This window comes from Macrotis lagotis, chromosome X (genome assembly GCF_037893015.1).
Source record: "Macrotis lagotis isolate mMagLag1 chromosome X, bilby.v1.9.chrom.fasta, whole genome shotgun sequence".
In the NCBI taxonomy this organism is placed as follows: Eukaryota; Metazoa; Chordata; class Mammalia; order Peramelemorphia; family Peramelidae; genus Macrotis; species Macrotis lagotis.
In genome coordinates this window covers 238,624,719-238,696,807 of record NC_133666.1, presented here as the reverse complement: position 1 = coordinate 238,696,807, position 72,089 = coordinate 238,624,719, and the positions used below count along the sequence as shown (strand labels likewise).

At 36.3% G+C, this 72,089-nt stretch overlaps 2 protein-coding genes across 9 annotated transcripts in view; both read left to right on the top strand.

Annotated features, from left to right (window-relative positions):
* RASGRF2 (Ras protein specific guanine nucleotide releasing factor 2) overlaps positions 1 to 2,180 on the top strand; it is a 320,212-nt gene extending 318,032 nt beyond the window's left edge. For all 8 annotated transcript variants that reach the window (XM_074202754.1, XM_074202753.1, XM_074202752.1 and 5 more), the window contains one exon: positions 1 to 2,180. This exon is cut by the window's left edge and continues 2,646 nt beyond it. The gene's annotated coding sequence lies outside the window, so the exon portion shown is untranslated.
* A 21,348-nt stretch (positions 2,181 to 23,528) lies between these two features.
* On the top strand, positions 23,529 to 69,927 carry CKMT2 (creatine kinase, mitochondrial 2). Its single transcript, XM_074208103.1, has 10 exons — positions 23,529 to 23,637; positions 51,754 to 51,919; positions 55,390 to 55,588; positions 56,483 to 56,578; positions 57,813 to 58,034; positions 61,451 to 61,536; positions 62,638 to 62,761; positions 64,493 to 64,627; positions 66,238 to 66,363; positions 69,657 to 69,927. The coding sequence occupies exons 2-10, from the start codon at positions 51,774 to 51,776 to the stop codon at positions 69,774 to 69,776; spliced, it is 1,254 nt and encodes a 417-aa protein (XP_074064204.1). The 5' UTR covers positions 23,529 to 23,637; positions 51,754 to 51,773; the 3' UTR covers positions 69,777 to 69,927.
* The last annotated feature ends 2,162 nt before the right edge of the window (positions 69,928 to 72,089 follow it).

Below are 72,089 nucleotides of genomic sequence, written 5' to 3'. Positions count from 1 at the left end.
AATGCATCTGCACAAGCCAAACTGGTGCCATTACTAACCACATTCCTCCTCCATGTTTGACTCAAGTCTGCTAGCCCAGGTATTCTTAACAACCTTTTCTTGGTTCATGAATCACTATGACAGTCTGGTGAAACCAATAGATCCCTTCAGAATCATGTTTTTAAGTGCATATATGTGTATATTTATATATAATACAAAAACATATTGAAATAGATATAAAAATTTGTTTTTAAAGTTCACACAGAGAAAATTAGGAATTCCTGCTCTAGTAGAAGCAGTAAAAGCTGTGTGAGGGAATAAATGGGGTATGTCATACTTATGTAGTCATCCATCTTTAGCTATGTACCCCACAACTGAACAAGAATACTATACAGATAAGTTCCTGAAGATTTTCTTATCCATTTTCAAGCCAACTGAAACAGGGGACATGTATAAAAGGAGCTTCATTACATGACCACACTAGCACCATCTTGTTGTGTCCTTGTCTCATTCCCTTGGCATATCCAAAATGTTGTAGGTCATAGATATATTTACCCTTATTCCTTTTAAACTCTTCTTGTTCCTCTGGATGGTCAATACCATCAGAATGTGGGACCACTTTTGGCTTCTGAGTATATGAACTGTAACTTCATTTCCAAATAGAACTCATAAGAAAAATGTAAAAATATTTTTAACTTAATCAGAAATGCCTATATAAGAAAAATATATACCAAATAGACAGAAATCAAACCCTAGTCTGTTTCCATCTAATTACCCACAATTTCCATGAAATTATCTTGGAATTTTTAGTAAATACCTTTGGATATAAATTGTTGTTAAAAGGAAAACTAAATCCTTCTATTTTGAATAATTTGCAATAGGCAAAATATTCTCTAGTTTTGATTTTGTATGAAGAATGAGCTTATCTCCTTTTCACATAAAGCTGTCACAAGATTACAGAAGATAAAATCTTGACTGGATAAGATTTTAGAAATTTTCAAAATTCTAAAGAGTAATTTCTTCTACTTTATGATAGATTTCATTTCTAAATTGATCAAAGTAATGTTTTCTCTTTACAAATTAAAGATTTTATTTGATTTTTGTCTAGCATAAAGTGACCTACAATCCTCAAGTAAATCTATTCAATGATTGTAAAGTTCATCAAATGTGAATATATATACAATGCATACAATGTGCATACATGTTTGTCCACATATAGGTGTATATGCATATATATATGAATATATATGTATGTATATATACATATCCTATTGTCAGTAATCCAGTAATTTTTGCAACACTATCAAAATGGATTACAAGGATGAAGGTCTGTTATAACAAAGCAGAAAAAGCCTAACTAATGTCTGTAATGGGTAAAAGCAATTAGCAAAGTCATGAATTATTCTTCTGTTTAGCTTTAAACAGGAAAATCACTCACTAGTTATATAATAATTGTTTAGATGGTAAATGTTACCATATAAAATTATTCAGTGTTGACAGAGGTTTTTAAAAGAATAGAAATCTGTTATAGCTAAAGAGAAAAATCCTGATTGATATCTGTAATAGGGAGGAACAATTAATCATGAATTATCCTTCCTTCTAGACAAATTACTAAAGTGACAGTTGATGCTATAAATGTGAATATTAGCATAGGAACATAGTGGTTGAACCTCTTGTCCTGATATGAAAAAACACAATTTCAAATAATCTTCATTCAAAAATCAATCACAGTTTCACTTATTAAAGGTCATCAAAGGCCTATAACCAAAGCAGAGTGAAACTGAATAAGAAACCAATTAATTTGTTTTTTTAATTTAACCAGATGGATCATTTATGAATGTTCTTTGTCCTTTTTGTCACCATTGTGGTATGAAATAGCTATCCTCTCTCAAATTAGGAATTTGTCATATTTAATCCTCTCAAGGAAAAATTAGTTATATTGAACTTTTATGTATACATTTGCATTTGATCGTTATCTCACCCTCCCTTTTTACAATAGATTTGAATGTGTAGTCCTTTAGATGAAAAAGAAATTCTGTGTTTCTTGCAAAGCACACTTAATATCCAGTCATGTTGTCTCCTCTGATATCTGATATGTATTTGATATTTTGACAGAAAGTTTTTGCTTCATGTCCTAAGGCTTATTGACTTATGGGGTACAGACAGTGCCTGTATGCAAATTAAATACCTTTTTTCAAATTATAAGCCTTCTTTGTGTGTTCATTTCATTTTTCTCCCTCTTGCCCTGTTAAATTCCTATTCATCCTTTAAAATTCCATGCTGCCTCCTTCAAGTAACCTGATTCTCCTCACCACTGGCAATGATCTTTCCCTCTGATTTCAGAGAATACTTGGTTTTGTACTTTTTGAGTGTGTTCATCATACAATATTGTAAACTGTAGTTATCTGTTTGTATTGCATCCCCTGTCAGTCTGTATACCCCTTGAGGGATAAGGACTGAATCTTCTCTAAACTTTGTATATCTCTTGATGACATCTAGAATGATACTCTTCCTGCTGTAGGCCCTTAAAATTTCAGCAAAACCTCCTCCTATAATTACACATGATTTCATTGTTAACATAACTCCAAGCCCTCAATTCAGAAAAGAAATCAGTAGTGTATTATTATCAACTGTTGCATGAAAAATTCCTTGTTTATTAAGTCAAGGTTGTGTGCTCTGTGATACATGCCCATGGACTGTGGCTGTGACCATTTAGCCCTTCCCTCCTAGGACTAAATTTGTAGTTATAATAGTGGAACTTTAGTTAAGTTTCCAGCTCTCCCAAGACTGTTCTAGATACTTGATTGATTCTCTAATTTCAATCTTTGACTTCTATAGTAACCAACAAAGCAGGCTCTCAGTGAATGCTAGATGACTTATCGAGGCATAAATATAGTTTGTACAGGAGGCAGTGGTACAGTGGATAGAGCTAGTACTAAAATCAGGAAGACCAGAGTTCAAATCTAACTTCTAACACTTGATAGCCACCTCACCCTGGATAAATAGCCTTTGACTCCCTCAGTAAATAAAGAACTTCAATTCCTAAGGTTCCTTCCTGTGGTTTTATTAGGTGGCACAGTGAATAGAGTGCCAGCCCTGGATTGAGGAAACCTCGTTTTTCTGAGTTCACAATCAGCCTCAGAGACTTAATAGCTATGTGATCCAAGTCACTTCACCCTGTTTGCCTCAGTTTCCTCATCTATCAAATGAACTGGAGAAGGAAATGGCAAGCCAGTCTGGTATTTCAGCCAAGAAAACCTCAAATGGGTTCATAGACTGAACAAACAAATGCTTTATCCCTTCACACAACTTCAATTATCAGCTCCATGAACGTGATGGTTGTAGCCCAGATGTCTCCCCTAAATTCAGTCCCTCATTTCCATCTGCCTGTAAAACATTAATAGAAGCTTAAACTTATGTTCTAAAATTAAGTTCATCATCTCCCCTACCACCATAAAAAAGGAAACCAAAAAATCTAAATCATACACCGTCCCTGTTTTTATGAATATATATACATATATATATATATATAAATTAAACTGTCACAAAGGCTCAAAAATCATGGCATAATTCCTGATTCATTGATCTCTACAACCCCCCTTAGCTCTGAACTATTATAGCTCATAGAGTAGGAGAGTCATGTGATCAGAACCATGCTTAAGGAAAGTTAAATTGGCAGGAATGGGTAGATTGAATAGAATGAGAAGTGATTTGAGGCAGAGAGGAATTAGGAGACTCTTAAGTGACAGGGACTAAAAACCTGAACTAAGATGGTACTGGTGTGAGTGGAGAGAAGGGTTTGAATGAGAGTGATGATGTAAAAGTAGTAAAAATTGGCAACTAATTCAACATGTAGAGTGAGAGAATATGGAGTATAGAATAATGCTAAGATTTTGAAACTTGAAGATTAGAAGGACATTGGTGCCATCAACAGAAAGAGGGAAGTTTGGAAGAAGGGAGACTTCAAGGGAAAAAGTAAAAAAATTCAATGTTGAGTTTAGGAGGTTCTGGAAATTTCCAACTTGAAATGTCCAATAGACAAATAGTAGTGCTGAACTGAAACTCAAAGAAGAGACTATGATTGAATAAGTATATCTAGGAGTCATGTGAATAGTGATAAAAGCTGAAATTCTAGTGGAATCTGGTAAGGTTACCAGGAGAAAGAGTATAAAGGAAGAAGAATGGATGTCCTAGGATAGAACCTGAGGAAACTCTCATATTAAAGGGGGGTGATATGTATGATGAGCCAACAGAAGAAGCAGTCAGAGATTGGAAGCTACCCAAGAAATAGTAGTACCAAGAAGACTCAGAGAAAAGAGAATGTCTAAGAGGAGAGGGTGGTCAGCAGTGTCAAATGCTGCAGATGAGTTGAGAAATAATAGGACTGAAAAGACTGTCAACTTGGCAATTAAGAATTTATTGGTGTTTTGGTTACTTGAGCAACAGGAGGGAATATTAGACAATTTCTCTGATCCCCATGGCCTTTCAAACTTTGCTAAAATGCACTAAAGACAAAGCAACTTCACCATCTCCATGGTCTAAGATACCTTGAATCCAAAAGAAGGTTAAAACAAAGCAGCAATCATGGACTGAAAATTATTGTCTCTGAAACTCACTCAATCCCTTACCCTACCTCCTAAACTACTGATGATGGGGCTGCACTAGCAGACCTGAGTTATGGCACAGACTAACAACAAAACCCACCACTATTTACTATGGCACAGACTAACAGCAAAACCCACCTCTCCCCCTTTCCAGTGCTTTGGAGACCTTACTAGGCTATGGAACTTTACTTGGTTCTCAGCAGCCATCTTGGCCATAGTCCCTCAGAAGCAGAAGCCTGCCAGGGACATCTACCTGGAAACATTAATTCTGCAAAGCTCTGAATTGTTGGGCTGGACCAGAGAATGAGGAACTGTCCCTTGAGTGGGACAGGTCACTGGGACAGAATACTATGTATAGTAGGGGGAAGCTAAAGAGTGAAATTTTATTTTGTATTGTCTGGAGCCAGAAGTGTTACTTATCCCTATTAATGGAACCCCCTTGAAGTGAAGTGTAAACACCTCCAAGTCAGCTCCCTGAAATGGCAAGAATCCAGCCCCAGGGGAAACCTTGGTAGGGATAGCCAGAAGCATAAAAATAATTGAAATACCTGAAATTTTTTAGCAAACACAAAGAATATTGATACAATAATACAGGAAATAATTAAAGAAAATTGTTCTGAAGAGTTAAAACAAGAGGAAAAATAGAAATAAAAAATTTCACTGATGCCACCTGAAAGGAATCCTAAAAGGAAAACTGACAGAAATATCACAGCCAAATTTCAAAATCCTCAAGTTAAGAAGAAAGTATTAAGAGCAACAAGAATAAAACAATTCAAATATGATGGACACAATTAGAATTACACAATACTTAGCATTAAAAGAATGCAAGTCTTGGAACAACCCCAAAAGAACTGGAATTGCAGCCAAAAATGTCATACCCAACAAGGTTAAGCATATTCCTGAACAAAAAGAAAGGATAATTGCTAGACTTTCAGTATTTTGTTACAAAAAGACCTGAACTTAATAGAAAATTTGATATGCAAGATCCAAGAGAAATATGAAATAAATACAAAATACAAATTCCAAGGGACTCAATAAGGACAAAATGTTTGCTAGTTATACATTGAAATATAACCCATATATATGTCTAAGACTGTTATTAATAATTGGGTAGTTCAAAGGGAAGACTGAAGAAGAGCTGAATATAATGGGATTCTAAGAAGTAAAATGATATAGGAAAAGATAAAAAATGTTATACAAATGAAATATGAGAAGAAAAATTGATACAGAGGAATTAGATGGGGAAGGAGAACTGGTAGTTCTGAAAACTCATTGAGAATAGATTAAAGAGAGAATACTACCTGCAGATAGAGAGAGACAAAGACAGAGACAGAGAGAGAGAGAGACAGAGACGGAGAGATAGAGACAGAGATAGAGACAGACAGAAAGACACAGAGAGTGAGACAGAGACAGAGCCAGAGAGACACAGAGAAAAGCTTTTAAATTCCAAAAGAAATGAGGAGGGGATAGGAGGGACTGAATCAGAGGGTGAGGGAATATATTAAAGGGGTATGTAGAAGAGTGTGTAGATCAGTGAAGAGTGGGGTACAGAAAGATATGTAGATCAATGGGAAGGGGATTCTGGGAAGGGTGATAGAACAAGGAATAGGAGGGTAAGGTAGCCAATAAAAGTAAAGTAGTGGAGTGAGGAGAGGTTGTTGCTTTTAGGAAATGTTATAAAAATGAGAGATACACAAACCAAATACTTAGATATCTATAAATATGTATATGTATCTGTAAACATATATATATGCATATAAATGTGTATATATATGAATATATACATATATGTGTTTGTACATGTCTATATATGTGTGTGGAGTATTTATTATATTGACTTTCTTAAAATGCAAATTTATTGCTGATTGAGTCCTCTCTTGTTTTCCTGAACACATTACATTTTTTTCTTATTTTTGAACTTAAGTTTAAAAATTTAAAAATTGAATAAGATAAAATAAAATGAAATAAAATAATAAAAATTTAATTAAAAAATAAAAGTACAACAATAATAAAAAAGAGAAACACAGACAAACTTGCACAAAATAATGAAGAGAAAAATGAGAAGAACCAAGCAAACCTTGTATACAATGACAATATTATTTTAAGAGCAACTATGGGCAAATAAGTCATTTTTGACTATTACATTAACTACAAATTAATTACAAAGAAACTATGAAGGAAAATGCTATCTTGAAAAAAGAAGTAATAAACATAACTATGTGTAGAAAGAGAGAGAGAGAGAGAGAGAGAGAGAGAGAGAGAGAGAGAGTGTGTGTGTGTGTGTGTGTGTGTGTGTGTGAAGGGGGAAAGAAAAAAGAAATTTCATGATAACTTTATTACAGATTTAAAAGGAATAGAAAATCACATAGAATAGATTTGCTCTTTCATGTGCAATCATCTTTATTAAAATTATACTGTTATAGAAATGTTTATTTTATTCCATAAATTAAAAATAAAATAAATAAAAACTTTTTAAAAAAAGAAAGAATTTATTGATCATCTCCAGAAAAAAAAAACACAAAAGACTAAGGCTGCAAATCCTAAGATATATATGGTTAAATTTAATAATTTAAGAGGGGCGGCTAGGTGGCGTAGTGGATAAAGCACCAGCCCTGGAGTCAGGAGTACCTGGGTTCAAATCCAGTCTCAGACACTTAATAATTACCTAGCCGAGTGGCCTTGGGCAAGCCACTTAACCCTGTTTGCCTTACAAAAACCTAAAAAAATAAAATAATTTAAGAAACAAATTTTATAATCCATCAAGAGAAAAATCTTTCAGCACAAAGGAAATTATATTTAAATAACAAAAAAAACTATTTCACATCCTCCAGTGTAGAAAAACCCAGGACAGAATAGAATAATGTGTTCTGAAGAGCAATGGAACTAAAGTTGCAGCACAGGTAACCTATCCTGCAAATCTGAGCTTAATCATACAGGGCAAAAGATGTATGTTCAACAGTATAGAAGAATTTGAAACATTTTTTTGAAAGAAAACTAGAAATAAAGATTGTTTGCCTGTTGAATGGCCAAAACAACAGAAAAATGAGAGGTGTGACCAAAATGCAACAGACAAGGACACTAACAGAGTGTCCAAGATCAATAAGAGACTTTCTAAATGTATAAAAGGAGGCAAGGATGAAGGTGGAAATCTGAGAAAGATAAGAATGAAGAAGACAGAGGAATTATGGGAAGAACCCAGCAATGGTTCTGCCTAGGTGAATTAATATTTTTTTTGGTAAGGACAATGTTACAACATAAGAAGATACATGAAAAGTGAAAGGAGAGGAGGATAGAGAGGAGGATCTGATCACTAGAATCAAATTAAGGGTTAGCAACATAGGAAGTGAGGAAAGGGGGGGGAGATAGAAAAACATAAGGGAAAGGAAATAGATGTTACTTTGGAGGAGGGTTTCAGTGATGAATGTTCTAAGTGAGATGGTTAGATGAGGTGTAGGGAATTTGGCATTTTTACCTGTTCTACAATATCAGGGAAGGGAGGGGGAACTCCTGGGAGCAACAGGAACCTCAAGGATTGGGAGAGCAGGGATGCAGGGATGCAAGGAAGAGATTTTTTGAGGCAAGTGTGGGTGTGTGTGTCTGGGTGTGGGGGAAGATAAATGGAAATGTATAGATGGGCAATCAGATATGGTGGCCAAGGGGGTTCACTGCAGTGCTACATGTGTCAGTGTTCTCTCTGAGATCTGCAATAATTGGTATGTTCAGGGAGAAAGACACAATGGAAAAGGGGAAGCCATGAAACAGAGGCAAGAGCCTAGAATGAAAGTTTTTATAACTTAAAGAATACAGAGATAAATCAGAAAGTACATAATTATAGAGGTCATAATTCAGGATGTCTAGAGTAGAAGGAAAGGGGGTGAATAATGAAAAGATTGTGAGTAATACTTATTGAAAAAAAATGCAGAAGTAAAAAAAAATAAAATTTTAAATGAGTAATGAATAGAACTAGATGAATTGGAAGACAGTAAGGGGAAAATCTACTTGACTCAGAGGGGAAAAGATGGGGAATGTGGGTACACAGGCTATTCTAACAGTCATGACACAAATCATCTCCAAGTAAACTGCCACCGGGACAATCTCAGGAGCTGGCTTGCTGCCCTTAGAGATAAAGGTGTGCCGGAGTCCTTGGGAGCTGGACATTCCGCCCCACAGACCAAGGGCACAGGACACAGCTGTGTTTAACCACCTCCCCCCTAACTTACCCCTTATCCTGTAATGCAAGACACTGCATGCACACCCTGCTTGTATGCCCCAATTCCCTCATTATTTTTTGTTCTACCCCTGAAGACCTAACAGCATATATGTAATAGCTAAGCAGTAATAAAATTGAGATGGAGGCATAAGCCAGTAATGCCTTGACTCCTTATTCTCAGCTCCCCTCTGGGAGGGAGGTTACCGCTGTGGGCCCCAAGGAAGCAAGCCACAACAGGGGAAGAAATATATAACTAGATTGAAAACAGGAGAGAAAAAGGAACTAGTAAACAAAACCCAAAAGGAAAAGGATAACAAACAAGAAGGGAATAGAGGAGAGGGATGATACCCAGTGGGAATAGGGCTACCTAAAAAAATGAAGGAACATAATACAATTTTTAAAGAAGTATAAAAAAACATAACTTGAAAAAAATGATCCAGAGAAACAAAAAATATAAATCTAACTTCAAATGTGAATGAATTAAAAAAGCCAACAAAATAAAAAAGAACAGATTTAATGAGCAAACAAAACCTTATATTCTGTTGCTTACATGAAAACTATTTTAAAAAACAACAAAATAAAACTGAGAGAATGCTTCAAATGAATCTAAAGTAGTTATGTTATCAGACAAAGCAAAAAAAACATTCAAAAAATAAAAAGATAAACAAGGAAACAACATTATACCAAAAGAAACCAGACAATAAATAATAATCAATAATAAACTTATATACCTCAAATTCCTTACCAACCAAATTCATTTAGAAAACATGATCTGAACTTCAAGAAGTCATAAACAGTAACATAATAGAAACATGAGGTTTCAACATTCCTCCATCAGTTTTGGATAGGTCTAACAGGAAGATAAAGAAAAGGAAAAATATAGTTTCTGAGAACTAGAGCTAAGAGGCTTATAGCATCTTCTAAATGAGACAGAAAATAATATACATATTTCTTTATACCACATGGAAATTTTACAAAAATTAACCATGTACGAGGCCCGCAGATACATTACAAACAAATGCTAATAGGTAGAAATAGGTCACATATCCTTTACAGACCATAAAGTAATAAAATTAGAAACTGATTTAGGGACCACAAACAAGATACAGTCACAAATACAGTTTAATAATGCATCTTACATAATGTGTGGGACAAAGAACAGATAATAGAAACAATTACAATGTCAAAGAAAATGATAATGATGAAGAAATATATGAAAATTTCTGGGATGCCAATAAAGAAGTCCTTGCGGGAATGGGGGGCTAGTGAGGTGGGAATTATATTCATATAAACAAAAATTAATGAAAAAGAAAAAGATGATTAATGAACAGAATATACATTTAAAATATTTTAAAACAAACCTAAAAGTAATCACAAAAGACATGATAAAAATAGAAGAGCAATAGATAAATTTGGAAACAAAAAAAACTCTAAGAAATGATAAGGCTAACAGCTGGTTCTTTGCAAAGTCTTTTAAAATGGAAAAAACCTTAACAAATTTGATTTTAAAAAGAAGAGAGCAGAAATTCCAATCATAAAATAGCAAATGGGCAGGGTGAAATCTCAGCAAAATAAGAAAAAAAATAAGAAGAGCATATCATACATAGTTGTATGCTAACAAAACTAAGGTAATAAAAGAAATAAAGGAATACCATCAAAAATATAAACTATTCAAACTATCAATAGACCAGATAGAGAGCTTAACTCTATCTAAGAAAAAGAAAGAAATCCAGCTGTAAGAGAATTGCCAAAGGAAAAAACTCTTCTTTCTGATAGATTCCCAGAATGGTTTCAAACGTAAAAAAAACCAGTCTACTTCTAGCACCAAGATTTCAGAGTGAGGAAGGAATTCTCTGAAGCCCTCCTAAATTCCCCTCCAAACATCTTTCAAGAAATTATCTAAGAAAAGTGTCCTGAGTTATTAGAGCCAGAGGCAAAATGAAATTGAAAGAATCCATCAATTATTGCCTAAAAGAAATCCCAAAATGAAAACTCCCAGAAACATCATAGACAAATTTTAGAGTTCAAAGATCAAGAAGAAAGTGTTGTATGCAATCAAAAAAGAAATAACTCAGACATCATGGAGTTACAGTAAGGATTACACAGGATTTGGCAACTTCCACATTAAAGGGAAAAAAAAGGTCTTGGAATAAAATATACCAGAAGACAAAAAGTAGAATTACAACCGAGAATCAACTACTCAGGAAAACTGAATATAATCTTTCAGGGGGGAGAAAATGAACATTTGACAAAATAGAGGACTTTCAAGCATTTCTACTTGAAAGATCAGAGCTGAATAAGAAAAAAAATTAACCTCCAAATACAATATACAAGGGAAATATGAAAATGCAAAAAAGAAACAAGAAAGAGTAACATAAGAAATTCAATAAGTTTAAGCTGTTTATATGTGTTCTATGTGACAAGATATTTGTAACTTTTTTCTTTATTTATCTTTTATTTTATTTTTTTGCTGGTTACATGCAAAAACAAGTTTCAATATTCATTTTTAAAACCTTGAGTTCTGAAATAACCCTTTTTCTCTCACCCTAGTTCCCCTCATAGAGAAAGCAAGTTATTTGATATAGGTTTAAATGCATATTCATGAAAAACATTACCACAATCATCATGTTATAAAATTCAACATAAACACCCCCACACACACACAAAAGAAAGAAACCCCAAGAAAAATAAAATAAAAAAATAAGTATTCTCTAATCTACATTATGATATCATCAGTTTTGACTTTGGGATGGATAGGATTCTTTATCATAAGCTAAGAAAAGATAAATCATTCTTGTTGATCATTCTACAACATTGCTGTTACTTTGTATACAGAAGATTCCCATTGCATCTGCTCTGTTTTTTACCGTGAGAATCCTCTTCATCGCTTTTTATAATAGAATATCACAATTTGATCAGCCATTCCACAGCTGATAGGCATCCCCTCAATTTCCAGTTCCTTATAACCAGAAAGTTGCTACTGTAAATATCCTTATACATATAGGTCCTTTCCTTATTGTTTTTCATCTTTTCTGGAATATAGACCTGGTAGTGGCATTGCTACGTCATAAGGCAGACAAGGTTTTATAACTCTGAGCATAGTTCCAAATTGCTCTACAGAATTGTTTAATCTTTTCAAAACTCCTCCAACATTGAATTAATGTCTCAGTTTTTTCCTAAACCCTCTAATATTGTCATTTTCCCCTTTCTGTTCCATTAGCCAATCCAATAGATATAAGAATTATTCTAGGGGCGGCTAGGTGGCACAGTGGATAAAGCACCAGCCTTGGAGTCAGGAGTACCTGGGTTCAAATCCGGTCTCAGACACTTAATAATTACCTAGCTGTGTAGCCTTGGGCAAGCCACTTAACCCCATTTGCCTTGCAAAAACCTAAAAAACAAACAAACAAAAAAGCCCAAAGAATTATTCTAGAATTATTCCAACCCACATTTCTCATATCAATAGTGAATTAGGACATTTTAAAATGATTTAAATAGATACATTGATAACTTCATCTAAAAACTGTTCATAGCTTTTGATCATTTATCAATTGAGAAATGGGTTTTATTTTTTATAAATCTGACTCAATTCTCTATGTTTGAGAAATGAGGTCCTTATCAGAGAAACTTGTTTCAATATTTTTCCCACAGTTGCTATTGCTAACTATATTTCCATCCATATTATTCCCTGCATCTCTCCTTTCACCCATTCCCTCTGCAAAAGTGTTTTGCGACTGACTACCTCCCCAACAATCTTCCCTCTCTTCTATTACCTACCCCTCTACCTTCTTTCTCCCATCCCTTTCCTCTTCTACTTCTCTCTGTGGTAAGATAGATTTCTATATCAAATTGAGTGTATCTGTTATTCCCTCCCTGAATCAATTCCAATAAGAGTAAGAGTAATTCACTTCCTGTCATCTCCCCCTCTTTCACTCAACTGCAAAAGCTTTATCTTATCTCTTTTAAGTGAAATAACAGACCCTATTCTACCTCTCCCCTTTCCCTTTCTCCCAATACATTCTTCTCTCACTTCTCAATTACATCTTTTTAATATATATCCCTTCAAAATTCAACTCCCACCTGTGCCTTGTCTATTTATGATCCTTCTAACTGCTCTAATAATGAGAAAATCATTTGAATTGTCAGTATCACTGTTCCATTCAAGAATATAAGAAGTCCAACATCATTAAGTCTCTTATGATTTCCCTTTCCTGTTTACCTATTTATGCTTCACTTGAGTCTTGCATTTGAAGATGACATTCTCTGTTTAGCTCTGGTTGCTTCAAGAGGAAAGTTTGAAAGTCCCCTATTTCATTGAAAATCCATCTTTTCCCTGAAAGACTATGATCAGTTTTGTTGGTATCTGATTCTTGGTTGTAATCCAAAGTCTTTTGCCTTCCAGACTATCATATTCCAAGCCCTATGATCCCTTAATATTTTAGAAGCTGATAAATCTTGTGTTATCCTGACTGTGACTCCACGATAATTGAATTACTTTCTTTCTGACTTTTTTTGGTTGTTTTTGTTTTTTAGGTTTTTGCAAGGCAAATGGGGTTAAGTGGCTTGCCCAAGGCCACACAGCTAGGTAATTATTAAGTGTCTGAGGGCGGATTTGAACTCAGGTACTCCTAACTCCAGGCCCAGTGCTCTATCCACTGTGCCATCTAGCCGCCCCTCTTTCTGACTGTTTACAATATTTTCTCCTTCACTTGAGAATTCTGAAATTTGGCTATAATATTCCTGGAAATTTTCATTATGGAATTTCTTTCAGGAGGTGATTGTTGGATTCTTTCAATTTCTATTTGACTTCTGCTTCTAGAATATCAAAGCAATTTTCCTTGATAAATTTTTTTTTAGATTTTTGCAAGGCAAATAGGATTAAGTGGCGTGTCCAAGGCCACACAGCTAGGTAATTATTAAATGTCTGAGACCGGATTTGAACCCAGGTACTCCTGACTCCAGGGCTGGTGCTTTATCCACTGCGCCACCTAGCCACTAGCCCACCTGATAATGATACCCAGGCTCTTTTTTTGGTCATGGCATTGAGATTGTTCAATAATTTTAAAATTATCTCTGCTGGATCTGTTTTCCAGGTCTCTTGTTTTTCCAATGAGATATTTCACATTTTCTTCTAGTTTTTCATTCTTTTGGTTTTGTTTTATTGTTTCTTGATTTCTCACAAAGTCATTAACTTCCCTTTGCTCCATTCTATATTTTAAGGAATTATTTTCTTCAGTGATCTTTTGTATTACCTTTTCCATTTGGCCAGTTCTGTTTTTAAGCCATTTTTCTCCTCATTGTCTTTTTGAACCTCTTTTCCCATTTGGATCAGTCTTGTTTTAAGATGTTATTTTCTTCACTGTTTTATGTATCCCCTTCACCAAACTGCTGTCTTGGTTTTCATGATTTTCCTGCACCTCTCTCACTCCTCTTTCCAATTTTTCCTCCCTCCCTTACTTGATTTTCAAAATACTTTTTGAGTTCTTCCATAATCTGAACCCAATTCATATTTTTTCCTTGGAGACTTTGGATGTAGAAGCTTTGATTTTTGACTGTTATCTTTTTGTGAATGTGTATTTTGATCTTTCATATAACCATAGTAATTGTCTATAGTTGGAATTTTTTCTTCTGTTGCTTGCTCATTTTGCCAGCCTGTGACTTCATTTTAACTCTTTTTAAGCTGGGGCTCTGGTTCTAGAATGGAAAATGCACAATCCCAATCTTTTGAAAGTTTTTGCAAAAGTTTTCAGAGGCACTTCTGGACACTTGGAAGTTTTCAATTAGGTTTTATGAGATGTTATGACTACCCTCCTATCCTGTGCTCTGTTCTATTGGTGACCACCAGCATTCTTTTATGCCCTGGAATTGTGAGGAGAGTCCCTGCTCTGCTGTGACAGTAAGCTCTGTTGTGCTTCTGCTCCCCTTTCTAGATCTGGGGTCCCAAACTGTGACCTAGATCTGAGTATGGGCAAAGCAACAAAGTCCTACTTCAAGGAAAGCAAAGAGACCTTTGTAATCTCCTTCTGACCCTCTTACCATCAATGGCTCCTGAGACCTGCTCTTGGTCTGCTGGGTTGGGTTTGCACTGCTGAGGCCTGTTGGACTGTGCTCCAATCTTACTCAAGAATGGCAGAGTTTTTTCTGCTGACCTTTCAAGTTGTCCTTGGCAACCCCTGGGTTGAAATGTCTAGAAAACACCACAGCTACCACTTAACCAGCTTCCTAATATTGGATGACTGGGGTACTCACTGATCATCCAAGTTATCTTGAGTTGGAATATTATTTCACTCAATCTTTTTTTGTGGATTTTACTACTCTAGAATTTGTTTAGAGCAATTATTTAAAGGTATAATGGAGAGGTATGGGGGAGAGCTCATGTGAGTCCTTGCCTTTACTCCATTTTCTTAGCACCAATAATTGTAACTCAACTTTATTACTGTAAGAGCAATATAATTAGATGCAGTAGATAGAAGTGTAGGTGACTTTGTTGGGATAATACTCTAAAAAAAATAAAGGGTTAAGAAAGAACCTTGCAATGGAAGGAAGTGGGGAAAGATTGAATGGAGCAAATTTTCCCACATAAAAAGAGGCATGAAAAAAGCCTCTATTGGTGGCAGCTAGGTGGTATAGTGGATAGAACCATGGCCCTGGAGTCAGAAGGACCTGAGTTCAAATCCAGCCTAAGTTACTTAGCTGTGTGACCTTGGGCAAGTAACTTAACATCATTAAATAAAATTCAAAAAAAAGAAAATAGAAAAAACTTCTATAATGAAGATGAAGATGGGGGGGTGGCTACTGGGCAAAACTTAATCCTTACTCTCATCACAATTGACTCAAAGAGGGACTAACACACATATTCAGATATAGAAATCTATATTACCCTATAAGGAAGTAAAAAAGGGAGGAATAATGGAGGAGAGGAGATAATAAAAGGTAGGGTATATTAGAGAAAGGTAGTTATAAGAAGTAAAACACTTGTGAGGAGGGAAAGTTTGGGGGATAAGAGAAAGGGAGGATAAGCTAAAAAATAACATGGAGGGAAATACATAGTAAGTTATCATAGCTATAAGTGTGAACTCATAAAACAGAAACAGAGAGCAGAATAGATTAAAAATCAGAATCCAGCAATATATTGTATATAAGAAACATATTTGAAAAAGAGATACTCATGGGATAAAGGTAAGGGCTTCAGATGTAGCAAAGAAAGCAGAGGTAGCAATCATGATCTCAGATAAAATGAAAATAGATCTAACTAAAAGAGAAAGAAGTAAACTGTATCTTATTGAAGTCACGTTAATACTAATATGCACCAAATAGCATCTAAATTTGGATGAAATACAGGAAGAAATAAATAATGAAACTAAACAAGAGGAGGACCTCAACTTTCCCCTCTTATAACTAGATAAATGCAAGCAAAAAAGAAACAATAAACAAGTAAAAATTTGGAAAAGTTAGATCTCTGGAGAAGACTGAATGGGAATAGAAAAGAATTTGCCTTTTTCTCAGTAGTACCTGGCACCTATACAAAAAAAATCAACCATAAAACCTCATAACTAAATTAGGACATAAATAAATTGATTAATTAGGCCATAAAAGCCCCATAACCAAATGCACAAAAACAGAAATAATAAATACATTCTTTTCAGATTATAATACAATAAAAATTATATTCAACAATGAAAAATGGAACGATTAAGAATTAATTGGAACTTAAATAAACTAAACCTTAAAACAAGTAGATCAAAGGACAAATCATAGCAACAATTGATAATTTCATTAAATAAAATGACAACAATGAGAGAACATACCAAATGTATGGAATAGGGGTGACTAGGTGGTGCAGTGGATAGAGCACTGACCCTGGATTCAGGAGGATCAAATGTATGGAATATAGCCAAAACAGTACTTAGAGGAAAAATTTTATTTTTAATTGCTAACATCAATAAAATAGAGGAAAAAGCAGATCAAAGATAAGCAAATTGATAGTATAGAATAGTTTATCTGTCAAATTTATGGATAAGGGAAGAATTTAGAACTAAAGAAGATATAATGTTACAAAGTGTAAAATAGATAATTTTGAGGATATAAAATTTAAAGAATTTTGCACAAACAAAACAATGCAACCAAAATTATAAAGAATACTGGGGGGAAATTTTTGCTATAAATATCTCTGATAAAAGTCTCACCTTTCAAATATATAGAGAACTGAGTTAAATTTATAAAAATACAAACCATTCCCTAGTTGATAAATGGTCAAAGTATATGAACAGGCAGTTTTCAGACAAAAAAAAAATCAAAGCTACTTATAGTCAAATGAAAAAAATGCTCTAAATAACTATTGATCAGAGAAATTCAAATTATAACAACTCTGAGATACCACTGCTTACCTATCAGAGTGGCTAATATTTCAAAGGAAACATGTTAGATGTTGGAGTCCAAAGGGTTATAAAACTATGTATACTCTTTGATCCAGCAATACCATTACTGGGTCTATATTCCCAACACATCCAAAGCAGGGGAGGACCTATTTGTGTATGAAATTTGTATAATATTAATATTGTACAAATATTTATAGCAGTTATTTTTTGTGGTGGCTAAGAATTGGACATCAAAAGGATGCCTATAGATTGAGGAATGGCTAAACAAACTGTAAAATATAATTGTAATGGAATGTTATTGTGCTATAAGAAATGACAAGCAGGATGATTTCAGAAAAACCTGGAAAGGTTTACATGAACTGATACATAGTGAATTGACTAGAACCAGTAGAACATTGTAAGCAATAACAGCAATATTGTTTGATGAAGAACATGTGACTGACTTCACTATTCTCAGTAAATCAATCATCCAACACAATCTGAAAGGACTAATGATAAATCATACTATTTGCCTTCAGAGAAAGAACTGATATTTATTGAATACAGAATGAAGCACAATATTTTTCATTTTATTTCATTTTTTAAAATGTATTTGAGTCTCCATATATATAAAATGACTAATATGGAAATGTTTTACATAATTGCACATGTTTATAACTAATAACTGAATACTTATGTCTGGGGGAAGGAATGGAATTTGGAACTCAAAACTTTAAATAAAAATGATTAAAAATCAGAAATAAATTTTCATAATTCACAAATTATTCTCAAAAATTAAGAAAGAAAGCACCTTAAAAGAATCCTTGTATGAGACATTGGCCTAAATACTAAAGAATGAAAAGATAAACCACAGAAACAAAACAAATAAACTATAGGTCAATATCAATAGTGTATATTGATTCAAACATTTTAAACAAAATTCTATTGAACTATTATAGTTATTTATCAAAGAAATAATTATCACCAAGTAGGATTTATATCAGGGATACAAATATTGGAAAGAAATCAATATAATTAATTATATTCCAAACTAAAACATCCCAAAACACACGATCACCTCAATAGATGAAGAAAAAGCCTTTGACAAAGTCTAACACTTTAATTATAAAAATAAAACAAAGAGAATTACAAGAATTTTTTAATATCATAAAAAAGAAATTATATAAAACAAAAAAAGGCATCACATTCAATGGGATACACTAGAACCTTTTTCAATAAATACGAGAGTGAAGCAAGGATGCCCACTATTCTCATTATTATTTGATATAGTTCAGAAATTTTAGCAAGATTATTAAGACAAGAGAAAGGAATTAAAGAATAAAGCTAGGCAAAGAGGAACTATTCCTGTTTACCCATAATGTTTATTTAGAAAAATCTAGGGAATCAACAAAGATACTAATTGAGATAATTTGTTTCAGCGAAGTTACAGGATACAAAATAGATTCTTGAAAATCAATGGTATTTCTATATAATAACAAAATATAAGAAGCAATAATAGAAAGGAAAATCCTATTCCAGATAACTACAAATGCATAAAATGTCTGGGGATCAACCTCCCAAAGCACACAAAAAAATAAAAAAAATATAAAGAAAATATAAATAGAGGAACATTCTGTGCTTATAGCTAGGACATGATAATATTATATATATTATATACATAATATAATATTATAAAAATGATAAATACTACCAAAAATATAAATAGAGGAACATTCTGTTCTTCTAGCTAGGACATGATAATATTATAAAAATGATAAATACTACCAAAATTAATTTATACTTTTAATACCATACTAAACAAATTGCCCAGGCGATAATTTGCTTGATAAAAATAACAAAATTCAATTGGAAGAACTCAGTATCTAGACTATCAAATGAAATGATGAAAAGAAGTCAGAATGAAGAGAGGATAGAACTTCCACATCTTAAATTATATCTTAAAAAAGCAGTCAAAAATACCAATCATCTGAAATCTTTCTGACCTCTGTCTCTGTGACTTCCTGAACTGATCTCCAGCTAATTTGATATCAGCTTATTTCTCTTTTAAGAAATTTTTTCTAATATTTCCTTCTGTCATAGAATTGTTGATTTCTATTTGGTCTGTTTTAATTTTCAAGGAGTCTTCTATTTTCCAGTTCCTTCTTCCAGAGCTTTTATTTCTTCTATTTCTTAATTTGTTTCTCTTGTATTCATGGTGAGCCTTAGTATTTAATTGAGCAGTTACTAGACAAGACTATCTCTTCTGCTTTTGGCCAGGCAAACTATAGTAAAGAATGTGAAGCATAAGAGTTCTAGAAGTTAGTTCATTAGCAAGCCAGATGGATACTCAATTAAAGCAGATGGTTATTCATGAGATAAACTCCCTTGCCAGATCCATTTTTAATTATTCCAGGAGAAGAGGAACTCCCAGGAGAACAAGCATTATAAATTGGTGACTTCCTTGTAGAAATTGAAACTGGACATGTGACAGTCACCTGGGACCTCTGGTTGGACCCATTTTAAATGGCATGGCTATTGTCCAAGATATCAACTGGTCATTGCTATTTATAGTTAACCTTTCCTCTTGAATTTGTGATGATTGTCCTAAGCTGGATTATTTTTAACATGCATCCTACTTGGCCCTCTGATATAATGCATTTACTAGGAAAAATCCACTTTAGATAATTGATCTCCTAAAAAAATGACCTGATATTGTTAGCCTCCAGTCTGCATAGAATACTGAATGGCAAACAAAATGAAAATTTTAGGGCACCCCCATCGTCCTACCCAAACCTAAGGTTTGTTTTTTTATAAAGGCATGATTAGAAGAAATTTTGTCTTCCTCTTTTAGAATGTAAGCTCTTTGCAAACAGAGATTGTTTAATTGTATTAGTATCCCTCAGTACATGAGTATCCCTAAGTACAGTGATTGGCACACAATAAGAGTTTAATAAATGTTGAATTGAGCAATTAATTGATTACCATTTTAGAGATTCAACCCACTAATCTGTCCTATTCTTTTTAAAAAATATTTTATTTATATATTTTTACAACTTCATAAAAGATATTTTTCAATAATCATTTTTTGCATTTTTTCCTCCCTCCCTTCCCTCCCCCCCTCCCCCTGGCTGAAAGCAATCTAATGTAGGTTTTACTTGTATAATTATATTAAACATATATCCATATTAATCATGTTGTCAAAGAAGAATTAAATCAAAACAGGAAAAATATTAGAGAGATAAAATAAAAAATATATGTAAGACATCTTTTAAAAATTGAAGATAGTAAGCTATGTTCAACATTTAAAGTCCATAGTTCCTTTTCTGCATATGGATGGTAATTTCCATCATAAGTCTTTTAGAATTGTCTGATTATTGTACTGCTAAAATGAACAAGTCCATCATAGTTGATCATCACCCAATGTTGCTGTTAGTGTATATAATACTCTTCTAATTCTGCTCACTTATCTCAGCATCATTTCATGAAAGTCTTTCCAGGTTACTCTGAAGTACCATCCCTCGTGATTTCTTATAGAACAATAATATTTCATCATACATACATATCACAATTTGTTCAGCCATTCCCCAATTGATGGGCAACTCCTCAATTTCCAATTCTTTGCCACTATGAAAAGAGCTGCTGTAAATATTTTGGTACATGTGGGTTTTTTACCCTTTTTTGTGATCTCTTTGGAATACAGACCTGGTAGAAGTAATGTTGTATCAAAGGATAAATAGTCTTATTGTCCTTTGGGCATAATTTCAAATTACTCTCCAGAAAGATTGGACAGTTCACTCTACCAACATTGCATTAGTGTCCCAGTTTTCCCACATTCCCTTCAACATTAGTTATTTTCCAATTTGGTCATATTAGCCAATCTGATAGTTGTGAAGTGGTACCTCAGAGTTTTTTAATTTGCCTTTCTCTAAATTCAAAAATTATTTAGAGCATTTTTTTATTATGACTATACGTAGCTTTAATTTCTTCATCTGAGAACTGACTTGGTCTGTTCTTAGCCTTATTATAGACATTTTCTAGGATGACTTTGTGAGAGTTAAAATTACCCTGTGATTCTACTAGTTTGGAAGATGCCTTAACCCAAGGGAAAAAGAAGAAGAAGAAATCTATATTTTTAAGAAGATTGCTGGGGCAGCTAGGTGGTGCAGTGGATAGAGCACTGGCCCTGGAGTCAGGAGTACCTGAGTTCAGATCGGGCCTCAGACACTTAAAAATTACCTAGCTGTGTGGCATTGGGCAAGTCACTTAACCCCATTTGCTTTGCAAAAAAAAAAATCAAACCAAAAAAAAAAAAGATTGGATTGCGTGAATGTTGCTTCAGAAAAATAGTGATACAAGAAAAAACTGTTACCAGGCCTTGTTATGATACAGTCTCTTATAATGGAGTTAAAACATGGCATCTCTACCTGGCAAGTTTACTATTTTTAGTTTCTTTGTTTGCCTTTCTTTGTCCCACCAGAACTTAGCCTACTGCACAGTAGGTACTTAATAAATGTCGATTAACTGGCTGAATTATAAGTCTAAGGAAAGCTGTCTGAGGGAAATGTCCAAGGCCCATAAGTCTTCATAGCTCACTAGCCAGGGACTAGCAAAGAGGATGGTAAATTTGGGCAAGGCTTAGCAACTCAAACTCACAAGTATTGTGTGTCTCTGTGTGTGTGTGTGTGTGTGTGTGTGTGTAGCAATGGGAGTGAAAGTATGTCCATTTTAGTATTGTGTTCAGAGATATGATAATGGTGACTAGAGGCACTCAGAGCTGTTAAGTCTTCTTATCAATACCCTACTTTATTGTGGGCCCAGAATACTCCTCCCCCTTGGGAGTAACTTCACAATTAAATCAAGTATGGAAAGATGGTGGAAGCCCCACCTTAGTGCCAACCCAACTAGTTGGGTTACTATCCTTTTTTTTTTTTCTGAGTATTTTATTTTTTCCAAATTATTGTAAAACAACTTTCATTTTGAGAAATTTCGAGTTCCAATTTCTCTTTCCCTTGCTCTTCTACCCTCCCCCCGAGGCAGAAAGCAATTTGATTTATGTTACACATATACATCATCCAAAACATTTCCATATTAGTTATATTGCAATATTGTCCTTTCCAATTCATTGCCTTGGAAGGAGCAGGTATTAAATATTCTTCCTGCCCTTTTAGAAGTTTCAAAAATAAGTTACTTAGGGGCAGTTAGGTGGCATAATGGATAGAGTACCAGCCCTGGAGTCAGGAGGACCTGAGTTCAAATCTGTTCTCAGACACTTAATAATTACCTAGTTGTGTGACCTTGGGCAAGTCACTTAACCCCATTGCCTTGCCAAAAAAATCCAAAACAAAAAAAAGCAAAAAAAAAAAGAAGTTGTAAAAATGAATCAATAGTCCTTTCCAATAACTTTGAGCCCCAGCCAGAGAGAACAATTTGACAAAATATCACAGTTTTAAATATATCTTTCTTCTTTCAGTATACAACCCTTAACCACCTCTTCCTATTGCTTTCCCAATAATACAGAGATTATTAGTACAAGTAGTTAATAGCTTTCCTCATATTAGTGGCTTAAGGGACAAAGTAATATTTAAATAAAGAAAAATAAATGTTTTCTTAACAGAAGAAAAAAAGTTCAGGCTCTCTTTCCAGAGAGAGAAAGAAGAAAGGGCACCAAAGGGGAGAATGAAAATGAATAATCACTACCTTGGGGTTTTCAATGAGAGAAAGAGAGGTTCTGTGACCCAGAATTCAACTGGATAGGACTTTTGCATGCTCAGTCCATACCAACTCAGCGTTAATCACCACAGGATGACCACTATTTCTCCATGGCTTCTGCTCTTCAGCTCCCCGTGGTTGTTCTCTGGACCCCATACAATTGTTCTGTTATCCCTCCCCCAACATCCTATAGGATGGCCCTTGACCTCAGGAGTCAGGGAAGGAAATCCTGGGTCCTGTTACATAAGGAATTACTAGCCCTAGAGGGCCCTTCTGGATCTGCATTCATCATCCTGATCCTCTCTTATCTATAAAATAAGGGTGTTGGACCAGATGATCTCCAAGATTCCTTGCAACCCTGACTCTATGGTTCCAAGATCATGAGGCTCTCTGGGCCTCAATTAGATTGTTGGGTCCCTTTGATTCTGTGTTCTGTATTCTATGTTTTAAGTTCTATGATTCTATAAGGAAAGAAGCCAAGACTGAGGAGCAAAATGTGAACTGAACAGCTTTCTATTTATTGAAGGGTGAAGGGAGCAGTGGATTCCAGAGAGTGGTGGTGTTGATATCATCAGAACAGCCAGCTGATTCTCTCAAGGGCACAGCTGTGGGAACAAGTGTCCCATAGAGGAGGGTAGGAATTGGCCAATGGTGTCCTCTGCTCCTCTGCCCCCACCTCTCCTGAGCCTATTCACAGCCTGTACCCCCTGTCTGATCATGTTACACTTCTTGGCTGACTGGGTGCAGCAGGACGTGTGTTACTGACTCCGGCTCCAAGGTCAGTTGAAATCATGAAACTTTTGCTTTATTTCCTTTATTTTTCCTCCAGACTGGGAAATGTCTGAGAACTCAGAGTGAAGATTAGTCTTGCCTCAAAAGATAGCCATCAAGTGGTCATATACCTGGGGAAGTGTCCTGGGGATAGGTGGAGAGGAGCTGACTGCAGAACCCCAAAGGTGCTGCCGGTCAAGCCCAATATTCTAGGCTTCTGAGATGCTCCTGGGTTCTTCACGCAGACTTGGGTTAAATATGCAAAGGGAACTAGTTTGAGAAAAAAAATACATTTAGGAAAAGAAGCTATACCTGAAGGGGAGGAGAGGCAGGTCAATCAGAAAACAGAACCTTTCTCTGTTTCTGCTTTATCGGGGCAATATGTGAGGATTCCAGACTAATTCTGAGAATTAACTGCCTCCTAAAGTACCACAAAGAGACCAGAAGTTTTGCTCTTTTGTTCTGTCCTTGACAAGGGTGGTAGTTCTGTAAATGAAAGAAAAGCTTGCCTCTATAGCATCAGACAATTTATCATGACTGACTCTATTTCTGAGAAAGCTTTTCTTCAATGCTAGCAAAAAGAAGGATGTAGATGTTATTAAAACCTCCATTAGAAAGCGAGATGTCTTATATCTATATCAAATTGCATGTCTTCTCAATGAGGCAGGGAAGGTAGAAAGGAAGAGAACTTGGAACTCATAATTAAAAAAGAAAAAAGAATGCTTAAATTGTTTTCTTGAGTGAAAATTAATTTTTAAAAATAAAGAAAAGGTGATATCTTTGGCTCAAATTCCAGTTATATGACCTTGAGCAAGTCTCTGTTCTTTCTAGTACTCATTTTCCCCATATGTAAAATGAAGGTTTAAAGTTTCTTATGTCTCTATGTTTTTGGTCACACATTTTTTTATTCATTTTGAGGCCTTCAAAAGGAAATGTCCTTTAAAGAATTTGTCACAGTAAGATGGGTAAATTTGTCAAATTAAGATGGGTCAAACTAAAACTGGCTAAAACGACATCATTGGTATAGCTTGATTTGTTTATAGACTGAGTGATTAGAATTACTAATTTATTCATGATGAAGCAAAACCTTTTTTTACTGGGTGGAAAAGTACAAACTCTTTTTGATCCTTAATGCATTTTGTTCCCAGCAATTTGTCTATTAATTTTCTTTCTGGGACATAACAAAATGTGATTTGTGTTCCTTGAGACTTTATCCTTAGATGAGTCTCAAATAAAGTTATATTTGGATTTGGGTGGATGTCTGAGGAAAGAGACAGACTCACAGAAAGAGAAGAGAGATAGAGAGAGACAGAAAGGAGAGAGACAGACAAAGACAGAATGAGACAGAGACAGAGAGAGGAGATGGAGACAGAGATAGACACAGAAGAGAGAGGAGAGAGGGGGAGAGAGAGAGAGAGAGAGAGAGAGAGAGAGAGAGAGAGAGAGAGAGGCTTTGTTTTTCTTTTGGCACCTTTTAAGTACATGTTCTACATGACTTTAGTTCCTTGCTTCAATGTCAGTAAGAATCACATGGAGTGTCGTTAATCCTGGCCCAAATGAAAAGGCTACAATGTCTAAACCATCTCTATTTCTAGAAATGTCACTTCTGCTGTCTTTGGCTTTGCGGGCATCCTTTCAGTTCTGACCAAGTGCACGTGGGAGGGAATGCCAGCCAGCCTGGCCTCATCCTCCTTGCCTTCAGCTGGGCCAGTGAACTGCTAAAGCAGATCTTTGTCCAGGAGCATTTCTTCATTGTTCACTCTTCAAGCTCTTAATTTCCTCCTTTACCTCAGTTCCTCCTCTAGACAGTCTTAGCTATTCACAAGATGGCTGCTGGCTGCCTGGACTCTTGTTTCCACAGCCTTGGGTGCCATGCTGCTGGGAATGGTTAAGTTGCCCATTCTCCACACTTGGTTGACTGATTCCCTTTGAACACAATGAACCCTTGGTACTCTTGCCATGGACCCAGTTCCTTGTTTTAAGCCATATTAATGCTGCTATCAAATACAAAATGGTTTCAAAGGAGAAAGCCTCAAGTGTGGCATTCAATCTTGTGTGATTATGGACTAGGGGCTATGATTTGGGAGGGGAAGGAAGACCAAAAAGCAAAGCTGCATGGTGAAGAGGATAGACCAAGCCTGAGTTCAAATCCAACCTGTGTGACCCTGGATAATTCACTTAACTTCTATCTGACTCAATTTTCTCAACTGTAGAATAGGAATCATGATAACACCTACCTCAAAAAAAAAATCATGAGAATAAAATGAAATCATAGTAAAGAGTTTAGCTCAGTATCTGATATTTATCAAGTGCTTTTTTCCATTCCCTCCCTATACACATGTTGAAAATTATCCCACCACATTCTCTGCCATAAAATGCTTTTCCCAAAGGATACAGTGCATCCTATCATGCTCTGTCATGAAGTCAAAAATTCAATAACAATATGATTATATTTGTATGAGTTGATTCTTCTTCCTTAATTCCTATTTTACAAAAAGGTCTCATTAAAATGAAAAATTTGTATTTGGAATAATGATAATTGTTGCACTTTAGAGTTTGCATAATTCTTCTCTAAAGCTTTTACCCCAGCCTTGAAGGTAGGTAGCATGTGCTATTGTTTCCATTTTAAAGATTAGGAAACTAAGACTAAGCTTAAAAGACTAGTTTGATGGTGATGTTCTTCCTACAGGGTGACATTCAGACACTAACCTCTGACTCTCTGCCCAGGCATCTTTCCTTTCCACCTTGCTGCCTCTTTTTTAGAAGGGTAGCCATTAGGCTCTGTGCATGCTCATTATTTCTTCAGGACCCTGGGCAAAGGAGACATGAGACAGGTAAATTTTGATTCAGGAGTAGGCAGGAGAAGTATATAGTTCAGGTTGCTGGGAAGATCCTTGAATCCTTGGGGGACAGCACCAAAACCAAGGTGAGGAGATGCCAGAGAGCAGATTTCATCTACTTTGATGAAGGCAGTCTGTTGAGAAACGATTCCTTGACTACCCAAATTAGAAGCCATGTTAGTTTCACATAAAACATTCTGGGAATGACTGCTTATCAAGCCAACAGCCCTGGAAGGTGGCTGTCCAGTTTTCAAGGTGAGTCCAGGGTCATGCCTGCCCTGGTTGTGGGAATTGCCAGCAAATACTGCTTTTAAAAAATGGATGAAACCTGTAGGAACATCTACAGTGATTCCAAATGAGAACAGGTTCTTTCCCTAAACTTTCTGGAATAAATGAGCCCACAATTTACTGAGCCAGCCTGGCTTCCACCACTGTCTTAAAAATTTGTTCTCTTGGGAGACATTTCTACTCTTTTGTCTATAGTCTGTTCACCCTATTTTCTGGCTTTATGGAGGAAAACTTATAGGTAGCAAAGCGAGAACAAATAAAATATAGTTTAAGTATTTTGACTTGCTCCCTATCCCATGGGATGTAGTAATAAGAACATAAAAGAATTAAAAGACCTGCACTCAGCTTCTAATTCTGCCTTGGGGGAATATCCTAAATCCAAATTGATTTATTGTTGTATTGATTGTCTAGAACAGAGATGCAAGCATTTCCTTGGGTGACCATCTTGCCAATGGTACAGTCACAACTAGATTAAAATGTATTTGGGAAATATTTAACAAAATAACTAAAAATACAATAAAACATAGACTTCATTACATTTTAAAACTAAGTAATTATAAATGTAGCCAAGAACAGACAGAATGCAGAAAATTGGTGGAAAAAATTTTGGACAATCTCTCAGAATGTGATTAGATTGGAAGATTGCTGTGTGGGGGTAGGAAATAATGAGCTGGTTGATTTAGAAAAATATGGAAAGACTTAGACTTATGAAGGAAGATGCTTTCACCTTCAGAGAAAGAGAAGGCAAGTAGAAATATGAATGAGTATGGTTTTTAAAATATGTATATGAGCATATATGTATATATGTGTAGCATATTAAATGTATGTATGGGTATATATCTTTATAAAAAATCTATACTCTAGGGTGAGAGAAAAGAGAAAAAAGTAAAACTTGCATAGATAGAACAAAAGAAAACCCTCAAAACAAAGAAAATTTGGGTAGCTTTGAAAACAATGTGTAGTATTTGTTACATAGTTTTCTTGATGTGGAAATCTATTGTCTTATAATGAATCCTCTCTTATGTTCTGTTATATACATGGCAGTTTTTCTTATTTTTTTTAAGTTTAAAATGAATTTTTAAAACTGACCAAAAAAAATAAAAACACCACTGAGTGATCAGAGATCTATATGTAGCACTGTTGCTGTTTGAGTTTGACACCATTGATTTAGACTTAAGAAAGTAAGAGAGACATTTTTAATAATGCAGATTAAATTTAAAAGTGTTTTTGCTCCCTCAGGAACAGTTGCCAAACATTCACCAGCACACACCTGCTTACAATTTTCAAGTTTTGTAGTAGAGCTTTATCACCTTTCAAGAGGCAAGGGGAGATGGGCTTATTGGTCTAAGGAGAAGCTTGTACACTCTGTACTCTTCAGAGGTGGAAAGGTAACAGCAAATGTGTGTTCCCCTAGGAAACACTACCTCATGGCTTGGCATTATGGAAATTCACTCAGCCAGTTTTGTGGAACAGCTCTAGGTATGAGGACCTCCACCCTTTCTTGGGTTTTTTTTTGCAAGGCAAATTGGGTTAAGTGGTTTGCCCAAGACCACACAGGTAATCATTAAGTGTCTGAGATTGGATTTGAACCCAAGTACTCCTGCCTCCAAGGCCAGTGCTTTATCCACTACACCAGCTAGCCGCCCTCTCCACATTTTTTGGTAGCTCACTCTGAATAGAAAATTGACACCTGGACATCACATGCTTTCCTTCCCTCCCCCAGTGAGGGACTCTGCAAGATGCTGCTGAAGGACACTCAGGTATTTGGCTGAAAACAGAAATAACTCTCAGAGTCAGAAGCATCATAGGAAGCCGTCCCCCACCATCTAGAGATCCCAGAAACCAAAGCCACTAGACACCCAGCTCTAGAACTGGATTTTCTGGGCTACCTAGTATCTTATAGAGGCAAACTGAGGGGAAAAGATTACAATGTTTTTCTTAAAAAGGGGAAAAAGTAAAACAGGAAATGATACTTCTCTTTCTGATATGCCAGCACTATCTCCTAACTCCTACTTAAAATGGGTCAAGGTCTCATATTCCCCCCCCCAAAAAAAACCTGCCTGATTCAACCCTTTGTCTGCTAAACAAAATTTTTGAAATTCAGGAAGCTGAGGCTGGTGAACTTTTATGAAGGATGGCCCTAGTGAGCTGGAGGTTACAAATAGATGGATGTGCTACTGTCTCCTAGAGCCTCTTTGTGGATACTTTCCTCCCACCCTTCATCATTTGAGATAGCTTAGGAGTGAGTCTGGGGGTGATATCCCTTATAAAACAATCTGTGATTTGGAGGTGTGGGTGGGACAGAAAAGGAGAACAGAAATAAAAGGCAATATTTAGGACTGAGATGTGTGGGTGGATGTAGAAACTATTTTGTAATCCTTTTCTCTCGTGGAATTACATTCATTTCGGGAATTTCTCCTTATTTTTCTACATATTCACTTTAACCTTTTTGGGTTTCATACCTGTAAAATGGGGGAAGAGTTTCACTAGATAACCTCTAAAGTCCCCTCAAAATCTCTAATGTTATGTATGACCTATATGGCTACACAGTATTTGAGAAATAAAGAGAATGATTGAAAAAGGAGAAGAGTCAAAGGGATGGAGAGAAAGTAAGAAAAGAAAGATGGATGAAAAAATGAAAGTGGGAGAAATCAACTGCAAAACAAGGGAGAGTATGATCTCTCAGCATCTGCTTGGTAACAACAGGAATTCCAAAACAATCATTGCCTTGAGTAAGTGAAGGATAAAAAAATAATGGTAATAAATGAAGGGGTAAGGGAGAAACTGGAAAGAGAGAAGAAAGACACAAGCTAGAGGGAGAGAAGCCAATCTAGTAATCCATCCAGAACATTGAGCACCTGAATTCAGCAGTCCCTGAATCTGAAGGAACAGAGGTATCCAGGGTGTTCCAGCTACCTTGGAAGAAGCCCAATGACAAAGAATGGTAAGAGGAGGAAGAACAGTCACATGCTCTCAGTGACAAGTTTCCCCTTTCCAGTTGCTTCTTTGGTCAAAGTCCCTGGTGACTGGACAGTGGGCTTGGAATGGGTGTGGGGAGCATGGAGAGAAGTCAGTTAGTTGTAGACTTTTCTATTCAATTTTCTAAGGAAAAAAAAGATCTAGAAAAGAATCTGTAGAGCCTACATTTAAGATGGAAAATATGTTATAGACAATATGTTCTTTAAAATATCAAAGAAGGGAAAAGACAATTGTTAGGAAGCCAGATCAACAAAATCATTATTAATTGGTACCTTGCTACCTTCTAGTAATGTAGAATTGGGCAAGGGGGAAGACTATAAATGCACCTCTCCAACAATTCTGTCCCCATTCAGAAAGGCAGGCCTCAGAAAAGAGGGTTGTTAATATGCCACATGATTGAATAGTAGCAATTTTCTGTTGTCAGCAGGATTCAACCTTGTTAAGGAGATAGGAGAAAAAAAATAGTTTTATTTAAGGCAATGGGGTTAACTGACTTGCCCAAAGTCACACAGGCAATTATTAAGTGTCTGAGACTAGATTTGAACTCAGGTCCCTCTGACTCCTGGGTTAGTGCTCTATCCATTATGTCACCTAGCTGCCCCAAGATGGGGGGAAAATTAAACAGGAAAGGCGTTAAAATGGAGAGGTAAGGGAAGACTTCCTGTGGTTGGTAGATTGTTAGATGGGGTTAAAGGAAGTTAGGGAGGTCAGGAGTTGGGGTAGAGGAGGGAAAGCATTCCAGGTATGGGGGACAGGCAGAGAAAATGCCTAGAGCCAAGTGATGGAGTGTCTTGCTCATGAAACAAGGTCCCATGACTCCTTACCTGAAGAGACTGGCTATGAGATGGCAGCAGGAAGGGATGGACTTCATTTGAAGATGGAAGATGTTGGATCTCACCCCTAGAAACTCTTTTTTTTTAGGTTTTTGCAAGGCAAATAGGATTAAGTGGCTTGCCCAAGGCCACACAGCTAGGTAATTATTAAGTGTCTGAGACCGGATTTGAATCCAGGTACTCCTGACTCCAAGGCCGGTGCTTTATCCACTGCACCACCTAGCCGCCCCTTAGAAACTCTTCCATAAGACCAGGGTTGTCATGAGGGTCAAATGAGACAGTGTTTATAAAGTGTATTGCAAACCTTAAGATGCAATATAAGTAAAATAGGTATTATTATGACGATTTTGAATTTTCATTTTATATAGGAAAAAAGGAAACAAGTCTTTAAGTGCCAGTTAGGCACTTACAGTGCTTAATCTGTATACAGAACTCTGAGGAATAGGTGCTCTTATTATCCCTATCTTACCACTGAGGAAACTGAGCTGCCCAGGGTCACGCTTATAAGCGTCTGAAGGTAGATTTGAATTCAGGAAAGGAAGGGGTTAAAAGACTTTTATGTGTTGAGTTTGATAACTGAAGAAGAAAACTCCTCTTTATATTCTTATTTGTATTGTCTCTAAACATTGTGCTTTCCTGTCACCTTCGTGGAATTCTGTTGTTGGTTGTTCCAAAGTACAATATTAAGTTGGATCTGCCCAATGGTGCACTGGCAAAAGTTTAACAATCTAGGGGAAACAAATCTTGAGCTTAATCTTTATAATTAACATTTTCCACCACTTTTTAAAGTCTAGACAACCTACAAAACAACAAATGATACTCAATTTGTACTGCTAGCTAATTTCTGAGATACAAATGCTCACAGTGAAAATTTAACAATCAGACCAGTTGAAGTATAGGCCTAGAACTGCTCTAATTCCCTGGCCATTGTGATTGAATATTCAAGTTCAGGTCCTTGAACCCACAGTAAACACAGGGCTTGTGCTCATTTTCATTTAGGAAGCATTCCTGGGGGGCAAGTGGCATTGGGAGCCAGGGAGGACTAGCATCCTTGGCAAACCTTTGCAACATGAGCCAAGATGGGGGGTTGGATACCCAGTGAGACCTCAACATCACTTTCTCTATCATTTATTCCTTAGGATGCTTAGCATTTAAGAGTTTTGACTCTTAACTGACAATATTAATGTCACTAAATCTGTAATGGAAAAGGAAGAAACATTTATGTGCGGGTCACTGTTCAGAGGAATTTTTACAAGTATTATCTCACTCGATCCCTACAGTCTTATAGGGTCAGTGCAGTTATTATCCATACTTTGTTGTTGTTGTAGAGTTGGGGAAATGAACAAAGAGGGATGAAGTGACTTGCCCAAGGATACATAGCTAGTAAATGTCTGGGGCAATATTTGAACCCTAGGATCAGTGTTCTATAAAATGTATGAGAGAAAGAGGATGGAATTGGAGATTTGCATTTCCTTGCTATGTGATCTTGGGCAAGTCACTTAAGTCATAGTACCCAAAACATAGGGAGAGCTTAATAAATTGATTGACTTGCTATTTTTAGGTCTAAGTTTCATCATTTGTAGAATGAGATTGTTGGGCTAGATGATCTCAGAGGGTCCTTCTATACCAAATCAATGAACCTATGTTCTTTGTAATTCTTTCCCTCCCTCACAAGAAACTATCAAAAAAGTAAATAAGTATGTCAACAGAAAAATGAGGCATCAGAAGTAAGTAGAAGCTACTTCTTATGATATCCTGATGGTCAAGGGTGGTTTTCCCTCATCATCCTTGTGCATAAGGCAGTCAAATGATGTTCAATGTATGCTGCCTTGGCCAAGATTCCAGCTAAGATTTGGCTATAATATGGAGCATGCAAAGGGGAGGCAACAACCTACAAAAATGGGCTAGAATCAGATTATTAAGGGCTTACACCAACAGAGGACTTTGCATTTTATCCTAGAGATGCTAAGGAGCCACTGAAGCTTGTTATGCTAGGAACCAGATATACAAAGAAAGAAAAAAAAGAAAAGAAAAACCACTCTGCCTGCCTTCAAGGTGCTTATGTTCTATTAAGGAATGAATTTTTTAGACCAGGGGTGGGGAATCTCTGACTGATGATCATATTGATCTGGCATAGCTAAGGCAACTAGGTAAAACTAGAAATTCAATTCTAGTAGCCTTTTAGGAGTGAATTAATTAAATATTTGACCAGATAATGATGTTAAAAATATCCTCAATAGGAAAATGATCCTCGGTAGGAAAAAGGTTCCCCACACCTGCTCTAGACTCTCTTCTTTCCTCACTTTATGCTCTTCTGATAACCAAATCCTATGGGTTTAACTATCTTATCTACCCTAACAATTCCTAGATCTATATATCCAGTCCTAGTTTCTCAACTAAGCTTCAATCTCACATCACCAGTTGCCTATTGGGAATTTCAAACTTATTGACTCAGACATATTTTTTAAAATTATTATTATTATTTATTTTATTTTGAACTTAATAAACCAAACATTTCCCTAACATGGAATAGGAGGAAAACATAATTGTACATGAAACTGCAAGACTATTATGAACTTCTTGCTATTCCTTTTAAAAATAAAATTGTTATCATCCACCCTAGAGATGGACACCATTAGACACAAATATGTATAACCATATCTATGTGTGTGTGTGTGTGTGTGTGTGTGTGTGTGTATATACACACATGATGTTTTTCCTTCATTTTTGAAGAAGACCATGACATCAGGGAGGCGATGCCATGACAAGCACATGAACTGGATTTGAGTGAGGAGTGCAAAGTCAACAGACTCACTTTCTCCTCCAGAAATCTGGGTTCAGTGGTCAGATATTAATCAGGATAATTGGAAATGGCCCTGGAAGAATATATACACACACATAGACACATGATCATTATTTATAAACTTCTATTTATCAGTTCTTTCTCTGGATGCAGATAGCATCTTCCTTCATAATGTCCTTAAAAGAATAGTTAATTTGAGGCAACTAGGTGGCACAGTGGATAGAGCACCAGTCCTGGAGTCAGAAGGATCTGACTTCAAATCCAGTCTCAGACACTATAATTATCTAGCTACTGCCTTGTCAAACAATAAAAAAAAAGAATAGTTAATTCGGATATTTATAATAGTCAAAATTACTTAGGCACTCGAAGAGGTTTTTAAAACAATATTGTTGTTACTGTATATGGCGTTCTCTTGGCCTATTGATTAGAGAAATGCAAATTAAAATAAACCTTGAGATATCATTTTACATCTATTAGAGACATCTCAACATGTCTAAAATACAATGTATTACATTTTCCCTCAAAACCTTTCCCTTTTCCAAATTTCCCTATGCACATGAAAGGTACCATTATCCTTCAAAGTCTCCAGATTCATAATTTGAGCATCATTTCCCCTACCCCATAAATACAATCATTTGTCAAACTTTGCCTTTTTTCTTCACAACAACTCTCTCACTCTATTCTCTATTCACTCAGCTACCATTTTAGTTCAGGTCTTCATAATCTTCCACCTAGATTATTACATACAAGTTTTTAGTAAGTTCCCCTGCCTCAAATCTCTTCCCACTCTAGTCTATCCTCCACATAGTCATCAAAGTGATTTTCCTAAAGTATAGGTCTCCATAAACTCCAATGACCTTTTATTAGCACAAGGTTCAACTATAAACTCTTCTGTTTAACTTTTAAAATCCATCCAATCTAGCCCAAGTCTATATTTCCACACTCATAGGCTGTTACTCCCTCTACTATACTCTGCAATTCAGCCAACTGGCCTCTCTGTTGCTCCCACATAATATTTCTACCTTCTTTTATGTCTTTTCACTGGTCATCCTCCATACCTAGAATTGACTCTCTCATTACCTCTTCTTGATAAATTCTTTCTTTTCTTTTAAGATATAGTTCAGGGAACTCTTTGGAAAAATAGGGAAAGAAGGAACTCTGCCTAACACTTTCTATGAAACCAATATGGTACTGTTACCTAAACCAGGAAGAGTTAAGACAGAGAAAGAAAATTATAGACCTATTTCCCTGATGAATATAGATGCAAAAATCCTAAATAAAATCTTAGCAAAATGATTACAACAAGTCATCACTAGGATAATACATTATAATCAAGTAGGATTTATTCCAGGAATGCAAGGTTGGTTCAATATTAGGAAAACTGTTAGTATACTCAATTATATCAACAACAAACCTATCAGAAATCATATGATCATATCAATAGATGCTGAAAAAGCTTTTGACAAAATACAACATCCATTCCTATTAAAAACACTAGAGAGTGTAGGAATAAATGGACTGTTCCTTAAAATAATTAGCAGTATCTATTTGAAACCACCAACAAGCATTATATTCAATGGGGAGAGGCTAGAGGCATTCCCAATAAGATCAGGGGTGAAACAAGGGTGCCCATGATCACCACTACTATTCAATATTGTATTAGAAATGTTAGCATCAGCAATTAGAGAAGAACAAGAAATTGAAGGAATTAGAATTGGGAAGGAAGAGACAAAACTCTCACTCTTTACAGATGACATGATGGTCTACCTAGAGAATCCCAAGAAATCATCCAAAAAACTACTGGAAACAATTAGCAAATTTAGCAAAGTTGCAGGTTATAAAATAAACCCTCATAAATCCTCAACTTTTCTATATATGTCTAGCAAGAAGCAGCAGGAAGAGCTAGAAAGAGAAATCCCATTCAAAGTAACCTCAGACAATATAAAATATTTGGGAGTGTATTTGCCAAGACAGACTCAGAATCTTTTTGAAAACAATTATAAAACATTTCTCACACAAATTAAATCAGATTTAAATAACTGGGCAAATATCAACCTTTCATGGATAGGTAGAGCTAATATAATAAAAATGACAATTCTACCAAAAACTAAACTATCTGTTTAGTGCCCTACCAATCAAAATTCCAAAAAATTACTTTAACGAGTTAGAAAAATTGTAAGTAAATTCATATGGAGAAATAAAAAGTCAAGAATTGCCAGGAGCTTAATGAAAAAAGTGCAAAAGAAGGTAGCTTAGCCCTACCTGTTCTAAAATTATATTATAAAGCATCAGTCATCAAAACTGTTTGGTATTGGGTAAGAAATAGAGTTGTGGACCAGTGGAATAGACTAGGTGTAAAAGAAGGAGATGATTATAGTAATCTGCTGTTTGATAAACCCAAAGAGTCCAGCCATTGGGATAAAAACTCCCTCTTTGATAAAAATTGCTGGGATAATTGGAAGTCAGTATGGAAGAAACTTAGATTAGACCAACACCTCACACCCTTTACCTAGATAAGATCCAAATGATTACAGGACATAGACATAAAAAACAATACTATAAGCAAACTAGAAGATCAAGGACTAGTCTACCTGTCAGATCTATGGAAAGGGGAGCAGTTTATGACTAAGGAAGAGTTGGAGAACATCACCAAAAACCAATTAGATGATTTCAATTACATTAAATTAAGAAGCTTTTGCACAGATAAAACCACTGTAACCAAGATCAAAAGAAATGTAGTAAATTGGGAAACAATCTTTACAACTAATGATTCTGACAAAGGACTCATTTCTAAACTATTCAGAGAACTGAGTCATATTTTTAAAACAAAAAGCTATTCCCCAATTGACAAATGGTCAAAGGATATGCAAAGGCAATTTACAGATGAGGAGATCAAAGCAATCCATAGCCATATGAAAAAGTGCTCTAAATCATTAATTATTAGAGAAATGCAAATTAAAGCTTTTCTGAGGTACCACCTCACACCTCTCAGATTGGCCAATATGACCAGGAAGGATAATGATCATTGTTGGAAGGGTTGTGGGAAACCTGGGACACTATTACACTGTTGGTGGAACTGTGAACTCATCCAACCCTTCTGGAGAGCTATTTGGAACTATGCCCAAAGGGCAACAGAAATGTGCATACCCTTTGACCCAGCAATACCACTACTGGGTCTATACCCTGAAGAGATGATGAAAAAGGGTAAAAACATTACTTGTACAAAAATATCTATAGCAGCCCTGTTTGTGGTGGCAAAGAATTGGAAATCAAGTGAATGTCCTTCAATTGGGGAATGGCTTAGCAAACTGTGGTGTATGTATGTCATGGAACACTATTGTTCTATTAGAAACCAGGAGGGATGGGATTTCAGGGAAGCCTGGAGGGATTTGCATGAACTGATGCTGAGTGAGATGAACAGAACCAGAAAAACACTGTACACCCTAACAGCAACATGGGAGTGATGATCAAACTTGAAGGACTCGCTCATTCCATCAGTGCAACAATCGGGAAGGATTTTGGGCTGTCTGCAAAGGAGCGTGCCAGCTGTATCCAGATAAAGAGCTGTGGGGTTTGAACAAAGTGCAAGGACTATTCCCTTTAATTTAAGAAAAAAACAGATATCTTATTGTCTGATCTTGTTACCTTTAAGACTTCTCTTCTCTTCTTTAAGGATATGATTTCTCTCTCATCACACCCAATTTGGATCAAGGTACAACATGGAAACAAAGTAAAGACTGACAGGGTGCTTTCCGTGGGGGTGGGGTGGGGGGGGGGAGGGAAGCAAGATTGGGGGGAAAATTGTAAAACTCAAATAATAACTTTAATAAAAATAAATTTTAAAAAAGATATAGTTCAGGGGCAGTTAGGTGGTACAGTAGATGGAGCACTGGCCCTGGAGTCAGGAGGACTCAATTTCAAATCCATCTTCAGACACTTAATAAATGCCTAGCTGTGTGACCTTGGGCAAGTCACTAAATCCCATGATCTTAAATAAATAAAATAATAACAATAATAATAAAATAATTTTTAAAAAGATATAGTTCAAGCACTATCTTTCACATGAAAACTTTTCATGACCCTTGTCCCTGCAGCTGCTAGTACCTTTCCTCCCAAACTATTTTGAATTTTAATTTAATTTAATTAATTTTCATTTATTTTATCACTAACTTTATACTGTATGTATTTTATATGTTATTTTCCCTCTTCTCCCCCCCCACCTCCCACCTCCTCAGAATGTAACTCCTTATAGGAAGAGATTTTTTTATTTATACTTTTATCTTCAGTGTCTTCTGAAGCTTGGCAAATAACAGGCACTTGAAAAATACCTGACTGTGTCATAGGAAAAGTTTTCTTGTTTGACTCTATTGCTGCCATTTCCTTGAGAGAGCAGATCATTTCTCTAGCTAGAGCCTGCAGAATTTAGCTGATATGAAACTTTAGCTTCATTGATTAACTGGTGATAAGAAAATTTCTAGCTTTGCTTTAGTAGCTATATTTACTCAAGAAGGACATGTCAACTCAAGGGTATCATCAATTCACTTGCTTTTGTCTTAGCATATCAAGTAACTAGGTATAACTCTAATGGTAATAGTTAATCTGCAAATTTCAGCTACGTCCCTAGTGTTTACTGGGAAGTTTACAATTTCACCTAATCTAGATCTTCTCCTTCTTTATGTTCTTTGATATGTAAACCTTAACCTTCCCCACCTACCCTCTGTTTTTGAATCATGGGTCTATCTACGCTCAGAGCATATAATTGGCTAGTCATTGAAATATTTCTTCATGTTGTAAGTGTTATTGACTGCCATACCCATCCATGATCATCTGGACTGTTTTATGACAATTTGATTGATCCTGCGATCCATGTTAAAATCACCTATTAAGATAATTTTGGAGGGAAAGGAGAATTAGAACTGAAGAGTTGCAAAGAACCATTGGGCCATCTATTATACCCCTTTAATATTACAGATAAGAAGCTGAGTCTCAGAGAAGTGTGGTGATTTTCCCCAAAGACTCACAGCTAATTAATATCAGAACAGAACAAGAAAACAAAATAAACAAAAGTCAAAACATGTAATCAACAGGTTGGGGGAGAGAGACGGGTGAAGGAATTATGAATGTACTTCAAAATCATATTAAGGAAATGAGGGTATATTAAGGTAATGGAGTTATTGAGACTTTGGAGCGTGATAAAAACAGTTTTAGGAAGATGAATTTGACAACTTCCTAAAGCATTGACTAGAGGGGAAAGAAATCACAAGACTGTATGTATGTGTGTGTGTGTGTGTGTGTGTGTGTGTGTGTGTTTGAGATTTAATCAATTTACATAGAAACAATGATTTTTCAAAATATCCATTTATTGTCACATAATTAATATGGCAAATCATTTTTAAATCTTAAATGAAAGCAAATCCCAAAAGATCACTACTTGATGAACTATAAACTTAGTTCTAGTTATTGTTTATGTTGGAAGGTAAAAAATAAAAACTGCTTTAAAAATCTATAAAGTAGAAATTTTGCTAATTAAAAAAATGGCCTTTTAAATTCCACTGGATTTTTTAATTTATTTTTTCCATACTTTTATGGTGCTCTTCTGTATACTCTCCAAAGAAGTTTCAGCTGGTAAGCTCCTGGCTACAAGAGCTAATGATGGAACATGTTAAAATTTTTATAAGATCACTAGCAATCAAAGCACTATTCTTGGATGGTAGCACAAAGTACTTTCCAGCAATTATATATAACTGAACTTGCCAGTGGCCCTACTGGGAAGATATTGGCCTAGAATTATTGTCCTGTTTTCATACCTGGTAATTTAATATCTGATTTTTAAAGACAATTGCAGGCATGCAAAAGTATCCAGTAGGGTTCCTGGTCCCTAGTGAGAACTATGGAAAACCAAGAAAGACTAAAGTTTATAGAATTATAGGACTTAGTGCTAGGAGAAATCTTAGAAATTAATCTTATTCAAGTCAAGTCAACATTGAAATGACTACTATAAAAGGAAAAAGCACTGTGCTGTAGGAGGAAGTTGGAGAAGGAGAAAAATACACCATTTAGAGAAGATGTAAGTCTAGTCTTCAAGAAACTAACGGTTTATTAGAGACATATGATATATATCCAAATAACTATAATCAAGCAAAATATTATGTGACGTTTAAAAGGAAGAAAGAAAAAGTGTGGTAGCGGAGGTTGTTCTAGGCATGGGGGATAGCATGAGCAAAAAGCATGATGTGTTTTATGTAATGTTCAAGTTCATTCTAATGCTACTGAAAAACAGTCAAATTGGCCACTTTTTTCATTATTTATCTCAACAAAATGAGTTATTTAATTAATTAATATAGAGACTATGTGTTCAACTAACCCAAGATATTAGATTCAATTCGATTCAACCAGCATTTCCTAAGTTTCTGCTTTGTTCTTAGAACAAAACACAGTCTCTGCCTTCAGGGAATTTATGTGATTGGGAGGAGGGAATAGAGTGGGTACCGAAATGTAATTACAGTCATTTCTGTGGTTTGGAAGGCAGAGAATTAAGAGCACAGAACAGGGTGTAAGGAGTGAAGTCTAAAAAAGACCTCATATAGGAAATAGCACCTAAACTAAGCATGGAAGGGAGTTCAGAGGTAGGAGGCACAGCCTATGCAGATGTAGGGACAGCTATGGGATATATGGAACAGTAAATGGTTCGGTATAGGGTGAATTCAGAGTACATGAAAGGGACTAGTAGCATGCAATAACCCCACAAAAGTGGGCTGAATCTAGATCATGAAGGACTTATACTGAAAAAGAATTGTGTATTTTATCTTAGAGATACACAGTAAGGTTTGTGCTTTTAGAAAGATCATTTTGACAGTTCTATGAATAATGGATAAAAGGGAGATATTGGTGCCAGAAAAACTAAATAGGAGGTCCTTGCTTAAGAAATATGATAGACTTTGTGAGATAGAATGAACATTTGGCACCTACGTACAGGATGAGAGTCAAGAACAAACTTCTAGATTGAAAAGTCAATGATTGATAAGGATGTTGTCAGAAATTAGGAAGTCTGGAAGAGGAATCAATTTGGGGAAAATGTGTGCTCTGTTTTAGACATATTGAGTTTGAAATATCTGTAGGATATACCTGACATGTCCAGTGAACAATCAATCAACTTGAATTAAGCACCTGCCCTGTATCAGTTACTATGAAAAGCAATTGGTGCCTGGCACGTTGTAAGCTCTTAATAAATGCTTTTTGATTCATCCATGCAAGACAAACTCAAAGAGAAAGCAGGGCTGAAAACATAGATCCAGTAGTCATGAACATAAAGATAATAATTGAACCAGTGTCATCTAATGAGGTCACTAAATGAGAGAGTATGGACGGAAATGGTAAGTCTTCCCAGAATAGACATTTGCAGGGTACCCACAGTAATAGGAGTGACATAGAGGATGATACAGCAAGGGAGAGGACAGAGAAGCCAGGGAGGGAGGGAAATGAGGAAGCAATAAACAAATGAAAACCAGAGGGGAGAAAGTATGTGGGAGCAGAGGGGAATCAACTGTGTCCAGTGCATCAGCGTGGTCTACTATGGAAACTTGGGAAAAGCCATCAAGCATAAAATAGTTGAGGTTTGCACATTAGATCCAGTATCTCTGGCAGTTAGGCTCAGCAAATGAATTCAAATTGACTTGGATGTTAATGTTGTTGTTGTTGTGTCCAATGACTTGGCAAAGATCCTGGAATGGTTGCTCATTTCTTAGGTCAGATTTGAACCCAGGCTTAGTGTTCTTTCCCCTGTGACACCTAGCAGTCCCATAAAGGACTCTGGAAGACTTTGAATAGTTGCAAAAATAAATCCCTTTAATTCTCTTTATCTTGATAATAAAGCAAATATTGATTTTGTTGAGTTATGTCTGACTTTTTGGGACCTTCTGGACTAAATTGTACATGGGGCATTTTGGGGGCAGATACTAGAGTGGTTTGCCATTTCCTTTTCCAGTAAATTAAAAGCAAATAGGATTAAGTGACTTTCCCAGGGTCACACAGTCTGAATTCAAATTTAAACTCAGGTCTTCCTGGTTCAGGGCCTAGAACTCTATCCATTGAGCCACCTAGTGGCATTAGTACAACAAATTTTAAAACTAAGTGCAGTATTGTAATGGAAACTCCTTAAAAAATAGCAGCAAGGATATTGGTTGGTGGAAGAGTGTTTCATGGGTCTCCCTGGGGTGAGTTTCATTAATTATCTGTAAGGCAGATTGACTAGTGGATTTATGGAATGCCTGGAAGGATGACTTCTCTCTCTGGAGCTCATCCAAGTGAAGCCTACTGATGGATGGGGTCAATCAGCAAGCATTGACTAAGAGCTGACTACAGGCAAGGCTACACCTACTATTAAGGAGAATCCAAGTGGGGAGAGAAAATTCAAAAGGACAAAAAAACCTAAAAAAACATTTTGTTTAGGCTCTGATGTCTCCCTATAACTTAATAGAGAAGTCTGAGAGAGAGAGAGAGAGAGAGAGAGAGAGAGAGATTGAGAGATTAAGTGACTTGGATATGTTTATACTTTGGTAAGTTTAATGATCACATTTGAACCCAGATCCCCCAAACTCCCAATTTAAGACTATTTCTAAATAGCTTCAATAAGAGAGACAAGGTGGCAGAGGGATAGATAGTTAGACTTCCAGTCAAAAAGACATGAGTTCAATGGGATAGCTAGGTGCCACAGTAGATAGAGTATCATCCCTGTAGTCAGGAGGACCTGAGTTCAGATCTAGCCTCAGATATTTGATGCATAATAGCTGTGTGACCCTGGGCAAATGATTTGATCCTAACAAGCCTCACAGCACCCCCCACCCCAAATTAAAAATACACGGGTTCAAATCCTGGCTCTGGGCAAGTTGTTTAACCTCTCAATAGCCCAGACAACTCTAAAACTTTTACAACATAGATCCAGTAAATAAATAGCAATGCAAGAGATAATTAAGGTCAACACAGGAATTTTGTAAAGCTATATGTGATTCACAGGGCAGGTGAAAAGTATTAGGATAGGGGAAATGACCACTGACTGATTAGAATTACCTGGGAAGGTTTCATGGAAGAAAATGGAGTAGAGTCAGAACTTGATGACCATCTTACCTCCAGATGGGTGGCAGACGGGGATGCAGGTTTCATATGGGGATGACAGAGAAATCATAGTTAAATACATTGCGGTCCTTTGCTGTCTCAGTTTAGAAGAGGACTGGGTAATCAAGGGAAGTGAAACTTGTTCTATTCAGAGATCCTCTAGTTCTACTGATTTTTATGACCAAATACAAGTGTTAAATGGACAATATCACAGGTATAGAGACAGAAGCAGAAGAAAACTGGCCGGACATGCTCTACCTGACCCCTGAGGGAACTGGGGAGTAGAGTTTTTCTAAAACTTTGGTCTAACTTTGCTCTATTATGATTTGCCTCTTTCTCCTAACTTTGGAGAATTGGGATGAAAAAAAAATTCTATCAATAATGTCTCTCTTCCAAAAGGGCTTGTGAGGAACAAGGGGTGGGAGAATAAGTTGTAAGTTTATGATTAGAAGATAGATGAAATCCCTCTTACATCATGGATCATCTGCTCCTTTCATTACCATGGCGCCTGAGTAGAATAAGGAAAACAAGAGTTGTAAAGCATCACAGCCCACAGAAAGGTGCCTGTCTTATGGCATTAGTATTATCTCTCTCTCTCTCTCTCTCTCTCTCTCTCTCTCTCTCTCTCTCTCTCAGCACTTCCCATGACTTGCTATGGTGGTGCTCCAGGGACTTTCTGAAGGATCAAACTGAATTAGCAAGCCTGTCCCATGAGAATGGGACTGCCTGCTCAGTGGAGTCTAGTTAAGGGATGAAGAATAGCAGTAGTAAGGAATTAGAGATGAAAACACAACAGTCATAGGCCTGAGGATTTCAAAATGATCCTTTAAACTACCTTGGCAATATAGGATTAATGTGTGTATGTTTTTACAAGGGCCCTTATGGTTGTTTAGTTCTTTCGGTTGTGTCTGACTCTTTGTGAGCTCATTTGAGATTTTCTTGGCAAAGATACTGGAATGGTTTGCCATTTCCTTCTCCAGCTCATTTAACAAATGAGGAAACTGAGGCAAGTACAGTTAAGTGACTTAACCAGGTTCACACAACTATTAAGTATCTGAGGTCACATTTGAACTCAGGTCTTCCTGACTTCAGATCCAACCCCATACCTATACATTGCACCATGTGCACATTATAGGGATATGTATTTATATCTCTATATGTGTGCTTGTGAGACCCAAATAAGCTCTGAGGAATCCTTATCCCTACTCCTCTCAGATGAGTCATGTTCCAAAGCCTATTGTTTACATCTTCCTTCAGGTATCTCTGAGGGGTCCAGAGGGGATACTCTTTGTCATCAGCTTAGTCCCACTTTCACCCCCAAATACTATGCTTTCCTCCAAGATTATCAGTTGAGAATCAGTTGAGTCAGTCAATCTTAAGTATTTTGTATAAAGGGCTATTTTAAGAACCCATTATTTGAGAATAATTGATATAAAACTCTCCTTGTCCATCATTCTCTCTCAAAGAGTCCAGGGGAAAGTGAGCTCAAGCTTAGAGGATATAATTCAGTTTTCCATTGCTGGAAATCCTTTTCTCTCACATGTGAGGAGCTCAAGATGTTCCCCATAGGCATGGAATGGTTTATCAGCTAGGCTGTCTTTAGCATATACTAAGTCCAGTCTTTTCCTTGGTTTCCAATGCAGACACTGCTACCAGCTACTAATGTTCTGGGGGACAATGCTAGGATACAGTTGATAATGTGGGAAGTCCAGAGTCCTCCAGACTCTCCCAAATTCACTCCAACCAATAGCATGACCAAGGCTAAGACAGAGAACTTTTCTTTTTCTCCACATATTTTATACTCAGGGATAAAAATCACACTTGCTCTAATTTTTGGAAAACAATCCCTTCTCAACTCACTTGATAATTTATAGCTAGTTCCTGGTTCTATCTGATCCTTATTCCTATGCTTACAATTCCATTTTGAAGGTCTCTTGGCACTTAGTCTAAGACCATGAGTGATGGATAGAATGTGACATATTCTCCCTTAGTTAAGGCTAAAATGGAGTGGACGGTTCTGACCCCACTCTTAGATATGCACTCATAAATATGTTTGTTTTATATGCATATATATATACATCTATATGGAAGATTGGGGTGCTGGGGCATTGTGGAGGGGAATCATCTCTTACAGTGGGGCTCTGGCTCTGGGTTTAGGCAGAAAAAGAATCAGTCTTAGAGAAGTCTGACTCTATAGATCAGACTTTTTTCCCACTTTTATTATGTTTCACTTGAAATTATTGCAGGAAAATCCCCACAAACAAGAATAAGGTTTGCCTTCTATCTAAGATCTCTTCAAAAGGTATTCTAGAAAAGTTATTTGGTGTACAAAGTAGTAGGTGTCAAATATGGGACAACTATTTATATCCTCTGCTACAAAAGGAATGCTTAAAATTCAGAAGACTCATAAGCATTTGAAATATGAAACAGTAATTATTTGCTCTTTTTGATACTCTCCTTTCTTGGAGCATTCTGAACATATTTCTCTTTCACCTCTTATTACTCTATTTAGCCACAGTTCATTTCAGGTTCATATATTCTACCCTACCAGTTGGGCATGATTCATTTTCCTAGAAAAAAGTCATCTGCTCTTCCAAGATGTAGCTGCAGAAAGGACATTCCAAAGGTGCAACCAACACCCAGACCTTTCAATAGATCTGGATCTCTCAAGTCCACAAGATGCTGCCAAATCTATGAACATTCATCTCAAAATACTGGTCAGGCACCTGAGCTCAGGAAAAGCAACACAAAGCAGAAAAGGCAGCTAAGGACCAGTCTTGAACTCCCCTAGGCAAGTACTTGTTCTTGCTGCCATGGGCATGTCACCACCATAGCTACTTCTGGGGAGAAAAGGGGAATTGAGAGAGAAATCTGCCCCCTCATTAAACATCCAAGGGAGAAAAATTAGAATCCCAAGTCCTAAGACTGAGAGAGACTCAGAACCAGTGTAGACATTTTTCTCCTTTTAATTCTACTAACAGGGCAGTATTCCCTGGATCAGTTGCCAATCAAAATAATTTACATTTAAATTTGTGCATTTATATCTTAACTCTGTTGTGGTTTTTTTTAAGTATACTAGCACACATTGCATATCCTCCACAAGCCTTCTCTCTCTTCACCACTGCCTAGGGGTTTTCATTCTAGGTGACAAAAATTTTCACAGTGAACCAATGTATTGGTAATTCTTCATAAAGAGCTAGATTGCAATCTGAAATATACATTGCTGTATACTACAAATGATCCTCCCACATACCTATGAAATAATAACAATGAACAATATCAGATGGTCAGAAGGAGTTGTTTTATCTCAGGAGAGGAAAATGGGGATTAAGGATCCAATTGACCATCATTCTTCATAATCAAAACACTATCTTTCTGAGTAAAAATGAAAAATTGAGGAACAAAGAAAGCAGAGGAAAGTATACCATCCTTCTCTTCCCCTTCCTTACCTTGTGCTTAAAGCTGGATGCATCTTGATAGTGTTCAAGTACTAGGTCATCAGAACTTAGTTGGTTCTCCATGGGATTGGTCAGCCCTGAAGATGGCTAAGATTGTACTGCGCCATGTGAAAGGTCTTCTCAGTTGCTCAAATGACACAATCATAATTTTGCTGTCATTTCTAGAATATTTGATCCTTTGGCCATAGGAAGCAGAGGGGAGCAATCTTCTTAGTAGACTATCATAATAGTAATTTTTTTCTTTCCTAAAATACCTTCTTACCACCCAAGAAACTTATCAGCTACTAGAACACATGTTCTTTCCAAGCAGAGACATAATTAGGAGAGGGACTAGGGCTTTTTCTCAGGGTACTAAAATTTAGAAGATGATTAAAATTCTTAAGCAAACTAGAATCAACTGAATCTAGCTCCTAATTAGCATGAAAAAATAGTTAAACTAAAAGCTACCAGAGGGCACCTTCTTCTTTCCTTTGGCTGGTGTATTCCAAATAAGCTGTTAACCCCATCACATTTGGTAAGAAGATCCCAGGGTCTCTGTTCCATCCCCTCTCCAACTGAATTTACCTTAAAAAGTTGATTGAGTATACTTTTCATGCCACTTGCCCCAGGTTCTTTTTATAAGCCTTGCTGTATGCTGGCTTTGCTTCTGTTCCAAGATAATAATAATAATCCATTAATTATAATAGTAACAACAACAAATTATTACTACTACTACTACTACTACTACTACTACTACTACTACTACTACTACTACTACCATTACTACTTACATTAATAAAGCATAAATTCCTTAAGGAAGGAGTTGTTTTCATTTTTCTTTCTATCCAAAATATCTAGCACACAAAGGAATACAGACAGAACCTATGATTTCATTAGAATAGAGAGCTCCCAGATCATGAAGCTCATAGCATCACAAGGAAGGAGTCATATGTTAATCATGTCTGTGTCTTTCTGATAATCTACCATAGAGGATCTAAATGTGTTCTGATAGTTTGAATATTTCATAAATGCAGGTTAAATATTTGAGCTAGCCATCGATCATCACTACTTCTCAGGATGTAACTAAACAGCCTCTTGTGGCATCTAGGTGATAAAATGAGATAGAACCCTAAACCTGGAGTCAAGGAAGACCTGAATTCAAAATTTACCTCAGGCACTTATTAACTATATGACCCTAGTCACTTAACTTCTGTCTATCTTGATTTCCTTATTTGTAAAATGGGGATAATAATATCACCTATTTCCCAAGTTGATTTTTGAGAATAAAATAAAATATTTGTAAAGCACTTTGCAAACTTTTAAAGAATTTTATGAATGCTAGCTATTATTATTATGTCTTTTTACACAAAGTTATTATGGTAATAAATCTCACTTCGGTTTTTTTTTTCAAGGCACTTACCTTGCCTATAAGAATTGAAGTCTTTTGACCTTCATTTCTTGGTCTAAGTTATTTTCTAACATAACTTTAACTGCCCTCTCCTCCTCTTCTCATGTCTATCATTTCATTAAAGTTACTTACTATCTTTTGATTTAATTGGAGCTTGTCAAGTCTTTAGACTTTATCTCTTTAGTCTCTTTGATAGATATTAACATGCAAACTGAATCTATGATCATGATAATCTGTTTGCTTATGATCATTATGAACCCTGAAAGATGAAATAATGGAATATTCCAAGAAATGTGTTTTTTGTTACCTTTGAGTTCAGGATAAAATAACTTCATTATTTTTCTCACTAAGGAGAATGAATGAGCCATTCTTCCATTTATCTACAACTTATGTCATTTGGTTGAATTTATTACAATATCCAACTCTATTTATTTATTGTAATCTTTAATTTTAAATTCTCTCCCTTCCCTAACCCCTCTCTTCCTCATTGAGAAGTCAAGAAATATGATACTTATTATAATATGAAATCATGCAAAACATATTTTCACATTAACATTTTACAAAAAAAAGCCAAGAAAAATGAAGTGAAAAAAAAAGACTCAAATCTGCACCAAGAGTTCATTGGTCTTCTCTGGAGGCAGATAACATGAGTTATCACATGAGATATATCACATGAATTATAACATGAGGTATCATGAGTCCTTTGGAATTGTCTTAGATCATGGCTCAGAGTAGTTAAGTCTTTTACAGTTGATTATTATTAACAATATTTCTGATACAATGTGCAATGTTCTCATGGTTTGCTCACTGCACTTTGCATCAGCATATGTCAGGTTGCTCTGAAACCATCTTTCTTACAATTTTTTGTGGTACAATAGTATTCTATTGCATATACCACAATTTGTTTAGCCATTCCTTAATTGATGGTCATCCCCTAAACTTCTAATTCTTTGTCACTACAAAAATAACTGCTATAAATATCTTTGTATAAATATGTCTTTTCTATTTCTCTTTTATAGCTAAATATTTCAGATTCAATTTAGCAAAGATTAAACACTTTTGTGCTTTAGATGTGGTTCAGTACCTTCAGAAGTATATTTACTACATTAGACAAAGATGACACATTTGCAGTACCAACAGTTAAATGACTTGTTTGGTGACTAAAGTAATGAGATTTGAAGCACTCTCTGATCCCCTCCACCATTCTATCACTCTCAGTTTAGAGTAGGTTGGAGCTGCATAGTACTGAGGACTATTTTATATTTTTGTCTCTTTCATATAAGTGCAGTATGATGTCATAGATAAAAAGTTAGACATGGAGTAAAGATGACCTAGATTCAAATCTCACTTTGGGAACACTTTACTAGCTGTGACATCGTGGACAAATCATTTGAGATTGATTACCTAAAAACAACTCCTAGAACTTCTAAAATAAGTCATAGATGAATTGTGATAAGCATTGATAGAGGGCTGCCTGCTGAAATCATGTCTCTTTATACATCTTCAAGACCCAGGTGGTTTCTACATTAAGTCATCTCTGGGGAATGTCTTTTGTGAAGAAAGAGAAAGAAGAATGAAAAATGGTCAATTGAGAATTCAGTCTCTCTAAACCTTTCCACATTTCCCAGAAGAAATACTGCCAGAAAAAAAGCATCCTTTCAGCCAGACACCATTCAGTCTGAATACTAGAAATTCCAAGACAATCCCCACCAGTCTCTTCACTGAGTCTCTTGAATGAGCCATCAGTACTGCTCTTGAGGGGGCACACAGGAGAGGGAGCTGACTCTATGCATGAGACAACCATAAAAAACTACTTGGCAATAAATATTTTTTTCCAACCAAAATGAATTTTAGGTCACTCCTGCTGTTTGCAAGACCCCCTGGCTATGAAGTGGCAGTGAGATATGTCTAGATACTCAAGCTTTTATTCAAGGGAAGCATCCCATAGCTAGGCTGGTTCTTCATCATCTCTTCTGTGTGATCTCTTAACAGACTCACTCAGTGAGATTATACTAATGCTAGGGAGCATGAAGGGAATTGAAGAAAACAACATAGCTTTGCATAGATTTCTCTCTTTTCTAAACTCCTATCCCAGCGGCTTTGCAAGGTACATCTGATATAAAACAATCCTGCCTGGAAAATAAGATAAACCCCATGCTGGCTGTTTGGGAGGCATACTGGTCACATCTTTTACACAAATTTCCTCTATAGACATTGTGAAAGCTTTACTTATTTATACCATCCAGTCTTATCTGTACAAATAGTAAATTAGGTTCCCCTTCTAAATGAGGGTTCAGGCTACAGAGAGTATTTAAATAGAGTCTGGAGCTTGTTCAACGACAGGCAAAGTCCCAAAGGTGTTGGAATTGTCAGAAAGATGAAGTGTTTTTATCCCAATGTAGTTTTATAGGCAGAATCTTAATATACTACATTTTGAGAGGGAAGGTGAAAGTTTATTACTTAACAAATCCTACAAGCGGGATTTAGTTCAGTCAGAAAGGAAAATAAAATCCTGTTTGCAAGAATTTGTTCAGTTCCTGGGTAATTTGGGGCTAGCTCCACCCCTAGAAGTCCTTGAGTAAGATTCAGTTGGTTCTTCTAGGAAAAGGACTTTATCCTTTGTATTCTCTTCAGTCCAACATCTTTCTACAAGGGATCCTGCCTCTGGACTCACTTCAGAATGAGAGCTCAACTCTTGGCGACCTTAACCCCAGAAAGGGGGGGGATGTATTTTTGTCCCTCTTTGTCTTATTTTCCATCTACCTGAAACTTCAAGGAAAAAAAATCACTAAAATGAAGTTGAAGTATGACTGGAAGAATACTTTTATGCAAGAGGGATTAATAGGGTCCATTCTAGAATGGCATCCACCATACCAAAAAAAGTAATAGATATAAAGGATAGGATAGTTATTTGTTGCCTCTACCAAAAAAGCAACGATTTAAATATAAAAGACATAAATTGGCAATAACTAATATTTAAAACATGAATTTTAAGAATATCAATTTGGGGCAGCTAAGTGGTACAGCAGATAGGGTATCAGCCCTGGAGTCAGGAGGACTTGAGTTCAGATCTGTCCTCAGATACTTAATAATTACCTAGCTATGTGACCTTGGGCAAGCCACTTAACCCCATTGCCTTGCAAAAATCTAAAAAAATTAAAAAGTATCAATTTGACTGATGAGTGGAGGATGGACTAAAATGGGAAGTGCTTTGAGATTAGGAAACCAGTCAGTAGCCATGTGTGAGGTGATAAAGGTTTACCCTAGAGTGGTAACAGTTTCAGAGTGAAAAATGAGGTATTAGTTCCACAAGCTAGGCTGAGTTTCTTGAAACCATAAAGTCAACAATGCAACATCTTAATAGATGTGAGGACAAATTTCCTGTTAAGATAGTTTTTGAATTACAAAACTTGATTTAAAAAGCAGCCTCAAATCTTACAGTTCAATACCCTTATTCTGTAAAGTTGTGCTGGGACTTAGTTCAGTGCCTATCAAATAGTACACATCAAATAAATAGTTGTTGATTGACCAAGAAATGAAAGGTTATGTGACCTTGGGAAGTGAGGGAAGAACAGGTGCTTTTCTTTTTCAATGAGTAGAAATAAATAGATGATGCTGATATGTCATAGGTTCATAGACATAGTCATCTGAAAGAGACCTCAGGAATCTAGTCCAAGCACTGTCATTTTCCAGGAGAACAAATGGAGACCCAGCAAAGTTAAGTGTCTCATTCAAGATCACACAAGTAGTAAGTATCATAGATGGGATTTGAATTTAGATCCTCTGACTCCAGGGCCCATATTTTTTTCTCATTGTACAACAAAAGTCATGGAGGAATGAAATGATCTTGACTACATCATTGGTCAGGCATGGAGAGGTGAAGTCTTAGGAAAAGAAATGGCTCTCCTGCTGCCAGCCAATGATGTGAAAAGTTAATGTGTACCTCTCTAAGAGACTAAACATTTCACTTATTAGCAGGATGTGTTAGCAAAAAGCTTAGTGTCTCTCTCTTTTTTTAAACAAAGCACACTCATTTACATTTATGTCCTGTTCATTACAAGTAGTTAGTAATTTTAAGAGCTCACCCATTTATCTTTCTAGGTTTCATTAATTCCTGTTGTCTCCAAGATTAGGAGAATTGTTTTCAGACATCAGCACTGAAGCAAAGCCTGATGTGATTGCTGTTTTTTTTTAAATTTGTGATAGTGTAGCCCCTCTCTAGCCTTGCTGACTAGAAGGGTAGGAGTGGGGATGCCACAGCACCTTACCCACAAGCCTCTCTAAAGCTGTTCTCCAAAGTCTTTGAATCTTACCCTAAAATGTAGAAGAAACGTGAACTCTGGACCAGGTTACCATTTGACTCTATTTAGCAAAGAATGTCATCTAGTGCCATTATCTAACCATGCTTTTTTTTTCCTTTCCAGGCAATCTCCCAAGAAGAAGGATGGCCAGTGCCTTCTCTCGGTTTCTAACTGGCCGAAGCGCCTCCCTGCTCTTGGCTACTGTTGGCACCAGTGCCTTAACGGGTGGCTACCTGCTGAATCAGCAGAGTGTGAGTGCTCAGGAAAGGACCCGACTCTTTCCTGCAAGGTAAGTCCCCCTGACTTAAAGGTCAGTGACTCTCCCAGGGGTGGGGAGGGTGATTCACCAGAATGAGAATTTTCCATCTTGCCCAGCTCTTAAAGATGATCAAATAACACACAGCTGAGCACCTATTGGATGGAAGATGGTCCTGGTTAGTCCCCATAGAAGATACAAAGAAACAAAAAAACAAAAAAACATACTCTCTGTTCTTTAAGCCTATAATCTAGACAAAGTATAAATCTCCATATTGGAGTATATTAAAGGCAAGGAGTTATCAGACCAGACAATCTTTTTCTGAGAGGCACCCCGTGTATGTATTTTATTTTATATATTTTTAGCATTATTCTCAGAAGATCCATAGGATTCATTATATTGCCAAAGGAGCTCAGGACACAAAGAAGTTTAAGATAAATCCTTCTATCTAAAAAAAAGTCTTCTTAAATATAGATCCTGCTGGATTGTAAAGGTAAGGGCAGGAATTTTTTCACTTTTGCCTTGCAGAGTGCCTGGCAAACAGTAGGTACTTAATTAATACTAATTGATTGATTAATACCCAACAAGTAGATGCCTTTACTTGAAGATCTCCAAATGAGGAGGTATCCACTACTTCTTAAAGTAGACTACAATACTTTTGTACAAATGTAATTTTAGAGGCTTTCCTTACAGCAGTATGCAAGGAATCTCTCAATCTTTTACCCACTGCTCCTTGTCCTGTCTTCAGCAGCCAAGTAGAACAAATTCAATCCCTTGTCAAGTGAAATAAAGAGAAACTCCAAAGAAGCAACAAGAAGAGTCTTTAATTGATGCAAGGGGATTGTAATTCTGAATGCCACACAGCACCAGAGAGCAGGATTGACCGCAAGGGACAGGTTTCAAATATACTTCAACAGGGAAGAGTGCTCTGGAGGGGCAGTAAGAAAATGTTATTTTACAAAATAGCCAGAGACTTAGGAGGCTGGGGAATGGTAACTTCTGGAAAGAAAGAGGGTTCCAGGTACTATCAGTTTTTTATAGTTTTTTTTTAGCAGTTTGGACCAGCTCAAGTGTCCTTAGGCAGATGGGTGATTCTGAGATCAAGGCAGGTCAGCTCATAGCTAACTGCATTCAACACCCTTATCCATATAAGAATCATTTGAATACTTAAAGATGAATCAGGGCAACATTGGAAAAATTGTCTTCTTGAATTCAGCAAAGCATTGGACTGAGTTCCCCCCTCAAAATATTTATTAATAAGATGGAGAGATGCAGGCTAAATAAGCAAATGATTAGATTGATCCAAAATTGATTTGATGACTTGAGTTGCTAGGTGGCACAGTAGATGAAGCAGTCAGTAGGCCTGGAGTAGTTATGTAGATCTGAGTTCAAAGCAGACATCAGACAGTTACTAGCTGGGTGGCCTTGAACAAGTCATTTAACCTCAATCTGCCTCAGTTTTCTCGCCTGTAAAATGTGAATACAAATAGTACCTAAGTCCCAGAATTTATGAGAAGCTCAGAAGAGATATTTATAAAGCACTATGATGATGACAATTAGACTGACAGGTTTAAGGAACGTGGTTTTTGGTGAAGTACCCCTCAGATCACTCCTTGGTCTTGTTTTCTTTGTAAAGTCACAGTTGGAACATTTACATGGTTTGCAGATTATGTGAGGGTAGGAGGGATAGTGACAGATCCACTGGATTAGGATCCAAAGAGATCTGGGATGGAATAATAGGCCAAATATGAAATAATTATTTTAATAGGGAAAATACAATATCACATTTGATCTCAAAAAATCAATTGTATGGGTACAGGATAAGGATCTGCTACTAGAAAATTGTTCCTGTGAAAAGAATTTGAAACTTTTAGTGAACCATTATTGACATAAGTCAATAATAAGATATGGCAACCAAAACAAACCCCAAACCATCAGCCTTCACTAACAGAAACACAGGGTCCAAAATGAAGTTAATAGTCCCCACTGAAGCAACTCTGGTCAGATAGGAACCATTGTACTCAGTTCGGGCAGTTACATTTTAAGGAGGACATGAAAAAATGACACACTGAAGAGAGATACAAAATGATGGACAAGCTTGAAATAGGAGCTGGGAACATTAGTTGAAGGAAGAAGAAAAAAGGAAAGTAATAGCCATCCTTAAGTATTTTTATTTAAAAGTTAAGGCTAGGGACGGCTAGTCAGGAGTACCTGGGTTCAAACCCAGTCTCAGACACTTAATAATTACCTAGCTGTGTGGCCTTGGGTAAGCCACTTAATCCCATTTGCCTTGCAAAAACCTAAAAAAAAAAGTTAAGGCTATTGTGCACAATCTAGTTAGTTTATTAATCTTAATATTAGAGTACATTGTAGAAAAGAAGCAGTTGTGCCAGATGATCTATTTTTGTCATCACAGAACCAAGGCATTGGGTTTTTCTTGTTTCTTGAGATTTTTTCACCAAGAGAACATAACTAAAATAAGGTGGAAGCTGAAAACATTTTCTAGCTGTGAGGCCCTGGGCAAATCATTAACCTCTTCCTGCCTTGGTTTCCTCATCTATAAAATGGGGATAATAATATCCCTAGACCCTAGGGTTGTTGTGATAATATATATCAGATGATTTTCAAACCTAAAAATACTATATAAATATTTTTAATAATTTAGCAAACTGATAATTTTATAATTTTATAAATACTATTATTATTTGAGGTTATCATCATCATAATTATTAGTATTATTAGATAATTGAAAGGGACCTCCCAAGCCAATCAAGTATAATGCTTTCATTTTATAACTCAAAAAACCAAGGCCCCAAGATGTTAAATGACTTATTCAAAGTCACACAGGGAGTGTCATAAGAAAGACTGGAACCTGAGTTCTTTGACTTCAGAGACTGTGCTCTTTCTATTGTACCACACTGCCACTCAGGGTATTCTTGATTCAAAACTCAAGTCACCGAGGACTAAGTTCCATCAGGCTATAACTGCTCTAACTCAGTGTCGGTTGGTGATCAGATGAGCATGCAAAGTATTTTATATAGTGTTCTTGCTGTTACTGCTGGCACTTTCATATTTTTGAAGACAAGATTTTAAAATGTCATAAAATGTTAATATAATTTTCATTTCTTTTTTGTTTTTGTTATTCTCTCCTTTTTTTTTCTTTATCGAATCATATCTTTGGGACTATAGCAGTCTGTTCATAACAATGAGTTTCCTCAAGCAGAGCTATCAATTTCTTTCTATGATAAATAGTATTTTTGAGTTACTTGTGTTTTTAACTTTGTTTCCTGGATTCATTTTTTTTTTCTGAGCAGGTGAGCAGTTCAATTTTCTGATAAGTAGTAGGGAAGTGGATAATGGGCAAAAGCTCATTCCATTCTCAATACTTCCCTTTCCTCCCCCCCTCACCCCCTGATCTTTTTTCTTTACGTGAGTCACCCAAGCCAGAAAATGGTTCCCATGATGCATCCCCATTGAACGTTTGTATCTTCTTCATTCTGCAGCGCTGACTATCCTGACCTACGAAAGCATAACAACTGCATGGCTGAGTGTCTCACCCCAGCCATCTATGCTAGGCTTCGGGACAAGATGACTCCCAATGGCTACACCCTGGACCAGTGTATCCAGACTGGTGTGGACAATCCTGGCCATCCCTTCATCAAAACTGTAGGCATGGTGGCTGGTGATGAGGAGTCTTATGAGGTAAAGCTGTTGGTTTCTTGCCCCAAGGAGCTGCTAAAAAAAGGAATCAACTGACATTCTATTTGAATGCAGATTAGAAGGGTGTATTTGAATCCCATAGCACTAAGGAGGGTTTCTATAGGGTGATTTGGGCATTATTATTATTATTATTCTAGTTTCCCTTTACTTCTCAAAGAATATATCTATACATCTATATTCAGGAAGATGTAATCAACAGTTCCCACAGTTCTTATTTCATTTGGTGAAGACAGAACAGTATTTCTGCTGCTAAGAAATCTAAATTGTGTGATTTCTCAATTCAATTCAACTAACATTTATTTGGCACCTAGCATGCCAAAGATACTTCTCTGAACCCAAAAGATATTAAAAAAAAATAAGACAGAGACCTACCCCACCTAAGGAGCTCACAATCTATAAGAGGCATAAGAAATATATGGGAAAAAATTTGTGATGTAAGTCAGAATGTGAGCAGTGAAAGGGAGAGGTTCAGACAAGATATTAATGAGATATCTGAGCAGAAATAGATCATTTTTAGCAGGTGACCAAAGAAAGCTTCATGGATGAAATGCTACCTGACTTGGCCTTGAAGAATAAGAGGGATTTTAAGGAGTGGAAGTGGAGAAGACAGTGGAGCCCACTTTAAACATTTAAGGGATAGTGTGAGCAAAGACCTAGTAACTAAAAAGAACAGAATAAGGACAGGGATGCTAAAAGTCCAACTTGGCTGGAAATATGCATATAAAAGAGAAATAGTGTGAAATAAGACTAGAAAAGTATTTGTGAATAAAGATTATTGGGGATCCTTTCTAAATGGAAGCCCTTCCTTGTGTTAGCTTCTGGGTAAAAGGAGAGAGGAAAAATGATCGTTAAGCTGAAGTATTTCCTCCTTTACAGGTCTTTGCAGAGCTTTTTGATCCAGTCATTAAGCTAAGGCACAATGGTTATGACCCAACAGTGATGAAGCATCACACTGACCTGGATGCATCCAAGGTGTGTTCAGCCCAGCACATATCTCCGTGGATCACTTTTTCACCATGTAGCTGAATTAAGTTGAAGGGTCTTTCTGTGGGGTGAAGGTTGGGAAAGTGGTTTTTTTTTTTTTATTGTTTGTCATGCATATTTTTACAGAGGGATCTGAAAAGCGACAAAAATCCCTGGAATTGAACTTCTGTGTTGAATGGACCTGGATCAGTCCTGGGTCCATGTTCCATTCAATCCGAAGATTAAACAAAAAGCATTTAAATACCTACTAGCTGACAGGCATGTGTAGAAGGCAGCAACCCATTGTTTAATGCTTTTATAATCCCATCTTTTTTGCCTAGCATAAAGTTACTGTAGATAAATGCCAGTTGACTGACTAAAACAGTAATCAAAGATGATAGGAAATAAGATAGGTTGAACATGTCACAAGAGTGAGGAATAATAGTCAAATATGGAAGAGGGAATAAGCATTTATATAGTTCTGACCATACTAAGATTAAGGCATCATAGTAAGTGCTTCACAAATATTTCATTAGATCCTCACAATAATCTTTTGAGATTGATGCTGTTATTATCCCCATTTTACAGTTGAAGAAACTGAGACAAATAGCAGTTATGTGATTTTCCAAGGTCATCCAACTAGAAAGTGTCTGAGACTGGATGTGAACTTAGGTCTTCTTGTTGGCGTTCTATCCTCTGGCCCATCTAGCTGCCTCAGTCTATATGATCCAAAGCTATTCACACAATATTAGAAGAACTAGAAGACCTATAACATGTTGAATGAACCTTTTGTGGAGTATTAACAAAAGGACATGGCCAAAAATCACTGAGAATGAGATGAGTGGATGAATCCTGATCTCTCTTAGTTCTTAGATCTTAGTTGAGAGATTGGCCATGTTGAGAAGATCTCAGATCTACTGGAGTTGTACGTATACGTTTGTCATAAATAAACTTCTTAAACCCCAAAGTTTGTCCCGATGTGTTAGTATTCTATGAGTTTTTGAACAAATTCATTCATGAAATCAACCCAACAATCCAATGTTATGGAGCCCTAGGGATTCTGGCTGTGAACTTTGATTCATGGAAAGAGTGTACAATTGAGTTGAACAACAGTTACATCCTTGGGAAGGAAAGTGGGGCAGAATGGGAAAATCTAGCATAAGCCCCCGGGGAGTGCCCCGGGGAGCACTCTGGGGTCTGTGAGCTGAGGGTACATAGAAGACATTGCATTTCTTCTGTTTAGATCACCCAGGGACATTTTGATGAGCGCTATGTTCTGTCATCCCGAGTCCGCACAGGACGTAGTATCCGTGGACTTAGCCTGCCACCAGCCTGCTCCCGGGCGGAGAGGAGAGAGGTGGAAAATGTTGCCATTACAGCCCTGGAGGGGCTCAAGGGTGACCTGGCTGGAAAATATTACAAGCTAACTGAAATGACTGAGCAGGAACAGCAACAGCTCATTGATGTGAGTAACCTAGGGTTTGGGGATAGGAGGTGGCAATTTTAAACATTCGATATCATTATATAATTCACTATCTCTCCTTCCTGTAACTTTCCAGTACCAGATAGACCTGTCCAAAACTGAGGGAGGTTGCCAATCCACCCCAAAGAGAGATAATGAGAAGGCAGAATTAGCATTGCTTTGTTCTCAAAATTAAAAAAAAAATAAAGACTCTGGACACTTAAGTATTTCTCTTAAATATTAAGTATGTTGAGTTTAGGGAAATGAGTAAAGTAATGGTTTTACATCCCAGCTGCCCAGAGATGAACATATACTATGGACAAGTATCCTTCAAGCATTCATGATTTGGTCAATGAGGGTATGTATTCCTTTGCAGATTACAACCCTGGATTATCTTTTTAGACAGTCTTTGTGAGATGTTGTGGTTGAAGAATTCATTCTGCTGTGATTTAACAATTTGGTGAGGAGCTTCTCCAAATGTCAGCTGCTCCTGACAGCAGATGTACAGACTATCACCAAGTTTCTACTAACAACCTTTTTAACTTGAGAGGATCTGACAATTATTCTGTGTGTGTGTGTGTACCACTTTGAAGAGTACAGGGTCACCTCTGTGTTGTGATGAGGTACTGGAGTCAGACTTTAATGGAAGAAACTAATTAAAGATAAGGTCTTAATGGTCAATAGGAGCTCAAGGAAACATTCTTCAAAATTTTGAATTATGCCCCCTTAATAGTAAAACATTTTGAAATATACTCTCAATAAATGTATATTCATAAATTACTATCATAATGTCAATATAGTATAAAATTCATACAAAATATACATTTTTAAAAGGAGATAAAAGTTAAATAACATATGACCTGAGAGTTATTCACTAAGGAGCCACTGAAGTTTACTGAAAAGTGGAGTGATATAGGTAGACCTTTGATGGAGGAGAATGATTGAGGTGGTTATCTGGAGGGGGCTTTGGAGAGGAGAGGCAAAATGACTATCAATGGTTATTGTAAAATTCTAATAGAGAGGAAATTAGAATTTGAACTAGGGTGGTGGTGGTGGCCATGTGGATGAAGAAAAAGTGAGAGATCCAAGAGATGAGGACATATAAAAAACAAGATTTGACAACTGAATGAATGTGTGGAGTGAGGGTAAGTGGATCAAAGATGACAGTGAAGCTGTGAAGCCACACTGGTGACTAGGAGGATGGTAATACCTTTGATACTGATAAGGAAGTTAGATTTAGAATGAAAGATAATGTAATGAGAATCTGAAATCCTTTATCATTCAGCCATACCTGATTATCCTCTGACCCAAACAAAATGAAAATGAGAGAGGCAAGGCTCTTATTCTCTGATCACTGACTTGCTCTTCAAGGGGGTCCTGCTAGAGACACAAGATGATCTGTGAAGCAGTGATGAAATGAATGAAATTTTCCATGGCACCTCCACAGTTTCTTCTAGAAGTGCCTGGTAGAAATTAGAACTTCCCTGAGAAGCAGAAGACTCAGAATACTCAGAAGACTCAGAATTGGGGGAGGGGGAGTTCAATGGTGAGCTAGGGAATAAGAATAATGAAGATGTACTGGAGACAAGTGCCATGATTGAATATAATGGGAAAGGTGGAATGTCACTCATCTTCTTACCCTCTCTAAATGGTTGTTTATTGTGGATCAGAACTCTTGGGGTGAGGTCATGGACACTAGGAGGCCCCAACCTCCACTATGGAGATCAGCAGCTTAAGATATTAAAGCTTGGTTTGTGTGTGTGTGTATGTGTGTGTGTGTGTGTGTGTGTATTTTTAAAATTAGAGCTTGCATTTCAGGATCATGACCCTAAATAAAGGAAAAATTCCTGGAAAGGATTAGCTTGCTCCTAACACAGGGTGGAGCAAGTACCACAGAGAATATGTATCACCTACATTAAGCAATTTCCCTGGAAAAGAGGACAATTGTTCAGTGTTGGGTTCATCTGTAGTATTTTGGAGTCTGCCCCCAACAACTACAATATCTTCTAAAACATTCTCCTCTGCCATCAAAGGGTTTTGTTCCAATACAGTCCCTGTTTGTACCTTATAAGGAGATATTGCCTTTTAGAATCCCCCTACTTTTCTTCTGTCACCAAAAAGTTCCCTCTCTTCCAATTTCCTGCCCCTTCCCCAGTGCTTAGAATAAATGTTTGTTGTTCTGATCTGGTCATACAAGAAAAATAGTCATGAACTCACATGCATAATTTAATCATTCAATGGGGACCAGACCAGGATGAGAGCATACAAAAGCTTCCTCAAATTAAGAAAGACTTTCGTGAAATCATCCCCCCCCAAAAAAAAATAAAAAAAAATTGGTCAATGTCCTATAAGAAAACCTGAAGAAGGAAAGAAAATTTTCAACTTGGTGGGAGTGATGTAGGGAGATAGGAAAGGACTGCTGAATTTTGGAGAAAGAGAAAGATTTCAATAGATTGGAGACCTGGAAGGAATTCATGTTAGGCATGGGTAGCTTATGGGACAATACAAAGGCAAGAAGACCATATTGGAGTTTATGTTAAATGAAAGTTAAGCAAGGGAATGACATAGGTCAGATCTATACATTTCGAGGATTATTTTACCAAATTCTGTATGGAATGGATTGAAGAGAGACTGGAGTCAGGGAGAGTAACTTAAGAGACTACTACAATGATCCATGGCAATGGCAACCTGAGCTCAGGTAGGAGATGGGTACAAGAGATGGCATGGAGGCAAAACTGATAACTGGCAAAGACTGATCATAGAGAATGAGGAAGAGGAAGAGTAAAAGATTACTCTAAGGCTTGGAGTAACTGTAAGGCAGGGGTGGGAAACCTTTTTTCTGCCAAGAACTATTTATAACATTGTTCATAGGTAATACAAAATGATCAGCTTAAAAATTAGCCTGCCATATATGGTCAAATATTTAATTCACATCTGAAAAGCTCCTAGATTAATTGAATTCTGTATCCCACCTGTGTTACCGTGGAAGCTACAGACCAAATCAGGTCCAAGGGCCAAACATTCCCCATCCCAGCTGTAAGGAAACAAGAATAGGAAAGATGGAATTGGTTTTATGCATGTTGAATTTGAGGTATCTGAAGAATGTTTGGGCCAAATGTTCACTAAGTAACTGGAAGTTTGGGGAAAAGATGAGGAAAAGAGTTTGTCCTGGATGAATAAATTTGGAAGTCATCAGCATAAAAGTGAGAGAGAAAGCTATGGGAGTAAATGAAATTGCCAAGTTAAAATAGAGACAAAGGAGGCCAAGGACTGAGAGTTTAAGAACACATCAAGAAGGTGGAAAGAGGATTATGAACTAGTGATGAGTCTTTCAGATTTGAGGAATTGGAAGGAAATAGCATTTTACACCCCACTTGTTCTCAACACTCTTTTTCTCTCGTGTACATTTTGGCTTGCAGGATCACTTTCTATTCGATAAGCCAGTATCTCCATTGCTAACATGTGCAGGGATGGCCCGAGACTGGCCAGATGCCAGGGGAATCTGGTACGGCACATACTGTGTTAAATTCATGTGCTTTATGTGTGAAGGATCTTTTAATAGATCCCTGGGCTTATCCTAACCTTGCAACTGTTGTGCTCTGCAGTTTATAGCATGCCCAGCTTCAGCTAAATTGAGAAAAACAGATTTTTGAGAGATTGTGTGTGCTTTTGTAAGTTGTTGTGATGGTTCCACAAAGTGAAGGAAATTGAACTGGTTTGCATGTATTCTGCACGAGAAACATTGCTGCAAAAACTGGGGCAAAAAAATAAATGGCTATCCAAGTGTAGAAGGCAACCCAGTTTATGGCGCTTTACTCCCTTTTGAGTCATTTTCTTGGAATGTGTCTAGGATCATTATAGAAAGAATGAAAAGCAAGGAGGAATATTCAGATTATTATCATAAATGTGAAGTAAAACTTCGCTAATGCTCACCCTAAAAGAAGTGGCCATCAAACATAAAACTTTTTATCTTGGCCAACTACCAATTTTCTTTCTAAAATGTCTAATTTGATTCATTCATTCTGGCCTCAAACTAACCATTTATAAATGAGGGAACTAAGACAGGAAACTTAAAGTGTGCATAAAGCAAAATACCCAAAGCAGGTACCAGGTGACACAAACATGTGAGATTTGTGTTATGGTTATTTGGTAACCTGAACATTCTGAGATTCAGGGAGATTTCAGAAATTTCCACTTTTTTTCACTTTATTCTCTTAGCAACACAAGGTTTAGCTTAATTTGTTAGAATGCAAATTTTGTTAATTTGTTAAAATACTAAACTTGTTAATTTGTTAGAATATTAAATATCATTTCTAGTGCAGTTGCAAACAGGTGTGCCCCAGTCAACTTATGGTCTTCCCGCTTTGAGGAGATGGGAGGGATGTTCCTGGTGGGCAAAGGAGTGAAATCATAAAGGGCTCCACTAGCACTTATCCTTCCCCCTACCAAGGAAACATTATTTTCTACTACTTGTACAGGTTCAATCAAGAAAGAGTAGGGTCTTCCAGGAAAGGGGGAAGTTTAAAGGAGGCAATCAACTTGCTGGAATTGTTTGTAGGTTTGAACTAAAGCAATCCAAGTCTTAAGTTTCTTTTTTTCTTATCAGGCACAATTATGACAAGACCTTTCTCATCTGGATCAATGAAGAAGATCACACTAGAGTAATCTCTATGGAAAAAGGAGGAAACATGAAGAGAGTATTTGAGCGATTCTGTCGTGGATTAAAAGAGGTAATAATGTTATTGTGGGTAATAAATCTTTAAAGTATCAATTTCTTTTTGCTTTTCATACTTCTAAGAATCCTGTGAGTTGCATTGGAGTGACTTCCATAACTAAAGCAAAAGGCATCAAGGAAACAAGAAAGACAAATTCTATTAGGGAATGACCACCTCCTAGGACAGCATGTCAGCATTGGTGATAACCCTTTGTCATTAAGAGGTGGAACTAAGAGGAAATCTTATGAAATCCCAAACTTGATTGAAGACCCTTGTGCTTCCTGTCCCATTCTTGGACAGTGTAGGTGACCTATGGGCTATTGAATTTTCTCCAAATTTCCATTTCAGTGACATCAAAGGATACAATCAATAGCTGACTCAGAACTCACTTTCTGGGCTGCCAATAATCCCAGTGGATTTAAAAAAAAAATCAGTTCTTCATTCTGATTCTGGTGTTTTAAATTTTAAAACATAGAATCATAAAAATCCTATGTGAGACTATTAATAAACTACATGAGGTTATGTACTTAGATAAACTTTGTATCTTACTCGGGATAATGCTTTTCAAATGGAAGACAATGTAATTACTGTTGAATTGAAGGAACTTTAGAAGTCATCTAGTTCAACTTTCACCCAATAAAGAAATTCTTCTAAAACAGTCTTGTTCAAGGTCATTTTGCCTTTGCCTAAAGATCTATGGTTAATGAGGAGCTCGTTATTTAGAGAGATGGCTCACTTGATATTGAGGCAACTCTTGGGCTTAAAAGTGTTTCCATTTAGTGATTTAAAATCCATCTCTCTATAACTTCAACATTTAGATACATGGTCTAAGCTTTGGAACAACATAGAATGTCTCTTTTCTTCCTCCAATTCGAAAGTAGTTACCATATTCCCTTCCCAAACTTTCTTCTATTCTTCAGCTAGACATTCTCAGTTCTTTCAATCCTTCAGCTTTAAACTTTGCAACTTCTAGACCACCTTTTTGTTTGTTCTCCTCTAGGGACATTTTAGTTTGTCAATAGCTTCTAAAATGTGACACTCCAAACTGAGCACAACACTCTTGACATTGTCTGGCCAGAATATGGAGATCCAAAGAGAGAGACAGACAGAGAGAGAGAGAGAGAGAGAGAGAGAGAGAGAGAGAGAGAGAGAGAGAGACAGAGACAGAGAGACAGAGAGACAGACAGAAACAGAGACAGAGTTCTCTCCCTAGAAAGAATTTTACTTAAATAGAATTAATTTCCTTTATAGTCTAATATATTTTATTTGATGCAATTTAAGACATTACTTTCAGACCTGGAGTCAGGAGTACACAAATTCAAATTCAGCCTTAGACACCTGACACTAGATGTGTGACCCTGGACAAGTCTCTTAAGCCTGATTCCCTTACAAAAAGAAAGGAAAAAAAGGAAAGGGGGAAAAAAACATTATTTTGAGGAGTCTATAGGTTTCCCAAGACTGCTAAAGGATCCCAAGTCACCAAAAAAAAAATGAAGAGCCTTCTGGGCTAGACATTTTGTCCATTAATGCAGTTTTAAATTTAACAAACATTTAATTTTTTATAGGTAGTTGGATCCACTGTTAAAATATTGTAGTCAATAATTAGCCCAACTCTAGTATATATTTTTTCCAATATCATCTAGCATAACCTTAGATAGCACAATGATAGATATATAAAAATAAACCTCACCTTTGCTAACATAGACTATATTGCATCTTTGCATTTATTCATTTTTCTACTTGTAGGTGGAAAGATTAATCAAAGGTCGAGGCTGGGAGTTCATGTGGAATGAACGCCTAGGATATGTTCTGACCTGTCCTTCTAATCTTGGAACCGGATTACGAGCTGGTGTCCATGTGAAAATCCCAAAACTCAGTAAGGTGTGTGAATGAGTGAATCAGAGATTGTCACTAACATGATCTATTCTTGTGATGGCCTGCTGTGGACAATAGTTTTAAAATAGTTTTAAAATAGTTTCATTAGTCTCTAAAACTTTTCTTTCTCCATCTCTGACATGGGCATAATATATGTTCAAACTTTCTCTAGAGGGTCTTCTAAACAACTCACATTCTAATGGGGGAGGCAATTATATATATATATATATATATATATATATATATATATATATATATATATATATATATATATATCAGGTTTCAGTTGCAAGTTGGATGAGGGTACAAAATAAAAACAGATGCTAATGTATCCTCAAGTTTAGTGACACACTCACCAATAGGTTATCCTTTAGTCACTTGGTTTGTTATCATATTCATTTGCATCATCTTGCGATTTTTAGTAAAATAAAGATATGTTTGGATATTTCCTCAACTATTTCAAATTGTGACATTCCCTAATCGACCAGTTCCTTCAGCCTCTCCCCCATCTTGGCTTAGTAAACTACAGAAAACTCCTTTCCAATAAGCAATTGCTCATTATATATATATATATATATATATATATATATATATATATATATATACATATATATACACACATATATGTGTATATATATATATACGTATATATATATATATATATGAAAGTTTCCTAATGTCTTAGATTAAATAAAATTATTCCCAATCATCATTCAGAGGAGTAATCCCTAAAGAGCTAGTGGTACGATGAATAGAGTACTGGTCCTGGAGTCAGGAGGACCTCAGTTCAAATTTGGCCTCAGATACTTAATACTTACTTAGCTGTGTGACTTTGGGCAAGTCACTTAAACCTATTGCCTTGCAAAACAAAACAAAAATAAATAAATAAAAAACAAAAAAATCCTCCTTCTCCTTCTCACCAGTGGCTACCAATAGGCAAGTTAAACCCAAGGTTCCAGAGAAAAGCAGCTCTCCTATCCTGTCCCCATATACCAGTCATGATTCTAGCCTGTCCCTGAAGCCATCCTTAGCAAGGCAATTCTTGAGAAGTATACTGAAACTCCTACCTGCTCAGTAGCTGTAGCCACTGACAACCTAGAAAATAAAGTTCTTCCCACCAAAGAGCTTGACACTGCCAGATAATTACAAATAAAAGAATATATGGTTTTATTAATGGGAAAAAAACACTAAAAAGACACATTACCACTTGTTTTGCCATAGTAACTTAGGGTCCATTAGACATTTCTACTATCTGACTTGTAGCCAAAACCTTTGTGCTTTGTTTCCCTAAATTAGTGTTTGACAAATAGGGCTTAATAAATGCTTTCTCATTCATTCATTCATTCATTCATTCATTCATTCCTTTTGTGAATAATTTAATTACCCTGAGTTGGATTTTGAAAAATTGCTTCCTACTATGAAAATATTATCACTCAACATTGCCTTCTTAGAAAGGTAGTATAAAGAGATATATATTTTCATGATTTAAATTAATTGATTGATGAATGCATTAAATATAAAGATATCTAGATGCTTGGAAAATAAAGGTTTATAAACTTCTGGAATCACTTATTTTTCTGGAATCGTGTTAATCATGTTACTGCCTATTGTTCTAGGATCCTCGTTTTCCTAAGATCCTGGAGAATCTGAGACTACAAAAACGTGGAACAGGTGGTGTGGACACTGCAGCAGTTGCAGATGTATATGATATCTCTAACATAGATCGCATTGGTCGATCAGAGGTGATGTATCTCTCTTACCTCCTTAAAGCAAACTCTCTGAAATCTTAATTCAGAGGGACAAAAAGAGGAAAAACTAGACATTCCATTCTTGTCTATAAAATTAGAAGTTTCTTTGCTATATACTCCTTTCTGGGTCACATTTGTCAATTTTTTTGGTAAAGTGCTGAACACACAACATATTGAATGGTGCTATTCTAGCCTATGAAAAGAAGTCATGTGAGACTTTAGCAAAATGTAAAGTGATAATTTACAAAGAAGGAAATTTGCAGTAGAATTATCATCCACTCATATAAACTAGCAAGCTATTCTAGTAAACCTTAACAATAGAAATCTATTATGCTAAAGGCATGACTATATTTACCACTGTGAAGTCAGGGAGCATAGATGAGGGAAAGGAAACAAATGAAATATTTTGATCTTCAAGCCATGAGTAATCATTTTGTTCATCCATCTGCCTTCACACAAGGCTATTTATTCTTAAACTGTCCCAGAAAGATAATGTTGTATGTTATTTGTAAGTTGTAGCAAGCATAAAATCTTCTTCATTTCTTGGCCAGCAAAGATTCCACAATCTCTGTCAGCAATATGGCTTATACAGTAACCACAATATTGTTTTAAGAAAGTCTTTGGGGGGGTGGCTAGGTGGCATAGTGGATAAAGCACTGGTCCTGTAGTCAGGAGTACCTGGGTACAAATCTGGTCTCAGACACTTAATAATTACCTAGCTGTGTGGCCTTGGGCAAGCCACTTAACCCCGTTCGCCTTGCAAAAAAAAAAAAAGAAAGTCTTTAGGGCAGCTAGGTGGCACAGTGGATAGATCATCAACCCTGGAGTCAGGAGGACCTGAATTCAAATCCAACCTCAGAAACTTAATAATTGCCTGGCTGTGTGACCTTGGGCAAGTCACTTAATCCCATTGCCTTAAATAATTTTTTTTAATTTTAAAAAAAGAAAGTATTTGGGTGAATCAGTTATTTTATCTATTAAAACCCAAATGAACTATAAAAGACATGAAGAAAGATGCTATCTACAGTTAAAGAAAGAGCTAATAAACAGAAGTGTTTATAGAATAATTTTACATACACACACACACACACACACACACACACACAAACACACACACAAACCTATTTGTGTTAATACTAGCTATCTCCAGGGTGGAAGGGAAGAAAAAAAAGGAAAAAAGGAAATTTACATGATAATTCTGTTGTATATTTGAAAGGAACAGTAAGTTGTGCATAGTAGATTTACAGTTTTATGTACAGTCTTTTTTTATTGTCCTATTATTTCCATGCTTGTTTTATTCCATGGACTTAAAATTAATTAAAAATATTTTTTAAAAGCAATATAGAGCAACTAGGTGGTACAGTAGATAGAGCATTGACCCTGGAGTCAGGAGGACCTAGGTTCAAATCCAGCCTCAGACACTTAATAATAACCTACCTGGGTGACCTTGGGCAAGTCACTTAACCCCATTGCCTTGCAAAAAAACACCAATATAAACTTAAAATCTAACAACCCTACTTTTAGGAAAGTTTTCATAATATCTCTACCGAATCCCTTATGGTTCAACATAAACTCATTTTCTCTAGTTCTTTCCTCAATGAAACTGAGTCTGAGACCCTTTACTAATTCTTAGAAAAATACAACCATAGTTTTTCGAAGATTTTATTTTTATTTTTATTTTGTTAATGATTGGATCACCATATCTCAACCAGGCTGGAAGTACAGGTTCCAGTCCTAATGTTGATCAGTTCAGAGAACTTTTCCCAATCTGGGTCAATTTGCCCCTTCTTTTTTTTCTTTTCTTTTTTTATAAGGCAATGGGGTTAAGTGACTTGCTCAAGGTCACACAGCTAGGTAATTAGTAAGTGTCTGAGCTCGGATTTGAACTCAGATCTTCCTGACTCCAGGGTCAGTGTTCTATCCACTGTGCCACCTAGCTGTCCCCAATTTGCCCCTTCTTAAGTAACCTGGAGCTCTCCTCAATTCCCATCTCCCCATTGCCAGGATTTTGCTATACTGAAGTCAAAGTTCAGACACCTGTTTGGTTTAACCCACTGCAGCTCATAATTTCCAACATCCAGAAATCCAACAGACAGCCTCCCCAGGAGCTGGGGTTTCAGACATGTGCTGCCTTGCCCCGCAGAATCATTAAGTCTAAGACTAAAAGGGAAGTCTTAAAAAGCATTTACTTCAAATCACACATTTTATTAATAAGAAACCTGAGATCTAAGGAAGTTACAAAAAAGTCTGTTAAGTTTCTCCTCAGCAAACTTTTCTAGTATAGTTTTGTGAAAAGCGTCCTGGACTAGGAACCAGGAAAGACCTCTTTTTAAATCCTCCTACTCTGGCTCTTAATAGCTATATAAGAAAATCACCTAAGTTTTCAATCTGTTTCCTTGCTTGTAAAATGGAAATAATAATATCTATAATAATTTCTATAGTACCTGCTTACAGAGTTGTTTCAAGGATAAAATATATATTTATGTATATATATGTAATATGTATGTGTATACATAGTATACACATACATATTACATACATATGTGTATATATACATATACATTATATATATAGTCATTCAAACACTAAAATACTTTGTTATTATCCTTAAATAACTCTCCAATAATCATAAACAATCTGAAACTAATTTCTTAAAGTTATACCAAAGAAAGGTCTTGATCCAAAAAGTTAGTATATAATTTTAAAAATCTAATATGTAAATAATCACAATAGCAGCTATAATATCTTAAAGTTATATGGGCATATATGTAATGTGTATGTGTATATATCCATACATACATATATATTATTCATAAACACATATATCTCTTTATATTAATAGACACGTCTGCAGAACTCTATATAAAACTATTTCTACAAAATGCAAATTTTCCCAAGGACATAGGGAAGAGAGGGAGGGAAACAAGAGGAGGGGGTATTCAAGGACATGTGAGAGAGCAAGAAGATAAACATACAGGCTGTGACCAGTTGCATGGGGGCCTGGTGTAATAGAGAAGAAGAACACGGGGGCTGAATGCAGACAGGGGGACAGGTCACAGGAGGTATATTGGGGCATCCAAGCAGGTGGATGATAGGGCAAAAGTCTCTTCTTTTTATGCTAGAGGTCTCAAATTTCTTACCAACCCTCGTAGAGACTTAGCAGTGACATTGTTAAGTCAGATCCTCTGAGATATAGTGTTCATTTAGCCCCACTCTTGAAGCTACTGATCAGTGTTGTACATGTAACTTTTATGGAATTAAATAATACGTCTTTTTTATTCTTGAAGGTTGAGCTTGTCCAGATCGTCATTGATGGAGTCAATTACCTGGTGGATTGTGAAAAGAAGCTGGAAAGAGGCCAGGACATCAAAGTGCCACCCCCTCTGCCCCAGTTTGGCAGGAAGTGATTTTTCCTTTTCCCTATCCCCACCTCACTCTGTCTGCTGGTATGACAGAAATAAAACGTAAATAAATCTCTAGATTGAGAGTTGCTGTAGCTATTAGCAAATGTACGATTGTAGGTCTTGTCAAGGACTACAATAAACTCTCCCTAATTTCTCTGGTTTGTTCTATGTATGGTGTTTTGGTTGCAGTGATGGTGGTTTTGTTCTTATTTTCTAAAGTTGCTATGGTAACAAGGACAATCACATGAATCAGTCATTGAATTAGAGATACCCAGTCATATATATCAGGATACAAAGGACTTTTAAAGCAATGAAAACGTTAACATTTTTTAAGGCTTCCCAAAGAATGCAATATAATGATGTGCTTATTCCCAGGGCTGCTACGTGTAGTGAAGAAAGACTTTAACTATTAATTGCAATGTAGAATTTGTTGGGGGCAGCTAGGTGGTGCAGTGGTCCTAGAAACAGGAAGACCTGAGTTCAAATCCAGCCTCAGACATTTAATAATTACCTAGCTGTGTGAACTTGGGCAAGTCACTTAACCCCATTGCCTTGCCAAATATATACATATAGATAGATATAGATATAGATATAGATATAGATATAGATATATAGATAGATATAGATATAGATATAGATATAGATATAGATATAGATATAGATATAGATATAGATATAGATATGGATATGGATATAGATATGGATATGGATATAGATATAGATATAGTATATAATATCAGTAGATATGAAATTTATTTGGCCAATCTAATAAGGAATAAAAACATTATTTCCATGAAGTGCATTCATTTTATCATTGCACCAAACTTTGATGCTAGCTATTCATCTGAATAAAAATTATTCTTTTTAAATCACTCAGGATAATTTTCACAAAAATTTATTGAAAGTCATTTCCTATAATCAATAAAACATCATAGGAATCCATGCTAGGTTTTAATTCTTTTCCACAGCATTCTTCAAAACACTTTGGGACATGCCTATGAAATTAGAAGAAAGGATGGATTGGGGCAATTTAGAGAGGTTGTTATAAAGTTGTTCCCATTCATGAAAAGATAACACTATGAACCCTTGGAATAGGAATCATGCTTAATTTTGTTATTCCTTTCTGGAATGAGCAACTGTTTGTATTATGCTAAATGAAATGACTTCTCATAATTAAATTCAATAACTATTTGCTAAGGGTTTACTTTACAGTGAATACTGTGCCCTTAGGCACTTAGGGAGTTGAAAAAGGTTAGATTAAATAAAGTTACTTCTCTCTGGTAGGAGAATAAGACAAATACAAAACTCTATGACAAAAAGCAATACTTAATAAGCATAAAATTATATACTACAGTATGTGTGTGTATTTGTGTGTGTTGGGAAGAGTGGGGGGAGGGAATGTTATTACTGTTAGAATACTAATGTCATTAATATTCAAAGGGTAGCTGGTGGCACCATGAATAGAACCCTGGGACAGGACTCAGAAAGACTTAACTTCAAACCTAGCCTCTGACATTTAGTAAATGTAGGACTGGGTAAATCACTGAGCCTCCTTTTGTCTAAGTTTCCTTATCTGCAAGTCACCAAAGGAATGTGGTTCATATCAGAACAGGAGTGGAAATCCTCCTCCAATGCAACTAATTCTCATTCCTTGAATAGCAATTTCCTTGAGGGTAAAAGGAATTCCATCAAAAACATGAATTAAGACAGAAATTACATTGACTTCAAAAACATCCTAACTCATCCCTCTGACTCATCTCTCCTTTCCAATTCATCCTCCACAAAACTGTCAAAGTAATTTTCCTAAAGCAAACATCTGACAATGGCATACCTCCTCCTCCATGAACTCTAGTGGCTCCCTATTACCTCCAAGATCAAATATAGATTCCTCTGTCATTGAAAACTCTCCACAGCCTGGCCTCATTCAACATTTTTCAGCCTTAGAGCCCATTCTTCCTCTCCATACATTCTACTTTTCCCACTAAGTTTGTTTTCTTGTCCCTAACACAATTCTCCATCTTTTGTTCCCATGTCTCTGTACTTTCCCAAACTTTAAATGTCCTCCTTCTTCCACCCCTCTAACTCTTTCTTCAAGATCCAGCTTAAGCATCATCTTCCACAGGAGGCCTTTCATGTTTCCCTCAGATGCTAGTGACCATCATCCAACTCTCTGATACCTTTTAGGGTAAACCTCAATTTTAATTATTTGGAAACATAGTATTCTATGACTTATAATCAATCATATGACAGTACCAGGAGAAATTTAGCATTTAATAATCAGTATTAATACCAAAATGGTTTGGATAAATTTTTTTC

Bases quoted from the DNA above. Each gene is read 5' to 3' on its own strand.
- CKMT2 (XM_074208103.1), top strand. From the start codon at position 51,774: ATGGCCAGTGCCTTCTCTCGGTTTCTAACTGGCCGAAGCGCCTCCCTG. The intron at 55,589-56,482 runs GTAAAGCTGTTG...CCTCCTTTACAG, and splicing joins GTGATGAGGAGTCTTATGAG to GTCTTTGCAGAGCTTTTTGA. The intron at 62,762-64,492 runs GTAATAATGTTA...TTCTACTTGTAG, and splicing joins TCTGTCGTGGATTAAAAGAG to GTGGAAAGATTAATCAAAGG.